The sequence below is a fragment of the Triturus cristatus genome, chromosome 5_1 (genome assembly GCF_964204655.1).
Source record: "Triturus cristatus chromosome 5_1, aTriCri1.1, whole genome shotgun sequence".
Lineage (NCBI taxonomy): Eukaryota > Metazoa > Chordata > Amphibia > Caudata > Salamandridae > Triturus > Triturus cristatus.
The window spans coordinates 454,065,536-454,137,624 of NC_140587.1; the positions used below are offsets into that span (position 1 = coordinate 454,065,536).

Below are 72,089 nucleotides of genomic sequence, written 5' to 3' on the forward strand. Positions count from 1 at the left end.
CGAGTAAGTTCTATCTGCCCCATCCTCTCGCTTTCGGTACCATCTGTCTTTCCATCTTTCTACATCTCCCCATTTCTTCAGCAAGGCAATCATTTCCTTAATCTGTCCTGTTCGGCCTGCATTGTTCAGATTCTCAATATCCTTGTCTGAAAAATCCACTCGGTAAGACTTCTGTAAAGCTTTCACCTTATCCATGTCAATTCCCAATTCACTGGCTATTCCTTTCAACTTGTCATGTATGTTCTTTGCTCTCCACGTGATACTCTTACATAGGAAGAGGATCTCCCCTTCCTGATAATCCTTCAGTGTTTCTGTAGGTATTGTTCCTACTATCATTTCTTCCATTTCCATACGTAGCCTAGCTACATCAATTCCCTGTGACTCTTTCTCCTTTTTCTGTAAAGTTTTCAGCCAATCATTCAAATCCTCAGCAGTTATCACAGATTTTTCTGCACCCCCTGGTTCTGTCACTCTTTGCGGTTCTAAAATTGATCCTCTGTTCCCTTCCATACATCCAGAATTCAAACTTGAGTTAGTCTGCACACTCAATTCTCCTCCACATATGGTATGTCTCCACTGATTTTCTCCTGCTCTCCACTGGGTTTCTCCTGCTCTCATTTCTACCTGCTCCGGAGGAACAATCAATCTATTGCCCACATATGGTACCGTCAATCCATTCTCACCCGTCCTCTGCTTGTCAAAAATCGGCATAACCGGGTCTATTGTCACAGGCACTGTAACTGCCTCAAGATTTTTAGTCAATTCTCTGATTTTCTCTGTCAGTTCAAAGGTAGTTCTTGCTAGTTCTCTGGTCTTTTCATCCTCAAGTTCATTCTCTCTTTCTATCTCTCTTTCTCTCTCTCTCTCTCTCTCTCTCTCTCTCTCTCTCTCTCTTTCTTTCTCTCACTCTCTCTCTCTTTCTCTTTCTCTCTCTCTTTCTCTTTCTCTCTCTCTATCTTTCTCTCTCTCTCTATCTCTCTCTCTTTCTCTTTCCGCCAGAGAACAACTGCTTTTCAACCCAGGGGTGGTACCCTCTGTTTTAATAATCCGCAAGGTGTCTCTCATCGGGGTCACTGCTGTCCCTACCTCTGGTTCTCGTCTATACGGGGGTGGTCTTTTATAGAGCATGTCCTTTAGGACATCATCATCAGACTCATTTGCCCCATATCTCCTGGGTTCTACATTATGTTCTTTCTCGGTAAACTTTCTCCCTCATGATTCCTCTGCCGTTCTTACAGGATATAATCCCTCGGTCATACTGGCATCACGCCACCTTCTCATCCGATCATGATGGGTTTCGCGATCATACTTCCGCCCAAACATATACCTATAGCTACCTCCACCTCTCTGCTTTTCTCGTTCATGCATTTCATCTTCCCATTCAGTCAACGCCTCAAACTGCGTTGGCCTAGGCCGAGGCTCTAGATTCATCATCTGCTCCCGTAAGTTTCTTAGTATGGCCAGATTAAATGAACCATGTTCCGGGAATGCTAACACTCCATCGTCCTTTGTATACTTCAACCAGTTATCTAACCAAATACAAGTATGATACCCATACTTCGCAACCATGAAGGATGCTGGGGTTCTTATCGGGGGCAATAACTGTCCTTCCCTTGTCACTATGTCTTTATCCTTGTCAAACCAATTCTTCACTTTACTAAGCAAGGATTTTTTCTTCTTTTCCTCAGCATGATAATACATCTTTCTTATTTTCCCCTATCTGTTTACTCTTTCTACAACTGTACGATCTCTTGTCCAATTGCAGCGCGACTCACACTAACGCACCAATCCTGGAGCGTCTACGTCACTTACTCATTCTGCGAATCCCAGCGCGACTCACACTAACGCACCAATCCTGGAGCGTCTACGTCACTTACTCAGTCCGCGAATCCCAGCGCGACTCACACTAACGCACCAATCACCGTGCTTCCACTGTTCTAACCCACTGTCCAATCACAGCGCGGTCTCCCTGACGTCAGCAGTCGCTGCAGTCGCTTCTGCTCCTGTCTCCTGTTTCTCGTCTACCCCTCCTTTACAAGACTACTCGGTAGACTTTGTTTCAACTTCTACGAGTCTGTTAGTTACAACATACAAACATCTCCATTGTCTGCTTCGCTAGCCACAGAACAGCAAAAGACCTTTCCCACGAGAATTCTGTCTTTCCCGAGAACAGCGCTTACCTCTGCCCTACTACAGAATCGTTACTTCCGTTGATAAAGTAGCACATCCCTCTACTTTACCCTTCTAACAAGCATTAATTAACTGTTCCCCTCCGGAATGTTCCTAAGAGTCTCACAATTAACCAAAAATGCCTTCTCATTCACGCACTTGCATACCGGAAAATGTAGTACATTCACACAGAATTCTGTCTTTCTCGAGAACAGCGAACAGTCTGTCCTACTACAGAATTATATCACACGTTAACAAAGCAGCGCTTACCTCTGCCCTGTCCTTCTAACAAGCTCCGAGAATACCTATTACTTCTCCAGCGGTAAGCTTTAACGGAATACCGTACGGATCCCTGGGACCTAAGACCAGAGTTTCACAGATAACCTTCGGTATCATATACACTTCTCTCACACAGAAAATATGTTTCTAATGGCAACACACGGCGATGCTACCTTGTCGAACCAAGACAATGCGACGCGCAACTTCAATTGTCACACGTTTTCCCCTGTCTGCATACAGGGCCAACAATCCTGCCTTTTTCCGAGAGCAACACTCCCTCTGCTCTACTACGGAACTGTCACCGACTCCCTACGTCCCAGAAGCCGTTCACAATACATAAAACTCAACACGACTTCAACATATAGTGTTAGTACAAATATCAATCAATAATCAACAAGCCTATATACACGCAATTTCGCCAGATTAAGACAATAGCTAACCATCATTCTGCTACCAAGAAACTGGTGCAGATCAGAGCTTCCGAATCCCCTCTACTTCCACGGACGGAATGATTTCACAGTCACACACGCATACACACATCACACGCTGGTGGGGCCCATTACACCAACATTCACCCTAAATCACTCTATCCGTGCCCTGTAAAGGAGAAACACCTTTCAAAAGAACCTTATCCAATCTGCCTGTACTTTGAGGTCAATGCGACCAGCTAGTTGCTTGTAAATCTAGCAAAATATACATTTCAAAGAATACACAATAAATTCAATGATCATGACAAGAAATAACCACCCGAGACAGAAATTCAAACAGATTGTTCATTTATCTAAAATTGTAGGAAAAAGCCAATTAAATGCAAAATTCATTTCTCTTATATTTACCTATTCTGTCTAAATGTCAGATCCTAAGTCAGAACCGGTCCTCAGTAGGAGAAACAGAGTTTCCTGCAGTCATGTAGAGTCATCGTCCTCTCCGTCAGCATGGGGACCTCGGATCATCAGCTCGGGAAGATGTGGCGCTAGACCTCTCTAGTCTGCTAATATTTATACTAAATTTACATTCTATAAAGTAACAATTCGTTGTTCAGAACGGATGAATGGCGGAAATAATGTCATCTTGGTACATTTTCGATATTGTGCGAGATTTTCTCACACCTAGATTGTCCCAAATAATGAATAGCAGAATTGAACGTCCATGACTAATTCGATACATCTACGGATGTCTCTACTAGGTAAATTTGTTTCAATTGTGAGTTCATTACAAGTTCATATGCAGCATCTCCATCTTCCAGGGGCACTTGGCTGCGTTCCTGGACTTGTCATCATGTTTATGGCTTTTCAGTTCATCGGAGGCGCAAGGTCACAGGCAGAGCGAAGCCTTTTTGTAACTTTCCATCTACTCGAGTGCAGGCTGTAGATGGTAGCCATTTTCGGGTAGGCCACATTGGACAACTTAAGCAAAAATAAACATAAAACAGAATTACTGCACGGAAATGTTTATACAGTGTTATTCCCCTGCTAATACCCTTAGGTTTGTGTATTTATCTAGCCATTTGAGACATCAAAAGCCATTAATGCATATTAATTATAAGCGCAAACACAATAACATCACATAAGCAACATCGATTTCTGTTAGTTTGCTCACCAACTTAGTTCACTTATTATTGTAGCCATGCAATAGCATTCCCACGTGTAATTCTCTTGTTAATAAAGTTGATTAGACAACATTTGACAAACTTTTAATATTTAATAATTAGTCAGTAGTACTTTTAGTTATAACATGCGAAAATAAAACAGGTATTCGGTTTTAAAGTAAAAACCCTGCTCCATCACTAACAGGGCTCAGGGACAGATATTCACAGACAGAGTGAAAGCAAGAGACCAAAATGACTTCTGTACCATGGAGGAATATGAGAGTCAACAAAATGAACCCAAGCTGCCAAGACAGAAATGAAACACAGGAATTGGAAAACTTCAAACGAGGAGGTGAAAAAGAGAGGCCACTGAAACCGGATAACTAATGTGTCCGCTATGATGGCAAGCTTAAGGTGGGGGAATAGTTTATTGAATAGTGATCCGGGCTGCAATAAAACATGAAATCTTTCTCTTTTTGTTTTCTCAAATTACATGAAAGCATTACATATGCATCATTTGGCAATCTTTTTTTTCAATGTTTTTCTCTGGAGGAGGATCCAGCCTGGACCCCATGTTTTTCCATTAAGCTTGCCCATGTTGCTCACTACATAAAAGTCATACCAAAGATTTACGCCTCACCACTTTCAAATGTCACCAGCCAGCATTGCTACTCGTTAAAAAAACTATAGAAATCATTAGGAAATAGAATTTGAAAAACCTTAGAAATTCACTTTAAGAAACTAAGGTTATAGGGATGTTATAGTTAGGAAATAGAATAAAAAAAACCTTAGAAATTTACTGAAGAAAAAGGTTACAAGGACATTATAGTCAGGCTCAGATTTCACTTGTGCAAAACCATTGAAATTCAGCAGTTATAGTTATCCCAGCTAACTATATCTTTTGCCCCAGCAATGTGAGAGAGGGTAGGTTTTGTATCATAGGGGGCCCCTGGCCCGTTCTGGCCACACCTGCATTATGAGACCCTTGTCCTTGCCCTGCCAGCCTAATTGTAGGCCGTATTACATTGACCAGTGGGTCCTGTGTTGCTATATAGTCACCCTGGGACATCCCTCCCACTTGGCCAGCATGAAACTGCTGTGTAGGCCCTTCTGTTCGAAATATAGGCCTTTGTTACATTGACCATAGCTCTGCCGTTTTAGTGTATTGCAGGCTGATGGCAGGTCTGACCCAACTCATATTCAGTTCCTCTTTCTGCGAGGTTTCCCGCTCCAAACTAGTAGCCCCCACCCTGCCGTGCTCTGTGATCGGAATCAAAGTTCAGCATCCCCTTGAGACTTCGACATACAGTAAGCTGCATCCTGGCATGGCACTTGTTTCCTGAGCAGGGGTCCCGCTTTTAAGGGAAGTGGCAACCGCAGAGTGTCAAGTTAGGAGAACTGAGGAGATTTATATGTGTCCATATTCAATTCGCGCACAATATCTGTTTATATTTTCTGAGTCGCTTATAGTTTCTGCTTGCTCTGCGAAATTTACGACAAGCGATTGGCCTGAGACACTGACCTTTTCACCTAGTTCATCGTCAGCATTAAGTGGGTAAATGACGACACGTCTGGTAAATACTGCAGACGAAGCTATTTGGGTAACTTACGTAGGTAGAAGTTGCGTGCAAAGGAGCCCAGAAAACAGTATAAATAGGGAGCACTCACAAACATCAAGCGGACTACCTCGCTGTCTGTATGTGGGTTACGGACTGCGTAGAGTTTTCCCCAAGAGCAAAAGAAGCTCTTGCGTCTGCTTAGCATTATGTTGTATTTTACCCATATGAAATATCTTGTCATGTTTAACCATTGTTCTCTTTATTTGTTTTTCCTTTTTGTATTCGCATAATGTATTCATTGTAATTGCAGGAATGCTTGCTCTAGAGTAAACGTGAGAGTTCCTAGGTGACAGAGTTCTTATACTCTGAAATGTTTCTCCTTGATGTAACCTGTTTCTTCAATTGCACTTATAAATGTGTTCTCTTTCTCTCTGACAGTACAATAGTGCAGATACGGAGGGTATCATGATGAGCTCCATGTGATTATCTGAATTCTGTATTTTATGCCTTTGTCTTGCAGTTTCTTTGAAGTTGCATCTTCTCATTAAACTGCCATTGTATTCTGCCTCCAATTCCATGTCTCACATGTCTATTTTCTTCGATTTTAGAGCAAGCATTCCTAGGCACCCCGGTTCAAATTAAGGTGCCCCTTTTGTCCCTGACTAACTCTCCTGCTCAGTTCTGTGGTGGCTCCCGGGGCTCTGAGTACCGCCCCTAGCTTCCTTGACCCGTAATGAATCCTCCCTCCAACAAATGCACTGCTTATGACCTCACATATTACATCACTCATGACATGGTCAGTGACATCACTGATGACTTCACTGATGACATCTCAAATGACATCATAGATGACATCATCCACAGAACCCCTCAAACACCCATGCACACCCCCATACAACCTTTCATAACCCTCTGACACTCTCACACAACCACTCACATACCCATTCACAGATCCATACCAATACTCACACATCCACTCACACATCCATAGAGGTACTCACACACACACCCGCTCACTTGTACATCCAATCACACAATCATTTAATCACCCATACAGTCACTCATACAACCAGTCACTAACACATAGAACTGGTCACATACCCACACACTGACTAATAAAGCTACTCACACATCCACGTATTCACCTGCATAGTCACTGATATACCCACCCACTCACCCATATAGCCTCTCAACACAGCCACTCACTTACCCATAAAAGCACTTACACACTCACTCACACACCCATACAACCACTTACATATCCATTTGCACATCCACACAAGCGCTTACCCACCCATCTAGCCATTCATACAGACACTCACTCTACAATACAGCCACTCACACACCACCTCACTTAACTAAACATCCACTCAAACAGCCACTCACTCACCCACACAGCCACTTCCACACCCTCATACAGCCATGCAGACACCCATGCACTCACCCATACTGTCACTTACACTTACACCCCCACTTACCCACCCATGGAGCCACTCTCACTACCACTAACTCACCCATATAGGTACTGACATACCCACTCACCAATACAACCACTCACACAGCAACTCACTCACCCACACAACCACTCATACACCCACGTATATACTCACACAGCCACTCACATACTCATACATACAAGAATACATACAATCACACAGCCGCTCACATTAATATTTGTTAGAAGGAGTATCACTCAGTTGTAGTGCAACTAGTATACTAATTTAACTTTTGTAGTAGGTTAGTATATATGTGTTATGAATACAAATATATTTATTCATGCTCGCCCCTCTCAGAAAATAATCTGAACCCAGTTTTCTTCAAGTGCATATTGAAGACGTATCATGGAAAAAGGAAGTGCGTATAATTAAACCTGAAGCATGTGCAAGTGTAATGCTTATTTCCTACTTTTAATATTGTATATACATTGGGGACATGAACAAGCAAAATAAGCTCTGTAGAGAATTCAAGACTGTTCAAAAATGATGACTCATACTTCTGCAGGGAGCCTGCGGCACATGGAACAAACGGTTAAAAAAAGTGAAAGGCACAGATATACTGATTTATAGCTCACCGGCAGTTGCATACATGTGTAAACTGTAAACACGTGATGCACAGGTTGCTAATGAACTACGCGAGCGGCAAAGAGTATTTAAACCACCTGCATGTTCAGATTATTGCTTAGTCTCGTTGAGATCCAGCGCTTACCTGTCTCCTGCTTCCTTTTGGCTGGCGGTGTTCCAGCGTCCTTCCTCCCGACTTCTTATCCCACCGGCTGCTCCTGATTCTCCTTCCGCCCACTATTGCGACTCCTCCCACTTACGGCTCATCGGATCAACGCTTCGGAGTCCAGTGAGGAAAAAGCAGAGAAAATTCAGACAACATAAAGGATATATCGGACAACTTTCTAAACAGAGGTAAAACAGTTATGAGGAACAATCGGTGAGTCAGAAATTTTCTAATTTTACAGCACACGCAAATCTGACATGTATATTTGTTCTGCTATCAGCAACTCGCATAATTTAGGATTTTACGGTGCTTATAAAACCGTGAGGACAATATAATCATACAACAAAAATCCTCAGGTGAAAATCTTTACTTCAAGGACAGAAAACGAACTTGTTTGATATTCCAAGACATTCCTTCTTGTTTATTATTTACTTCTTTATTTATCATTTGGAAATAAGTCCTTTTATGTGAATTGTGCAGCTGAGTTACCAAGTGGAAATGCTAAGGTACATGTTAATCTGGTAAAACAATGATACATTTGTAAATGTTTGTGGATTATAGAAAAGACTCAACCATTAAGGATCAAGAAGCTGGACAAAAACAGAGAACAGCATTTATAAAGGGAGTTTTATGACTCAATTTAGGTAGAGCACTTCAAGAATCCAGAAATACAATACTGTAAACCAAATAGTTATTTCAGGAGTAGTTAATGTTATTTATTTCTTCATTTTAGTAAGGTGGCAAGTATCTCCAGCTAGAACACAATTTCCACTATATCCAAGGCCCAATTGTGAAGTTCGGTACAAAGTAGAAGTCTCCAGAAATGCTGTCCCCGAGGTTTGCGAGGACCAGGACATCAATGTCTGCCTTCTTTCTTTATTTCTTTCTTTCTCGTCCCATCCCCTTTTCCCCCTTGGGTCTTCTAGATTGAGTGTTATTTACATCTGCCTTTCTGTCATTTACCAAAGAGATTGGGGAACAATCGTTGTCAAGCAGAGCAAAACGAGTACAGGTGAGTGGCTGATGTGACAGAAGACTAAGCCACAATCTTCTCTTGCTCTTATTGACGATGAACTTAACATGGAGTTCTCAGAGGAACACTCACAATTATCTGAACTAATTCGGAATGTGCATTTAGAAACGCAACACTTAAAACAAGAAAATCAAACCCTAAGAGAGGAACTATTTAAGAGTAGAAATGATTTCACTCAGTGGAGAGAACCCAAAACATCTGAGCATCGTCCCGTTTTAGCATCCCCCAAATTTGGTCCCACAACCTTTTCTTCGCAGACATCTGCTGCTCAACATTCCGATCAAAACCTTCAAGTGACTGTTGTCTCCCCTAATCCTGTTCCTTTGGCTCATCCAGAATGTTTTACTGGGGATAGTGTCCGCTTTGCTTCATTTATGAGTCAGTGTCAAGTGCCCTTTCTCTGCAACCCCAAATATTCAATACTGATTCAGCTAAAACTGCCTTTATTTCTCTTATTTGGGTGGTGAATCCGCAAATTGGTCAATACCTCTTATTGACAATAATTATCCCCTTTTACATCATTTTAACACCTTTAAAGAAACTATGACATGTCTATTCGCATGACATGTTTTCATTCAGTTCAGTGACAATGAGCTTTTAAATTTACGGGCAGAAGAGAAACGTACGTCATTGTTTTACAGAGGTCTCAGAGACGAATTAAAGGATTCCCTGGCGCATATTGTAGATCTACCCGAGGACTATGGAGACTTTGTTGATTTAGCTGTAAAGTTAGATCGTAGGTTAGGTGAGCACAGGAAGGAAAAGCCTTGTGGAGAAATCAGACCTATTCTGGTAAAATCAGATAGGAAAGAAAAGGATGACAAACAGAATAAGCCTGAGCGCATGCAGATAGGTGGAATAAAAGGGCCACTATCTTTTGAAGAAAAGGGGCAACGTCGTACGGAGAACCTTTGTTTATATTGTGGAAAAGCAGGACACTTTGCTAGAGAATGCAAAGTTAAGCCAAAAAAGAAAAAGTCAGTAGCTAATACAAACATAGATCAGGTGGAGTCAGGAAACTAATTTTCTCGAAGAAAGTAGACATTGCCTCTTTGAGAAAATCAGAATCATAGGTCTCCCGGTGTCTTTTTACCATCATAAACCATGTACCTAGACATATGACTATTAGGATAACTGTTATTATTTCTGTTCAGCAAAGACACAGTCTACCTATTCTATTAGAGTCAGGCTCCACAGGTAATTTTTTAACATTTAAATCTGGCCAAGCAATTAGGAATTCCACAAATTTCTAAAACTAACCTGAACCAGTAAGGGCTGTAGATGGTTCTGCCTTGTCCTCCGGTCTCATCCTTTCCACACAGCACCGTTAACTTTAGTACTGAACAGACAGTTTTTGATCTAATTGATAAGCCAACTTTTGGAGTAATGCTAGGTATATCCTGGTTAGAATTGCACAACCCAAAAATTGATTGGGTCCAAAGAATTTTAAGTTTAGATTCCGCTTATTGCAGAATGCATTGTTATCAAGAAGCACAAGATCCCATCTACCCTTTAAATTGTGCCAGTACACTAGTGACAATTTCTCCTTCATTATCGAAGGAATATAGTGACTTCACTGATGTCTTTGATCTTGTTCAAGCCACGCAACTGCCACCCCATAGGGTGTATGATTGTAGAATTGACTTAATACCTGGAGCTACATTGTCATCCAGTAGAATGTATGCACTCACGAGCTTGCGACATATTTAGATGAATTACTAGAAATCGGTTTCATATGAACATGCCACCGCTCCTATTTCATCTCCTCTTTTTTTTGTAGCAAAAAAGTCAGGTGATCTCAGGGCTTGTATAGTCATTATCGTGCAGTCAATAAAGCCACTATAAAAAATTGCTATCATTTACCACTGATCCCAGTCCTTTTATATCAAGTTAAGGGTTCGACCATATATACCAAATTAGATCTTCAAGGTGCATACCACTTGATACGTGTGAAAGAAGGAGATGAGTGGAAAACCGGCTTCCGCACCAAGTTCGGCCTTTTTAAATATATACTGTCATGCCGTTCCGATTATGTAATGCTCCGGCGGCATTCCAGTATTTCATAAATTAGGTCCTTCATGACTTTCTTTTTTTTTTTTTTTTTTTTTTGAAAACCTTTATTTCGAAATTCAGGACACAGCTATTCAGCCGACAGCCCGAGGGTTCGGCAGCATTGCAAGTTAGATACAGTAATGTGTCCCAGATACAATACGATGAGTAATGCAAAGGTCCAATTTTAAATAAACACAGAAAAAACACACAACAAACCCCAGCAAGGCAGAAACATTGAAATCCCATGGCGAAAGCCCCCAGGGGAGGCAGGACCCCACTCATCTACTAAGTATAAGACTGTGTGCGGAGGAAGAAGGGGAACAGCAGAAGCCCAGAACGGTTACCAAAACCAAACTGTGCTGGAAGGTAGGTCAGGGGGAAAGCTGTTCCTCGGGAGGTTCCAGGTCCGGGGCAAGACATATTCCCCCCCTGTATTGGTTCCACCGCCCCCAGATGGCATGCCACTTCCGGGGGCGACCTCTAGAGCAGTAGACCGTCTTCTCCCTAAACATGCTCCAATCCATGTTCTCCTTCCACGCGGTCAGTGTAGGGGTTCCTGAGGAGCCCCATAATCGCGCGATATCCCTTTTAGCTACCATGTTACCCAGAGTCACCCATTGGGTCTGCGCCTCATCGAGATCAGTGGGGCCCCAGACGTTCAGGAGGCAGCACCGCGCCTCCGGCTGTACCACAATGCCCGTCACCTCCCCCATAACTGCATGGACTCTCCTCCAGAACTCCACAATGACACCACATTCCCAGATGATGTGCAGGAAAGTACCCACCATACCACATCCCCTTCTGCACAGGCCGTCCTCCGAGAATCCCATGTGGACCAGCCTTGGCCCCGTAACATACACCCGGTGCAGTATTTTAAGCTGCACCAGCCTCAGACGCGACGGGATCGCAACCTCCTTAGGCGAAGAGACCGCTGACTGCCAGTCCTCATTATCCAACTCGAGGCCATCCCTGGTCCACTGTTCTCTCAGCCCCAATAGCAAGTCTGCCCGGACGTTTATCAACTTCTTATATATGAGCGAAATCGTGCTCTCGGGCATATGACCATCAAGGACTCGGTCCTCAAGGGGAGAGGACTCCGGCACCTTCTCACCCTCCACAAGGACTGATCGGAGGGCGTGACGCAACTGGATATACCTAAAATACTCTGAAGACCCTAGCTCAAACTCAGTCTGCAACTCCTCGAAGGACTTTACCCTCCCCTTATGCAGCACATCTCCCACCTTGGATATACCTATCAGGTCCCACTTATCAAAGCCCTTCGTGTGCCAGAGTCTTCCCAACCGTTCCGATTCAAACAATGGGGTAGCGAGGGTGAGCCTATCCTTCCAGCCCAGCGAGTCGGTCGCCATCTTCCATACGCGCACCGCCACACCTGTGGGCCCCGTGAGGGACGAGTCTAGGGACCGCGAATACAACGCCCTGTAGTAGTTACCTCCGCGCAGCAGCCACCTATCCATGGCATACCCAGGGCTAAGGGCAGGGCCGTAAAACCCATGGTTGATCGCGCTCAGCTGCGTGGCCCAATAGTACCGTCGGATGTCTGGGAGCGCAATGCCCCCATCGTACCATGGGAGCGTCAACTTTGAAATAGCTATTCTCGGCCGCCCATCCCACAGCAACGTCCTTTGGAGGCCTTCGACCTCCCGAAAGTATTTGGCCGGTACCCAGTCCAAGGTGTTCTGGAGGGCGTAGAGGAAGCGGGGAAGGGACATCATTTTGAACAGGGCCGCACGCCCAACAAGGGAGAGCGGCAGCCTCCGCCAACCTTCAACATCTCGCCTCAAGCGTGCCAAGGGGGGGAGCAGGTTCCTCTCATAGCGCACAACAGGATCCATGGATATAAAAATCCCCAAATACACAAAACCTTGCTGGGCCACCTGTATCGAACATGTTCTAGGGATCGGTGGGACCTCGCCACTAAGAACGTACAAATACGATTTGCCCCAATTAATCACAAGCCCCGAGTTCCTACCGAACGATGCGAGTACGTCACAGACCACTATAAGTGACTTCTTCGGTGAGGCAAGATACAACAGGATATCATCGGCATAGAGCGAAATACGGTCCTCGTGATCAGGCGACCACCGAAGGCCCCGTATATCCGGGTGCCAACGTATCCACGCAGCCAACGGTTCAAGGGCGAGGGCGAACAACAGAGGCGACAGGGGGCAGCCCTGCCGAGTACCCCTACCAAGCTGAAACGGAGTAGATGCCCGACCATTCACCACAACATTCGCTAGTGGCCCCTCGTACAGCAACCGGACCCAACTCACAAACCCGCGACCGAAACCAAACTTGGCCAGCACGGCCCATAAGTATGCCCACTCCACCGTGTCAAAGGCCATCGTGGCATCAAGAGATGCCACAACAGCCGGTTCACGCAGCGTGCCCGCCCTGGCGATGACGCCATGAAGACGCCTAAGGTTCAATGCTGTGTTTCGGTGCGGGATAAAGCCAGATTGATCCGGGTGGACCAGATCGCCAAGTACCCTAACCAGACGGGTAGCCAGGAGTTTGGCCAGAATTTTCGGCTCAGCGTTGAGGAGTGAAATGGGCCGATAGGAGGCGCATCTATCTCGGGGTTTACCCTCTTTATGTATGACCACGATCGACGCCAACCGCTGATCCAACGGAAGGATCCCATCCCCCCGCGCCTCCAAAAACATGGCGCGCAGGTGAGGGGCGACCCTATCCGGGAACAGTTTGTACAGATCGATCGGCAGTCCGTTCGGTCCAGAGGCCTTACCCGAATTCAACGCGCGAATCGCCCCCGCCACCTCATCAACCGTGATGTCGCCATCCAAATCGTCCCTATCTATGTCAGAGAGGCAGGGCAACTCGATATCACGGAGGAGATCAGTCGAGTCTTCGGGCGGCCTGTCCGACACAGAGGAATAAACCCTATGAAAATACTCCGCAAAACACTCCACAATCCCCTCAGGTTCCACAATCGCCTCTCCCCCCTCTCCAATCAACTCTGGCACCACTCTATTGACCCGTTCCTTCCTGTCCAGCCACGCCAGGAGTTTCCCTGCCTTATCTCCAACATCATACAGACGGCCCTGTTGTTCCCTGCTAAGGGTCTTGGCGGCTTCTGTCACCAGGTCCCTATACTCCGCCTGCTTCAAGCAAAGCTCATGCAATGAGGACTCTGTGACCTCCTCCTCCATATCCCCCTCAAGGGCCGCAATCTCCTCCTCCACTTGCCGCACTTCGCAATCCCTCCGATTCTTGGCAGTCACCACCAGGGAGAGGGCCTCCCCCCGAAGCACGGTCTTAAAAGCTTCCCACAGCGAGATCGCCGAGTCCACGGTTCCCAGATTGTCCTTAAAGTAATTATCTACCTTCTTTACCAGGGCGCTGCGCATCTTGGGGTCTCGGAAATACCATGGGTTAATGGGGGCCACCCTCCCTCCTCCCTCCCGACCGAGATCCAGCCGGATCCACACTGGCGAGTGATCAGAGATACCACGTGCCATGTGCCTCGCCTCGGATATCAACGAGGCATGTGCGGCCAGAGTGAGCAGGTAGTCAATCCTGGAGAGGCTACCATGCGCCCCGGAGTGAAACGTGTATTGACTCTGTGTGGGGTGCCGGAGTCTCCAGCAGTCTATCAGGCCAAATGTGTCCAGGAGGTCTGGAAGCCATTTCTGAGCCCCCCCTGTGTCCCTGGGCGGGTATCTATCCAGCAGTCCGGAGCCCACAGCGTTGAAATCCCCTCCCACTACCAGCATGCCCCCCGGGAGAGTCAGCAAAGCCCTGCCCAATTCAGCAAATGTGGCGGCCTGCAGGGCCGGCGGGACATAAACCGAAACCAAAACCAAAGTCCTTCCTTCCCACCGCCCCGCAACCGCCACAAACCTCCCCCTATCGTCAACAATGGTGGAGTCCACCTCAAAGGGCAGCGATGCTCTAACAAGGATGCCCACACCCCTGGACCCAGAAGAAAATCCCGAGTGTGCAATGAATTTATACCCCTTCCTATTCAGGGCATAGCACGTATTGCCTATGAGATGCGTCTCCTGCAGCAGTACAACGTCTGGCATTGAGCGTTTCAGAAATTGCAAAACAATCCCCCTCTTAATGCGATCCCCCAAACCATTAACATTCCAGCTTATAACACTTAGGCCTCTACCCCCCATCCTCAAACGGAAAGAGGCCCACCCCACACCCGAGGCGCCACCATGGAACAACCCTGAGGATAATCATCATGCCTTGCAGAAATAAACCCCCCAACAACAAATTCAAACTCCCCATAACTCCCCCCACCCTGCACCCCTGCTGCAGCTTAAAAAGCCCCCCCAACTTGCAGTGTGCCTGTCGCCCTACAAAAACAAAAATCTACAAAAAGTACCCCAAGGGAGGAAAAGAGCACCCCTCGTCCTCCCGCAACCCTCCACAGTTACTGCACTCTGTTCAAATCTTCAAATATGGTCAAATCAAGTCAGGCCGGCTTTGAGATATCAGCCCTGTCCATCCCGGCCACTGTCTCCATGCTCAGCTGTGTCGTCCCCGGTCCGTCGCCGGGGCAAAGCGTCCAGCCATTCGTCGGCCATAACAGGAGAGTCAAAAAAGAATGTCCGGTCTTCATGCACCACCCGTAGTCTAGCGGGGAAAAGCATGGCATATTTTAGGTCCCGTTCCCGAAGTCTTCGCTTCACCCCCAGGAAGCTCTGTCTCTGTCTCTGCACCTGCTGGGTGAAGTCCGGATAAAAATTCACCGACGCATTCTGGAAGGGGACTGGGCCCGTCACCCTCGAAGCTTGCAGGATAGCGTCCCGATCTCGGAAATGAAAGAGCCGGGCGACAATCGGCCGCGGCGGGGCACCCGCCTTGGGCCGTCCGCCCGGCACTCTATGGGCCCTTTCCACCGCAAAAAACTTTCCAAGGCCCTTAGGCTTCAGATGATTGAGGACCAAATCTTCCACAAGCAGGTCCACCGAAGCCTCATCTGAGGACTCCGGGACCCCGATGACGCGCACGTTGTTGCGCCTGGACCGGCTCTCGAAGTCCTCCAGCCGGCGGGCGGCGAGGTCACTCTCGGCCCTCAGCTTCCGGACCTCGTTCTGCAGATCCACAACCTCATCAGTGAGGCCCGTGGTCTTGTGGTCCAGGTCCTTAACGCGTTCGTTTGTCTTGCCCAGGTCCGAGCGGATCAAGTTGACATCCACCAGGATGGCATCCACCTTATGTGCCAGGGCCTCGAATTGCCGCCCCATCGAGGTCTGCATCCCATCAAGCGCGCCCATGACATCCTGCAGGGAGAGCTCCGGTGTCCCAGGCGAGTCCTCCTTCTGGGCATCCGGCGCCTGGCTCGATCCACTCGGCGATGTCTTCAGGAGGGCGTATCGGTCCATACTGTTGACTTGGGAATACGTTCCCCGCCTGGTGGACTTAGTCTTCAGCCGATCTCCTTCTGCCTTGCCCGACATAATGGACTCCAGGCAGTCCAAGGCAGTGAAGACCGTCCCCTCTCAGAGAGAGGTATAAAGAGTGAGCAGGTCCGCCTTGTTCTTCCAAAGTAGCCCGCCGAGCGTCCCCGGGGTTATAAAGCCACCCAGAGCACTACAGTGTCCGGGCAGACAAAGGGAACGAAACCGAAAGTGAAAGAGCGAGGGCCTCCGTCCGACAGTTCACACCTCACCAGGCCGTTGTTGATCAACTAGGAGTCGGGCATCCTGCCAACTCTAGCCCCTGGCATCTCCGGGAGTTAGGCCGCAATCTTTCGCCAGTCATAAGTCCGGTTCCCGATGGACGATCCGACCGCAGGCAGCATCAATCGCCTCCCTGGCAACTCAGCGACACGATGCCATGCATACAATCAGGATTAGAGACAGGATAGTCGACGGAGGGCGCGAGGGTCTCGGGAGCTCTAAGCTCACGCGGCCATCTTGGTCAAGCGCTAGGCTCCTCCCCCCTTCATGACTTTCTTGACAGCTGCGTGATCGTCTACATAGATGACATACTCATATTTTCTATAAATGAACAAGAACATATTCATCATGTACGAGCCGTGTTGCAGAGACTTAGAGAGCATTCCCTCTATGCCAAAATGGATAAATGTGTTTTCCATGCCAAATCAGTGAAGTTTCTAGGATACATTCTCTCCCCAAATGGAATTGCCATGGATCCTAAAAAGGTGGTAGCTATTCTTAGGTGGCCATAACCGAATTCTGTAAAAGAAGTTTGGCGATTCCTTGGGTTTGCAAACTGTTATAGAGGCTTCATTGCAAATTGTTCCAAAATAGTGACGCCCATTACACGATTATAAAAAAAAGACTGACATTTCTTTGGACTAAAGAAGCTGAATATGCCTTTCAGGATTTAAAAACTGTTTTTACAACAGCTCCTGTACTCTCTCACCCAAATCCAGATCAACCATTTTTTGTTGAGGCAGATGCCTCGCAAACTGAATTAGGAGAAGTTCCTATGCAGAAAGATGCAAACACTGGACATTTACATCCATTAGCCTATTTATTCACATAAATTACTACAAGCAGAACAAAACTACACTGTAGCCAGTGCTTAATTTGCAAAATATTAAGTCCATGTGCTCAAATGTTTGTAGTAGGTCACACCCACTTCCCCCGACTCCACCCTCTTTCTCCAATGACTCCACCCACTTACTCTATTGGCTCCAGCCACAACCTCAACTAGCGTAGAACAGAATTTGAAGTACCCACTAATCCTGAAAGATATTTTCAGAAGCAATATTGCAGCGGAATAATATATAATAATATAGTACCCCTTTAAATCCTCTCTGTCTACATCTCGCGCACCTCACAATGTTGCCCACTGTAGAAATGTGCCTCTTCTGAATCTGTCCTGTTCTGCACATAGATTTAATTGTGCATGGCGTTACAGAATAGAACAGTGCACCGTATCCATAATGCATAACCTGGGCTGTATAATCTTCATGGAGGAGGGCATCACTTTTACTTTACATGGACACATCCTTAACCCAGTCATTCTCCCCATGAGGAACTTCGATTTCTGATCGCGATCGAATCGACCCGCCATTTTGTGTTCCGCCGCCATTTTATGTTGCCCTCACTCAGGCAGCACGGCGAACAAAGTCTATTCTGCTTTTTCTGCAGTTTCGTGTCAAAAATTGTCCTTCTGCCTCTACTTGCAAAGCTGGTGTTAGGTTTGGCCGAGTACACTAATCCCTGTCTGGTTTTCCTAATCCCCGTCTCAACTATCTGTTGGTTCACACTATTCTTCTCCGACTTTATCTTATCGTCTGGCCTTCACTGTCCTCTGCTAGCATTCTCTCGTTTCACAACTGTCCTCCAAAACACACGAACGTATCTCGCCACCTGCCAACCAATTACAAACATGTTAATACCTTAACCTGTGGGAGGGATGGCAAACACCGTTGGAGGAGAGGCTTCTTCGAGTTACTCGATATCTTTGTTTTTCAACCTTTCCTATTGGACATGTTCTGTCTTTAACCTTACCTTATTGGTCCTCTATGTATGTTTTAGGTGTGTTCTTTGTTAATGTATAAGTTATCTATGAACTAGAAAAGATTGTGCGCCACAGAGTGAAGTGGCAGTCTCCTGAGAACCTACCTTGTGTACTTCTGGGACAACTGTACTAGCTGCAGCTAATAAATCTGATCTTCTAACGCCTACAGAGTGTCCCGTGTCTCTGTGTAGCAGAGCAGGAGAAACCCAGGAGATTAAGGCATACCCTGTGCCGCCAGGCCCAAAAGGTTCTGGTTCTTCAACTGGCACCCAAAGTGGGGCGGCTTCAGTGGTACCGGTTCTGCCTGAAGGTCGTGAGGAACCTCGCAAGAAAATTCCGGAGGGTTCGCGAGCCACATCAAACGACCCCTGTATGTCGAAAGTGGTCCGAAGGTCTTTTGCAGCGCGGTTATTCCTTCCTGACGGCTACTAACAACTGCTGCCCTGACTGCCGCCCTGCCTTGGCCCTTTCTTTGATGATGTATGGTAAGGCGAGACGATAGACGGGCCTCTGTTGGTGTGAGAAGACGTCTTTAGTTAAGTATCTTCGTGGGTCGCGCCCACAATTTTTGTCCTTTGTTTTCTTAGTATTTGTAGTTCTTATTCTTCGACTATTGCAATAATCGAAACCGAGGGTAAGTGCATTTGTGCTGCGTAAACTGAGTTTTACTCCCTCGAAGTTTGTGAACAGACAGGTGAAATCGCGAGATGCCTGGTCTGACTAAGTTTGGAAAATGTGGTTGCTTTGGTTGTAATAGGGATTCCCGACTTGAGGACTCTTGTCCGATTCCTTCAGTTGGAACTCCCACATATGAGCTCTATTCGAAACATGGTATTGGCCCCATTTCCTTTAACGAGGCATGGACCCGATACACGAAGAAAGACGGTGTTCTAAAATGGCCAGAAAATGGTAGCTTTGATCCCGATGTGCTAGATAATTTGGAAGTAGCCCTATTCAAAAGAAAAGTCGGCCGGCAATGTTTGACTCTCTTCGCCTTTGGCGTAAGGAAGCCAAACAGAAAGAAATTAAGCAAGCAAAACGAGATAGAAAAGCACAGGGTATGACGATTATACAGGCTGCTCAACAATTCAAAGATGATGAAATTGATAAAGTAAGTGAAATTTCAGAGAGACAGCATCGGATGGCGATAGATAAATGCTATCCGGTGTTGCCTGTTTCCCCTTCTGAAAACAAGAAAGATATGGAAGAAGATCCCCTAATGTCCCATTTATTGAGGCTGCCTCCACCCTATGCACAAAGTGCTAATGCACCCCAATTATTACAGCCTATTCAGCCGCCAGCGGTACCTCCCCCTGTTCCGGCTCTTCCGCATTTGCCTCCTCCAGTATTACCGCCTCCGCCAGTGTTACCATTAACTTCAACTTCTTTGCCCTCATCTCCTGATTTTAGATCTCCTTTGCCTTCTGCTCCTCCTGCAATTATTGGTTCTTCTCCTGTCGGTTCTCCTAATACTTTGTCTCCAATTCTTATGTCTAATTCTCCGTCTGTGCGTAAACGTCTCACAGACACTGTCACTGGTATTCTATCTCCTTTCTTTGGAGCTTTAAGTGTGTCTCCGGCTTTTGTTCGAAGACAATCTTGTAGTCAGTTCCCAGATTTTGAAGCACGAGAAAGGTTAGACTCTCTCGCACATAAATGGATCAAGAAGGGTCTTCAATACAGCGTGTCCGATATTATGCCTACCTTTTCACAATGGAATGCGCCTGCAAAGATATGTTTTTAATGCAATGTGCGATACTCTCATCAAAGAATGGGAAGATGTGGATTCAAGTCCGATCCCACAAGATCTGTTAGATGTTCAGGCTGATTTTGATAAAGGTCTTGTTGTGGGATCTAAGGTTGAGAAAGCTGTGAGGACACTTATTTCTTATAGATCCTTGTTATTCTCTCAGACTTTCCTTGATTCTGATCCGTCGGTTAGGCTGACATTGAAAAACTATCCCATGAGAGAGGTTCCTCCAGTATGGAAGGAAGAGGTTCCAGCAGCAGGCAACGTACAACTTATTACTGCTCATTTTCAGCGTATATGGGTACATGTTCCATGGAAAGGATCTGAAGTCTTGGCTCTTAAGCAGACTTTACCAGATCCTCGTAAGAACCCTGCAGGTTATTATAAAGAATTATCGCAAACAGTTGAAGCTTGCATCATGAATTTAGCTGATATTGACATGTTGATGGGAAATGTAGTTCCACAGACAATATGGGCTAAGATTCGCAAAGAGAATCACGTACAGGAATTAGGTGCCACTTGGGATGTTATAACTACCACAGATAGAGACCAAGTGGGTGGTGCAAAACCCGAAGCTTTGATTTCGGAACTCCCTGGTAGAATCATTACATTAATGAAAACTATGATGCCTGCCTTGAGAGTTAACTGGGATAAATTAGCAGCATGTAAGCAAAAGAAAGATGAAAGTGTCTCTGACTTCTTCACTCGTTTCGAGGAGACATTTATCGATCACAGTGGTCAAGATATGGCTACAGAAGGTGGACAGCGATTATTTGTGGAAAAATTTGTATTTAATTTGCTTCCCAAGCAGTCACACAAATTGAAAGACTCTGAAAGTTCATTGGCTGTTTCTTCTTCTGCCCAGATATTGGCTACTGCACAATATTACGAAAATAGAGATAAAGAAGATAAGGAAAAGCAAGAGAAAAAGACGAAAGAATTAAAAACGAAGGTTCTCTTGCAACAAGCTTATCCTCCTCGCTATGTTCAGCCTCAGTTTCAACAGCCTCCGCAGTTTCAAAGGTTGTATCAAAAACCTGAGTCGTACATTCCGCGACCTTTGTTAGGACCTAATCAATGTGCCTATTGTAGAGAAGAAGGTCATTTTAAGAATAGTTGTCAGGTTTTATTGCAACGCAATGGAGCATTATCTGCTCCACGAGGTCGTGCTGGCCTCCAGTCAGCAAACAGAGGTAGAGGTCGAGGTGTGTTGACTCAAGAACAACGTTCCCTTCCTTCTCCCAATTCTGTGAACTGTTTTGATCAGCAAAATGTTAGGTCTACGCAATATTATAATGAAGATTATTATGTTGAAAACGAAAATGAGAGTCTTCATGCTAACTAGGACAGCCATGGACAAAGTAAGGGAGTTGTGTTGATTCCAGTAGATCAGAATGGACCTTATGTTAACGTCACTACGATAGGTGTTTCAGAGCCATTTCTTCTAGATACTGGGGCGACGAGAAGTTCTATCATTCATTCTAAACTCCCTGGGGCACCTTTGTCTGGCTTAACAAATGTTTCTGTAGGATTCTCTGGCGCCCCTGTTCGTAACCCAGTTTCTTGTCCTTTACCAATTACAATCGGCCCCTATGATTTGGAAGCTCCACTTCTCTTGACGAATGGTTGCGGTGAGAATCTGTTGGGTCTAGATCTATTGAAAAGAATGCATGCTACGATATACTGTTCTCCTTCTGGTATACATCTTACTTTAGGACAGAAACTGACTTCTCCAATGTATTTGTCCAAGGATCAGTTTCCACCCGAATTGCTTTCTCTTCCAGCAACGCTTTGGGTTACGGGTCCGAACGATGTGGGTTGTCTTGAGATTCCACCTTATATTGTCACTCTTAAGCCTAATGTTGAATTGCCACGCATTCCGCAGTATAGGATTTCTACTGAAGGTGAAAAAGCGCTTTCGGAAATCATTCATGACTTGATTCAGAAAGATGTAGTCGAAGAAACAAGAAGTAATACATGCAATAGTCCTATTCTGCCTGTTCTTAAACGCACTGATCCTTCTCAGCCAACTGTATATCGTTTTGTGATTGATCTCCGGGAGGTAAACAAAATTGTTGTGCCACAGTTTCCCGTAGTATCAGATATCACTGCTTTGTTGACAATGATACCTTCTACAGCGACCTGGTTTTCTGTTATCGATCTAAAGAATGCCTTCTTTAGTATTCCCATTGCAGAAGAGAGTAGGGATATTTTTGGCTTCTCTCTTGGAGGCCGAAGCTTCCGGTTTAAGCGCGCACCTCAAGGCTATTGTGAAAGTCCCTCTATTTATAGCCAAGATTTAAAAAGTAATCTTGATACTTTTCATTTGCCGTTTGGTGCTGCTCTTATCCAGTATATGGATGACTTATTAATAGCTGCTGATTCAGAAGAGATTTGCAGAAGTGTCACTGTTGCATTGTTACGCCATTTGTTTGATCTAGATCATAAGGTTTCACCCTCCAAACTACAATATGTTCGTAGAGAGGTTACCTACTTGGGTCATCTCCTATCAAAGGAGGGACGACGATTAACACCAGAACGAATTCAGGCGATTATGCAAATGTCTGTGCCATCCACACAAAGGGAGGTACGTGCCTTTCTGGGTATCACCTCTTATTGTAGGCAATGGATCCCTAACTTCTCTCTGATAGCCAAACCTTTGTTGGCCCTCACTTTAAAAGATACGCCTCACCCCCTTCCATGGACTGATGAGTGCCAAAAGAGTTTTGCCGATTTACGTACTGCTCTGTGTTCCGCACCTATATTGGGTACTCCTGATTACAGTAAGCCTTTTACGCTTTATGTTCACGAGAGAGAAGGTTGTGCATTGTTCAGTTTTAACACGGCGATTTGGAGACAAACAGCGGCCATGTGCCTATTTTTCGACTACGTTAGACCCAGTAGCTAAAGCATTGCCCAGTTGCCTCAAAGCGACAGCAGCAGCAGCAATTTCTATCTGACAGTCTGCTGGAATAGTGTTGGATAACACTCTCATTGTCATGGTACCACATGCAGTGGATACCTTACTAAATAGAACAAAAACACAGCATCTTACGAGCGCTCGTCTAACTGGATACGAGCTGACGCTGTTGGCTAGTCACGTACACATCAAACGATGTAATACCCTAAATCCAGCCACTCTGATGCACCTTCCAGATGAGAAAAGTGTTGAGGAGCAACATGATTGTTTCTTTCGTACTGAGGAAGAGACAAAAGGAAGCATTGACCTGAAAGACACACCGTTAGAGAATCCAGATGGAACTCTATGGGTGGATGGTTCTTGTTTTAAAATGCCTAATGGAGATACAGTTTCAGCCTATGCTGTGACTACTTTGCATACAGTTGTGGAAACTGCACGTATTAGGCATAATTCAGCTCAAGCAGCAGAATTGATAGCTTTAACAAGAGCATGTGTCTTGTCAAAAGAGAAGAGAGTGAACGTGTACACCGACAGCCAATATGCCTTTGGTGTAGCGTTCAACTTTGGGCGTCTTTGGAAGGAAAGGGGATTTCTCACTTCACATGGCACCAAAATACAACATGGTCAGTTAGTGACTGAACTCCTTGAATCACTTGCCTTACCCACCCAAATAGCGATTGTGAAGTGTAGTGCACACAAAAAGATTACAGATGATGTTGGTCGAGGGAATGCATTTGCAGACGAAGTAGCGAAAAAGGCAGCGAGAAATGCAACAAGTCGAATGTATGTGGCGGGTCCTGCAAATTGGGTTAAAGAGAGAGGAATGTATGAGGATACAGTGGAAAGTGTACGAGCGATTCAGAAAGAGGCTTCAGAGAAAGATTGAGCATGTGGAGAGAAAGTACAGGAATGTTAGATGAGATGGGTTGTTGGGTAGAATTATCTGAACACCAACGTTGGCTGTTACCGGATGCCTATGTGCTTCCAGTGGTTACTATGGTGCATGGTCCAGCCCACTTAAGTGCGAAATGTATATGCAAACTTCTGGCTCCAGTGTGGCAAAATGACAAAATCCCAAAATGTGCAGACAATGTAGTGAAACATTGTATTGTTTGTTTGATGTACAATCCGGGAAAGGGAACCCCAACTCCATCAGGTCACTTTGCTCCTCCAACATATCCATTTGAGGTGTTGCAGATCGATTATATTCATATGGAACGATGCAACAACCTCAAATATGTTCTGGTGGTAGTATGTGCCTTTTCAAGATGGATTGAAGCATACCCTCTAAAAGACAACACATCTTTATCCACAGCTAAAATCCTATTGAAAGAATTTTTCCCTAGATTTGGTTTGCCACACATTGTCTGGAGTGACAATGGGAGCGAATTTGTTGGCCAAGTCATGCAGAAAGTTTGTGCGGGTCTTGGTATCAAACAAGAGTTCCATGCGGCAAATCATCCACAATCAGTGGGTTTAGTAGAATGCTACAATGGTACATTGAAGTTGAAATTAGCGAAGGTTCAGGCTAGTACAGGACTCAATTGGCCAGATGCTTTGCCATTAGCTCTACTATCCACCAGAACTGCATTACACTCACTTTTGGGACTTAGCCCTCACAAAGTGGTTTTTGGATGCCCGGCTAACGTATGGGGAGTCCCTCGCCCTAAGAAAAACTCAGACTTGCCATATCCAATGTTGATTGACTACCTGCATGATCTCACGACTAAATTGCGTGTTCTCCATCAACAGGTTCAAAGTGCTTTGCCAGAGGCTTCCACAGACCCAGGTCATTCCATCCGACCAGGAGACTGGGTTTGCACCAAAAACTTCCAAAGAACAAGAAATTTGGAGCCCAGATGGAGAGAACCCCGAATGGTTCTGCTCACCACGAGAACAGCAGTTAAAGTTGAGGGAAAGAGAAATTTTATTCACGGTGTGCATTGCAAGAAAGTGCCTTTGCCTCTACCCTTTGATCAGTGGGTTCGTAGGGGTGTTGGTGACGCAGAAAGTGAAAAAATTCCACGATTCATACCTTTCAGTGACGCACACCTGAATGGGACCTTGTCTGAGAGAGAGGACGACGACATTTTACAGGAAGCAATACCATTGCATCGTCGATTAGATATAACCAATCCACGAACATTGTTTCAAAATCAGAACATTCCTGGAAGAGAACATTATTATCTGAGACCTAGACAAAAGAACTCTTAAGGTTTCTCCTCTCTTGTGTAGTATTCTGTCCCGGTTGCAGGGTCACGGTAGGAGTCTTAATTGTGACATGAGTAGTGGAAATAGGCCTGCAGGACTTGCAGTGTCATAGGACAGCAGATAATCATAATTGAGTGATCGAGGAAGATTGCCGTGAGCATCCATTAGAAAGATGGAAACTACACAAGACAAAAGAGAGAGAAAGAATGAAATGAAGAAAGAATCCTGTAAATCAATGTACAGTCGTTTTAATATAACCTTATGTGTTATTATAATATTGTGTATTATTTTGGCGTTTATAGGTTGGATTATTTATGCATTGCAGCAAAAAGTTGTCTCTCCTTCTTCCTCTTTGTCTTCTTCTACCGTTTCTCCACATCTCTTTCATACCCTTCCTCAACATGAACTCATTAGAAGAACTGAATATTACAACAATTCCTTTGTCCAGCATTTACATCAACACCAGTTAGTGGTCAATACGACTGATTGTTGGGTGTGTGGACATATGCCACATACCACAGAGAAAGGAATGCCATATTTAGTTCTCCCGTTCTCTTATGAGGGTTCTGCTTGGGCTTATTTTGTCATTTTCTCTAATGCCTACCAAAGTAAGTTCAAGCGCTCCATTAGTTCATATATTGGTAGTCCAGACTTTAGTCATAGCTCATTAATTAAGGGAATGGTAGCTATGGCTAAAATTATGGAAAATAGTAGGATTCCCATTGATGAAAGAAAAGCATATACAAACTGGAACGTTACCCATTATATCACTAGTCTTAGTGATAAAGTCAAACAAAGAAAATCTCCGCCAATCTGGACGATTCCTCATCAGGGAAATTTCTGTCTGCAAATTAATGATCGTTCCTCTGACACCGTACAAAGAAATAACTGTTCTCACACGTACGTTTATTCCTCTCAGAACTCGCCTCCTTTAGTGCCGTCCCAGGGCACGTATTTTATCTGCCACAATAGAGCTTACACATGGTTACCCACGGATTTTTCTGGTACCTGCTATATAGCTTTCCTTCTTCCCCCTACGTACACCGCTTCTGCAAACTATCATCGAAACAGATATGGCAGAGGGATTATTGATTCGAAAGACACAGCAGGACAAGAGGGAGGAGATTTCCTCAAAGGATTTCTTCCTTTTTGGGGTCCAATGGCCAATAGCAGAAATATAAGGCAACTAGTCCGTGTCGTAGAGACCACAATAGACGTCACTGTAGGAGCCTTAAGTAATATCACGGCAGAACTACAGGCGGATCGTCTTATGACCTTACAAAATCGAGTTGCCCTAGATTTTGTTCTTGCAGATCGTGGTGGAGTGTGCAAATTGATCGGGTCAAGTTGCTGTATTTTCATACCCAATGACGCTCCGACAGTATACCAAGCTATCTCCAAGTTGCATATAATCTCTGAGTCGATTCATCAGGACGAAGGAGATTGGTCCTTTTCAGAGTGGTTTTGGGGACTACTGTCCAAATGGGGTTGGAAAGCATTGACATTTCTGGGAATAATTTTGACCATTATTTTCTCCTGCTGCCTTTGTATGCAGTGTGGTCCCGCCATCTGTGACCTATGTGCTACTATGTGCATCCCTAAACCCAAATCTCCAAGAGTAGAAAACATAAGAATGATGTTACAGCAACAGCTCGACGACCTCATGGCTATCGACGTTGACTCAGATTAACATGAGTCTATCTTGCCTGAGTTCTGGCAAAAGGAGGGTCTGAGGAACTTCGATTTCTGATCGCGATCAAATCGACCCGCCATTTTGTGTTCCGCCGCCATTTTATGTTGCCCTCATTCAGGCAGCACGGCGAACAAAGTCTATTCTGCTTTTTCTGCAGTTTCGTGTCAAAAATTGTCCTTCTGCCTCTACTTGCAAAGCTGGTGTTAGGTTTGGCCGAGTACACTAATCCCTGTCTGGTTTTCCTAATCCCCGTCTCAACTATCTGTTGGTTCACACTATTCTTCTCCGACTTTATCTTATCGTCTGGCCTTCACTGTCCTCTGCTAGCATTCTCTCGTTTCACAACTGTCCTCCAAAACACACGAACGTATCTCGCCACCTGCAAACCAATTACAAACATGTTAATACCTTAACCTGTGGGAGGGATGGCAAACACCGTTGGAGGAGAGGCTTCTTCGAGTTACTCAATATCTTTGTTTTTCAACCTTTCCTATTGGACATGTTCTGTCTTTAACCTTACCTTATTGGTCCTCTATGTAGGTTTTAGGTGTGTTCTTTGTTAATGTATAAGTTATCTATGAACTATAAAAGATTGTGCGCCACAGAGTGAAGTGGCAGTCTCCTGAGAACCTACCTTGTGTACTTCTGGGACAACTGTACTAGCTGCACCTAGTAAATCTGATCTTCTAACGCCTACAGAGTGTCCCGTGTCTCTGTGTAGCTGAGCAGGAGAAACCCAGGAGATTAAGGCGTACCCTGCGCCGCCAGGCCCAAAAGGTTCTGGTTCTTCAACCATAGGAAAATTCATTTATGTTGAGAAAAATAGTACAGAAGCCCACCCGCATCCCTAACCCACCGCCTTCCTTGTCATTTTGAGAATAACTAAATGCCCTCTCCAGGCCATGGGTACAGCTATTGAGGTATCATTGTACAAAATCCCAATTAAAGATAACAAACCTATGTCAATTCCCAACTTTTCCATATTTAGACAACAGTTGTTTTGAGTCACAGAATTGAAAGCCTGGGCAGGTAAAGGAATGCTACATAAAGATGTAGATTTTGCTTCTCTTCTCGTTTGGTACAGAATCCCTGTCAAAAGCCAGATTGATTAAACTAAAGAACGCCATTTTCAACAATCTGTTTTTGCTTGCCCAAGATCCACAAGTAATACATTGGAACACATATCATTAGGATTTTTGGGCCTATATGCATCCAGGTCACCTGTCTTCTTTCCTACATGATGCATACTAATCTAGTGTCAATATGTGACTCTGTAATCCACCATTTGATATTTAGAAAAAGTAACATACGCCCCTAAAGAGTTTTAGTAGTGTTATACAAGCCACCATGCTGGCTGAACAAAAGTTGGGGTGACGGCCCATTGTGAATCAAACATCTTGAACACTAAACACAGATACTCCCCATTTTTCATCCTCAAGCTTTAAAAGACCTGAAGGAACGTCCTAGCACCATAAACTCTTGTGATACTCAAAGTATCCCAGAGTGCTGCAAATGTATGTCACCGTGGCAAAGTCAGACCATAATATGAACTTGATACTCATTCCTACTGCCAAATGCAGTGCTCTTCCCAAGGCTGTCATGTACTCCCTAAAGGCCCTCATAGCCAAAATTCCTCACTATACTTATAAATTGACCAACATCAGTACTTCACTGGCAAAATAAGCACCAACAAGTTCAGTGGTGGCTCCGCTTCGGAGTGCTGTGGGCGGTGCGGCAGGGCGGGGTGGGGTAGGAGAGGGGCAGGGTGGAGGGTAGTAAACTCCAGCGTAAGGCCGAACGGAGTTCAGTTAATAAATAAATAAAACAAATTTCATTTTGCGCGCTGCAATGCAGCAATGCAATTCAGCCCTTGCAATTAAATTAGTTATATTTATTTATTTAGTAACTGAACTCCGTTCGGCCTTATGCCGGAGTTTACTACCCCCCACCTTGCCCCTCCTCCACCCCGCCTCACCGCCCCATAGCTCTCCCACGAAGAGCCGCCACTGAACAAGTCTCAACGTCAGCAGTACATAAAACTCACACTGACAAACAATAACAGAGTCTTACCTCACAGTATTACCTCAATAATTCAAAATTATCACTTCTAGAAAGAAAATCTAAATTATTTCTTCAAACATTAACTAGTAATATTAATAGCTCCTATAATAAGATTTGTAAGTCATTCTGCTCTTTTTGTTTTTTTGCAGTTTTATATAGAGCGAACTTGACTCAAAGGTATTGGAATGCTTTAAATGTGCACCAATTACATTACACAAAGACACATTCATTTTCTTAGGCACGGGGAGATTAAGTGATTTGCCCAGAATACAGGATGGTGAGCCGACGATCAGACTTGAACCTGGTTCCTCAGTTCTAAAATTGGCAGCGCTAGCTGTTATGCCACATCCTCTCCCCTAATCTTGGGGAGAAGCCTGGAGAGTGGACATTCAATGGCAAGAGTGCCTTACAAATGATGTGAGGACCCACAAACTTGCATATTTGCAGGCATTCACAAAAGTACATTTAAACAATGATCTATTCTTGTCGAGGGAAAAGTAAATTGCTTTTCCAAGGATGCAGTGCTGTGGGAATAACCCCAAAATTCGTGAGGTGTAGGAGAAGGGGATTGTCTTCAGGAAAATCAGCATCCCCTAAAAAAAAAAAGTTATGTGTGAACCCCATTTTCATATATGTAAATAAATAGGTAAGTGTGCACCATGGACATTGACAAATATGTGTGTATTCCTGGAAAGCTACTGTAATCATATTCGTTGCTTTAAATGGGCTGGTACTTTAAGAGACCAAGTACCTGTACATCTTTCATTTTCAAGTGAGAGTACCTGCACTCCTCAGCAGAGGTCTAATACGTTTAATGGGATAGTACCAGCACTTCTCTGTAGCAAGAAGGTACTCCATTTCATGCATCTGTTATACTGTCCCTGGAGTGCTCTCGAATGTTTTGTCCAATTGCAAATTATGGGTCATGTATCCTGAACTAGGTGTAAGCCTAATGGGGCAGATGTACGATTTACATCTGTACTTTACGTAGATCACAATTTGTGTACTAAAAAAGAACTAATGCTGGTGGTCAAAATGTATGTATTTTTTAAATAGTGACGTTGCTGTTAGAGAAATACGCAGCTGCCTTCTTTGATAAAATGTTCTTTAAATGTATTTGCTCCTCGTATGTCTTGCAGGACTGTGTATTTGTTCTTTTCTCTGGTATTAAAAGTTTATTAAACATTTGAGTGCAAGTTGTTTTTTACTCATTTGAAGACTGATGTGGTTAGTTCAGTTTTCATTTATTTTGCTGCGTTAGACTGAAAATTATATTTTGTTATGTATGTTAGATCTCGGTGAAGTTGCACTCAGCAGAGCTCTGTTATGAACTGTGCAGGGCCCGGGCTGAATACAGATGTCTCTTTCACTGTGCCATTTAAAATTGATTTCTTTACTTTTCAGTACAAGTAAGATTTCCCTTTCTAAATCCTAGCTGAATCAATGTGCTAAGAAATATAGACACATTATTTATTATCACTCATAACTCAGGCCGGGTAGCTCGGTAATCAGGATTGTTCAGCAGCAGTTCGTCATCTGCAGTGGAATTTGCAAACGAGCCCTGAGTATGATCGGCTCAGTGCACGGTGGTTGCACTTTTCCTAGCTTGTGATGTACGGTGTACCTCAATCATTAAAGTACCAGACAGTAGCACATGTTACGAAACAAACATGAAATAGTTATTAATTACTTACTGACTTTTTTTTTTTCAATTATAGGCCTGGTTCTGCACGTCACGCTGCTAGCTTCCTTGAATGACTGCAGCTGCGCAGTATGGTGGCGCGGGTGTAAAGTCGGAACCTTAATCTGCATTGGTCAGTCCAACTCAGAAGGAAACACTTCCAATTCAAGGTCAAGGAGGGAGGACGAGTCCAGGGCTAACAATTCATCATAAAGCAGGAATGCAGCATTGTTTGGTAGCGGACGTAGGGCACTCGCATTACCATGATTTACTTATGCTGAGCTGAGGCAAGTTTGCCACGTCATCTCACCAGCTGTTTCTGGTGCTCCATGTGCGGGTAGAAGATCGTTAACTCACACTACTAATCATATGTTCTTGTCGCATGCACTGTAATAGGTAGACCCGGCCCTAAGAAATAAGTGCTGGTGCTAAGCACCGGAAAGCACGGGCACAAATTAAGCACTGACTGTAGCTAAGTGTGAACTCCTTGCTATAAAAGATGCATTCTCAGAATGGAGACCTTGTCTCCTAGGAGCTAAACGCACAATCACAATATTCCCTGCTCATAAGAATTTACAGTTTTTTACATCAGCAAAAGCCTTAAACCCCAGACAGATGAGATGGTTGCATTTCTTTGGTGAATTTTACTTTATTATAACATACTGCTCTGGACAAAAACAACTACTATCAGATACCTTATCTTGACTTAATGAGAGAGAATCAAAAGACAAATGCACTTCAGCACAAAGTATTGTACCAGTTAACAGATGAGTAGCTTTAATACAAACTGACACTTACTTGACTGATGTGAAAATTACGTCTCAAACTATTGATAAAAATCAATGGCTGCAAATAACTCAATAAAAGACAGATATTCTTTTTATAATAACAAGTTATTTATTTCACAGGATTCACAAAGACAACAAATTTTAGCTTGACATCATGATTCTAGTATTGCTGGACATTCAGGCACACAAAAAACTTTAGAATTATGTTCACGGAACTTTTGGTGGAATAATATCCAGGAAGACGTTCAGAATTATAATTAAAAAAGTCCCACTTGTGCTCGTAATAAGTCACAGCATATAGCCCCAACAGGACTATTACATCCTTTACTAATTCCATCAACACCGTGGCATACTATTAGTGTCGATTTTATTACAGATTTGCCTAAATCTCACAATTTTACTACGATTTTAGTAGTTGTAGATTTACTTTCTAAAATGAGTCATTTTAGGGACTGGATAATCTGATAGCTACGATTAATACTAATTTTGTGGGTCGGTGATTTTAACACGCAAACATGCCCACTGTCTATGACCAAAGTATGTGGGCATATGAGTGATTAAGGTGATGATTTTGTACACTTCCCACATAACAACTATGGAGGAGCATTAAACATGATGATGGCGAAGTATGACCTTGAATTGTTTCAGTGTGCAAGTGACATTAATGGTGGTTCGATACCAACCTTTATAGGCAGGAACTCAATATCTGTTATAGATCATATGTTAATTTCTACAAGTATCACCCATATGTGTTCTACACCAAGGATTGCCCAGTTAGCACTTATCGACCATAATCGTAAACTGGCATGAGGCAACAAATCTGTATTACATCAATATACTATTGTTAATATTGCCCCTATTAGACCAAATGGAACGCGACTTAAATGGAAGGGGGTCGATCCGATAAAGGTATTACATGACATTTTTGTTAAATGCAGAGCAGAGATTTTGTACTGCCTTAAAGAGGATGTTGGCTCCACCTTGATGCTAAGTAATTTTGGGAAAATTCAAAAATTATAGAAGGGATACTAACGATTCCACCTAGGAAACAAACAAAACACTGCAGGGGATCGTTCAATCATACGTGTACCCAGGCCTCTAGACAATTAAAACAAGCCCGTAATAATAGACCTAGGAACCCTGAAATAATTTAAAATTTACAAATTAATTACAAATCCACTCTTAAAGCAAGAAAAAGAGAATTACAGGAGCCAGCGTGGGACAAATTATCTTTGGCTGCAGACACGGCTAACAATAAGTTATTTTGGGAAACTGTAATTTTGCCATATCTTAAAAGCGATTAATTCCCAGAATTACTATGACACGTTAGCTGTGAAGCATGGGTGACAAATTTTTCTAGTATTTTTAACCCATCAGAACTCGAAACATTTAGACCCCAAACTCCCGTACAGAATAAGTGGCCTGTTCTACCCCTAAACATTACACTCGAGGTTAAGGTAGGACTGAATAGAAGTAGGGGAGGAAAAGCTCCGGGTTCAGATGGGGTACCAATAGATGTTTATAAAGTAGCTATAGATCTATGGGGGCCTGATTCATCAGTAAAAGTAATGAGCTAAGTACTCTTGGTAAGATTAGAAGAATGGGTGGCTGAGAATGAGATCTTATCACCAGCTCAATATGGCTTTAGGAAAGGGTTGGGAACAATTGAACAATGTATTCATTTTCAGCTTTTAAAAGGTAAATTTACGAGTGCAAAACAGGGTAGTCTGTATTTATGCTTCCCAGACCTCAGTAGTGCTTTTGATCTTGTTGATCATGCTGTCTTGTGGCCAACTTTGCTTAACCTTAGAGCCCCTGAACCGATTATTTTTTCCTTGCAAGGTTGTACGAGAGTTTGTCATGCAAAGTTTGGTATGGGCAACGTGGTGAGTGTACCCCAAATTTTGAGGGCAAATGAGACATCCGCCAAAGTTGAGTTTTAGCACCACTGCTTTTTACATTATTTATAAATGAGGTTGATCAAGCACTCCGGTCGGTACAGGCGGATGCACCCCAATTTGCAGGCAGGCCTATACCGGTTCTGCTTTATGCAGACAACGCTGTTCTTCTGTCCAGAACTCCGGTTGGTCTACAATGATTAATGGACAGGTTCAGTAGTTTTATCACTCGCAGGACACTTTTAATTAATAAAATAAAACCTTTTACTATGGTATGTGGCCCTAAACTTAAGAAACTTAAAACCTTTTTTATTGATAGTACTAGAGTAGAAACTGTTAATGATTTCTGCTATTTGGGAATAACTTTCTCAGGAAATGGGAACTGGACGCATGAACTAACTAACGTCCACTCAAAGATGCTAAAGAGTACACATGGGGTCTTCCGGTTTGCATCAAAACTAGGAGATCATCGTATAAAGGCTATGATAGATATATATAAGGCTAGATGCATTTCTATCGCTTTGTATGGTGCAGTGGGCCAAGGATGAAACTAAATTTACTCAAACAATTATTAAGGACTGTCTAAAATTGGACAATAATTTACGTATTCCCTGGTTAAAATATATTGTTGATCTATATAATTAATTATTTAAGATTAAGATGCATGAAAACAAAGAGTATGTGTTAACCTTATCCAAACAGGAGATTAAGGATACCTTTTCGAATGAGGGCTGTAGTAAAGCAAACTACATGTATATTTTATAAATCAACTGAGCTCAGAAGTGGTTTACAAGATTATTTGTCTGTAGTTACCAAGCCTCCACATTGTTTTGTATCAACAAGATTGAGATTAGGAACTGTACATCATCTGGTTGCATTCCCTGCTATGAAATCAAGGCCAATATCCCCATGACCTTGCGATGAGCGATCCAAACAGAGCACCTTGCACTTTTTGCACTTGTGTAAATTTTACCTGTATTTTAGATGATTATATTTAAAGCCACTTTTAAAAAAATACAACTTGAGAACAACCCATGCTACTACAACATTACTTGTTACTCTAAATGATCCAGGAATATGTTTTTATGTTGCATTATGCATTCAAAAAGCAATCGATGTGAGAAAAAGTCTTGCCTTTATTTAACTGTTTCTATCTTGTAATTAACTGGATCGTTTATGTTTGGTTCTGTTTTTTTTAAGAAATCATGTTTATTTATTATTTGTTTTCTCATTTCTGGTTGTTATACATACAGAAGAAAGCTTACTGAACTTTATCCCATTAAAGAAATTACCCACTGCAACAGAATTCAGTGATATTTTCATTCAAAATATAGTAAAATTACAGGGACTCCCAAGTAAAATCACTTCCGATCGCGGACTCAACTCACTTTCAAATTTGGTAAAACCCTATGTTCACAATTAGGAATAGAAGTAGCATTATCTTCTGCCTTCCATCCACAAACTGATGGACAAACCGATAAAGTTAATCAACAGAGTCTCCGTTGTTTAACCTCCACTTTGACCTCGCAATGGGATCAAGCACTTCCTTTAGCTGAATTCACATATAACAACAGCATTCATTCTGCTCTAGGATGTTCCCTGTTTTATTTTGTTACTGGTTTCCATCCTCGTACCATTCCTAAACAACCACCATCCAGTGTCAATTCTATGCCCTCCGTGTCAGAAAAACTAAATCAGTTACAACTTGTGCGAGAAAAAGCTCGGAATAGTTTAGCAAAAAATAAGATTGCTGCAAAGGTACAAGCAGATAAGCATCAAACACCTGAACTAATCTATAAAATTGGAGACCTAGTTTGGTTGTCCACCTGGAATATCCGTTTGGATGGTCCCAAGAAATTACAACCACGATATATTGGCCTGTTTCATATTAAACTAATTCTAAATTCAGTTTTTATTCAATTACAACTATGCATCCAGTTTTTCATGTGTCTCTGATAAAACCATATCATCCTTAGACACGAAAACATAATCCCCCACCTCCAGTCATTGTGAATGATCACCTAGAATATGAAATACGACAAATCATTAACGCAAAAGAATGCATGGTAAATTGTATAATCTATTAGATTGGAAGGGTTATGACGCTTCAGAAAGATCCTGGGAAACTGCTTCCAATTTGAATGCCCCTAGGTTGGTTTGGCGTTTTCATGCCCTTTATCTTAACAAACCCCGTCCTGTACAGCGACCTTTGTGGGGGAGAACAACTATGAATACAAATATATTTACTAATGCGCGCCCCTCTCAGAAAATAATGTGATCCCAGTTTTCTTGAAGTGCATATTGAATACCTATCATGGAATACGGAAGCGGGAATGATTAAACCTGAAGCATGTGTAAGTGTAATGCTTATTTCCTACTGTTAATATTCTATATACATTGGGGACATAAGCAAGCAAAATAGGGTCTGTATAGAATTCAAGACTGTTAAAAAATGATGACTCATACTTCTGCAGGGAACCTGCGGCACATGGAACAAACGGTTTCAAAACTTGAAAGACACAGATATGCTGATTTACAGCTCACCAGCAGTTGGATACACTTGGAAAGTATCAAAATGTGAGACACGGGTTGCTAATGAACTACACAGCGGCAAAGAGTATTTAAACCGCTCGCGCGTTCAAATTATTGTTTAGTCTTGTTGAGATCCAACTCTTACCTGTCTCCTGCTTCCTTCCGGCTGGCGGTGTTCCGGCATCCTTCCTCCTGACTTCTTCTCCTACCAGCTGCTCCTGATTCTCCTTCCGTCCACGATTGCGACTCCTCCCACTTCCGGCTCGTCGGATCAACACTTTTGGATTCCTGTAAAGAGAGAGCAGAGAAAAATCAAACACCTTAAAGGTTATATCTGACAACTTTCTAAACCGAGGTAAAACAGTTATCAGGAACAATCGGTGAGTCAGACATTTTCTAATTTTACATCACACGCAAATCTGACATGTGTATTTGTTCTTATATCGGCAACTCGTTCTTAGCAAAACTTTGGATTTTACAGTGCTTATAAAACCATGGTGACAATATAATCGGTCAACAAAAATCCTCAGGTGAAAATCTTTACTTCAAGGACAGAAAGCGAGCTTGTATGATATTCCAAGAAATGTCTTCTTGTTTATTTTTTACTTCTTTATATATCATTTGGAAATAAGTCCTTTTATGTGAATTGTGCAGCTGAGTTACCAAGTGGAAACGCTAAGGTACATGCTAATCTGGTAAAACAATTAGAGCTGATTCTAATCGAAGTATATGGAAGACTTAATAATACATTTGTAAATGTTTGTGTATTATAGAAAAAACTCAACCATTGAGGATCAAGAAGCTGAAAAAAAACAGAGAACAGCATTTATAAAGGGAGTTTTGTGACTCATTTTAGGTAGAGCACTTCAAGAATCCAGAAATACAATACTGTAAACCAAATAGTTATTTCATGAGTAGTTAATGTTATTTATTTCTCTATTTTAGTAAGGTACCAAGTATCTTCAGCTAGAACACAATTTCCACTATATAGAAGGCAAAATTATGAAGTCCGGTCCAAAATAGAAATCTCCAGAAACGCTGTCCCCGAGGTTTGCAAGGACCAGGACATCACAGTCTGTCTTATTCCTTTCTTTCTTTCTCGTCCCATCCTCTTTTCCAGAAAGACAGACAGTTATTTACATCTGCATTTCCCAGAGAGATTGGGGAACAATCATCGTCAAGCAGAGCAAAAGGAATACAGGTGAGTGGCTGACGTAACAATATGTTTAATTATCATAAACGCTTAGAAAACACTTACACTCACTTGATGATGTCATCAGTGATGTCATTTGAGATGTCATCAGCCAAGATCCTTAAGTCGGAGGACCCCCGGGAGCACAGTGAGCTGAGTCACTTGAGGGAGAGGCAGTGGGGAGAGAGGAGAATCTCCGCATGCGGAGAAACTGTGCTAGAAATGCACAACTGGAGCTAGCCCAACAAGAACTTAGAGCAGACTCACTGCATGAGGCTACAATGGCAAGGCGCTTGAGGGTGCTAGGAGTAAAGCAAATTCTAAAACAAGAGGTCAACTGTTGTTTTCGGACCAAGTGAGAGATGCAGTCAGCAAAAGGTTCGACTCATTACTGGTTTTAGTACCCAACATGCGCAAGTGAGACTGATCTTGCAACAACACTGGCACCTACTACGTGGTGACACTGTCATTGGCTCAAAGAGTTACTGCAGGTCCCTGATTGTTTGCTGCAGAGCAAGATCAATGAGAGATGATCTTGTGGTCAGCAGTCCGGACATGTAACAGCGAGGAACGTGGCTCATGGGCAGTGGTGGTTTTAGGAAGTGCCACAAGTGCAAGGCCTGTAAACATTGAGTCAATACCACACAATTGGCCTTACCTTTTTCAGATGGGGTTTGGAAGATTAAGCAAACATTACACTGTAAGAGTGAGTTTGTTGTTTACATGTTGAGGTGTACTTGATCCAAATTGTACATAGGTAGCACAATTTTAAAGGTTCATCAATGTATTATTGCAGCAAACATGAGGATCAGACATATCCTGTAGCCAGACATTTTAAAGCAGTACTCTAGAGCAGGCTAGAGGATTTGAGTTATTTTGTTTTAGACCAAGTGCCGAACAGAATTAGAGGTGGCAACAGAGAAGGCTGCCTTAGGCAACTAGAGTCTAAACATATTCTCAGATTTAATACTAAAGTCCAGACAGAGTTGAATACAGAAGAGGATCCCTATATTCATTTATAGAATAGTGAATAATGATATATAAAGAAACTTATGAGTTGGGGGGCGCTAGAGGGCGCGCACGCAGTATGGCCGCGCTTCGGTGAGGCTCCTGCTGCCTGGACACGAAATCCTACAATTATCCTGCTTTCCCGATCGCCTGCCGGACCGTGACCGGGTGTACGTGTAGCTGCTGGGCCGTGGCGGCCCCGACTGAAGTTTTGAAGCCGAGAGCCCATCGAGGACGGAGGGAGACGCGTTGAAAGTTCCACCGGTCCGGTGGCTGAGGCGAGGTGGTGACGGCGGCTGGATTCTGAAGCCACGCGAGCCCGGTGCTGTGCACGAGGCAGGTGGGCCCCGGCCTGCCCCCTGGCTGCTGAAGCGACCGTTGCTGCGGTGAGCGTGGGGATTGTAGGGGGTGCGGAGGCGGCGAGGTGCGGAGGTGCGCTGGAATCTTCCTGTGCCTGGATTGCCCCCCCCCCTGCTGCCGTGTGGATTGCCTGGGCCCTGTGGCGGAGAGCGGAGATCCTCCGATTTGAGATCGGGCGGTGCTGGTGGCTGGCGGGGGCTCCCTGCGTGGCGCCGGAGGTGTACCGCCCCCCCCCCCCATCCGGGACTGCAGAGACTGCATTGCTTGGCAGTTGGGGCCCCCGCCTCCCCCCCTGCTCTGCCTGGGAGCTGCTGTCCCACCGCCGGAGTTGCTCTGGACGCCCCCCCGTCCCTCCTGCTACAGTCACTGCGACTGGACTCTCTGGCCTACCGGAGGTGGCGCTGGGCCGCGACTTCGACGGTGCCGCTGGTGGAAGAGTGATATGCCGCGCTGACCTGGCGCTTCACGGACTGAGCTTGCACTACTGCTGGGGACCCCTGGGGCCTGCTCCTTGATGACTCCCCTTGCCTCCCCTCGCTGTGGCCTGGAGGCCCCCCTGCTGGTGCTACTCTGGGGTCCCAGGTGAGAGGACTTCTCTGCGTGGGCTTGCATTCTCCCAGTGCGCGAGCGGCCGGGGCCCACGTCGGAGTACTGGCTGAGCTCGCCCTTGTGGCGGTGTGGACTGTCGGGGCGCTCGCCTCCTTTGCTGCTCCGGCGGTGCTGGGCTGGGACGGCGTCCGCACCGGCGCCTACCGGGGCTGAACCGCCCTTTGCTAGCCCCTGTTCCCGACCTGCTGGCGGCGGGGACGGCCTCGGCTGCTCTGGGGTGTGGGCCGGCCCCCCACAACGAGCCCGCGATGGGCAAGCATGACGCTAAGCAGGCGAAGCTGTCGTTTACTGCCCCAGCTGCGAAGCCGGGGCTGCGGAGTGCGCCGGATGATGGAGGCGCACGGGCCCCCCCGGGGCTGGACGCGGACACGGCCCCGCCGCCAATAGATATGCAGCAAATGATACGGGAGATGCGGCAGGGCTTCGCCACGGTGGTGGATAAGGTGGACCGCCTTACATCCCGAATGGATGCGTACGCGCAGAAAATCGATGCCCATGAGGAGCGCCTTGCTGAGGCTGAACGGCGGATCTCGGAGAACGAAGATGCGACCGCATCCCACTCTACACAGCTCAATAAAATGGACAATGTCCTGCGCATCATAGCTGCTAAAAATGAGGAGTTGGAAGCCCGCAGCCGCCGTAATAACATCCGCGTGGTGGGTGTGCCGGAGTCCACCAACTCGGGGCGCATGGAGGATTATGTGGAGAAGATCCTCATTGCCTCTATTGGCGCGTACGCCTTCTCCAAACAGTTCATCGTGGAGAGGGCTCACCGGTCACTTGGCCCGCGACCGCGTCCCGGCGCCCCACCCCGGCCCATCATCGCGCGGCTCCTGAACTACCGCGACCGAGATGCTGCGCTGCGGGCTGCACGGGCGAACCAGAATTTGTCCTTTGAGGGAGTCAACTTCACCGTCTTCCCAGATTTCACGCCTGTTGTGCAGGACCAGCGTCGCAAATTTGTTGATGTTAAGAAAAAGCTGAGAGCCCTCCAAATCGACTATGCATTGCTTTACCCGGCGAAGCTACGTGTCACCCATCAAGCGAAGCAACATTTCTTCACGAATCCGCAGCAGGTGGAGGACTTTTTGAAATCTCTACGGAAAGCGCGTCGTGACCGGCCTGATGAAGAAGATGTGGCCCCAGAGAACGAACATTGACTGCCAACCTGGGAGTTAACGTGCTTCCTTCCCTGCATTACTGCGCCACTTCTCTGTGCCTTTCCTGTTTGCCCGCCCCTGTGAACCACTTGATGAACCATGTACTGACTGAGTGACGGGGGCCCGGTTACGTGCTGGACAGGGATCGGTAATGTATGCCAGGCACCACCCTTCTACCTCCCTCTATAACTATGGTGGGTTATGGGCAGGCAGGGGTGGATCTGTGTGCCCTCTGGATGTCCCCTGTAGGGTGTACCCCCTGGACTCTATTGACTGAGTTGCTCCTGTTGAGTTTACTGGGGGTTCTGCTGGGTGGGGGGAGGGTAGACATTTCTGGCGAGTTGGGGTTGCTTCAGTGGGTGGGGGGCGGGGTGGTGGGAAGCGGGGTTTTTTGGGTAGTCTTGCTTAAGTTGAGAGGTGGGTCTGTTTTAGGGGCGGTAGGGTGGGACCTAAGGTCAAGGTGCTGGAGGACTGAGTACCTTGCTTCCCCCTGTTGCCCAGCACTGGAGCCTGGTGCTGGAAATCTGCTAGAGCAGGCAGCTGGGTTGGGTTCGCGACCCTGGATGGTTCTTGATGTTGTTGTTATGTTTGATACAGCTGTGTTCGGGACGCTGCCGTTCAGGGCATCAGTCCACGCTTTTGATGCTTCTTCGCGGCGTGGTCCCCTGTGGGGGTGTGGTGATTACCCATTTGCTAAGGATGGATTCGACCTCGGCTTGACTGGTGATGTGGACGGTGGAGCGCTTGTGGTTTGGTGCGTGGTGTGTAGAGCAAATCGCACGTGCAACAGATGGGGGATGACTGAAATAGGCCCCCCGGCCGCTGCACTTCCTACCTGTTTTGAGGCGACCTAGCTATGGGGGACACTGATTTGAATATACTCACGTGGAATGTCAGAGGCCTGGGGGACCCTAGAAAACGAAGAAACGTCCTCTCCTACTTAGATCGCCACGCTATACACATTGCGTTCCTTCAAGAGACCCATTTCCGTGCGCAGGCTGCCCCTACCTTTGCTAGCAGGTGGGCGAAATGCTCTGCCTTTTCGTCCTATTCCTCGTATTCCCGTGGTGTTGCTATATTAGTTAAACGGACTACCCCCTTCGTGCTGGCGGGTATGAAAAGCGATGCCCAAGGCCGATACTGCCTGATGTGGGGGAGACTGGGCCATAGAATGGTTACTCTGGCCTGCTGCTATGGTCCCAATGTAGACGACCCTGCCGCCTTCGCGGACCTCGGTGAGGACTTAATAGGTGTGGGTACGCAGCACCTCATACTGGGGGGAGATTTTAACGTCACGCTTGCCCCGGCGCTAGACAGGTCCCACCCGGCCCCGCATCATTACACACGGTCTCGTGAGATACTTCTGGGCATCATAGCGGAACACAGGCTGATTGACGCGTGGAGACACCTCCTGACCCCACAATTTCATGCGGCGCTGATTGGAGCGCAACACCTTCCGCGTACATTCTCGGACCATGCGCCAGTGCGAGTCACGCTGCGGGCGGCGGAACTAGGCCCCCCTCTGGCGGCCAGGCGTCTGCAGCCCACGATACTTCTCGATGCCCTTTTTCAAGAGGAGCTGCGGGAGGAGTGCTTGGCTTTCTTTAAGCGCAACAAGGACTCTGTGCAAGACGTTGAGACTATATGGGATGCTTTCAAGGTGACCCTTCGGGGTCTTTGCATTGCCAAAGGATCAGGGGTACTGAAGAGCATTATGGCGCGCCTGCGCTCCTTGGAGGATGACCTTCGGGCGCTAGAGACGTCGCTTGCGACCAACCCTGACGATGCCGGGCTGGCGAGCATTCGGGACAAAATTTCTGAGTATACCGCGGAGGCCAACCGGGAAGCTAACTTTCGAGGCAAATATTGGGTTGCCCGGAGTTACGGTGAGGGAGAGAGGCCGGGGAAAGCCCTGGCTGCAACGATGCGGCTAGCACGGCCGCCCAATACGATCATGGAGATTGTAGGGGTGGATGGCACAAGATACAGTGAGACCGCACATATCCTCAACGCATTTGTAGCCCACTATAGTGTGCTCTATGCGTCCACTAGAGTTGGAGAGCTCCAGCTGCATGATTACCTTGACGACGTGTCCCTGGGGTGGCTAAGCGATGCGCAACGGGAGTTTTTGAGCTCCTCTTTTGAGCTAGACGAGGTGAGAGAGGCCATTATGCAGATGAGGTCAGGTAAAACCGCCGGACTCGACGGGATACCCATTGAATTTTACAAAACCTATATTGACTTTATGGCCCCAGTGTTGAGAGAAGTCTACGAGGATGCATTGGAGGTGGGGCATCTCCCCCCATCGATGCCCATGGCCCTCATTACATCGCTCCTTAAACCAGGGAAGGAGGCTAGCGACTGTGACTCCTACAGGCCTCTCTCCCTCCTCAACTGTGATGTGAAAATTCTAGCCAAGCTCATCGCCAATCGAATCAATCTATTGCTCCCCAACCTGATACTGCCTGACCAGGCCGGTTTTGTGCCAGGTAGGGCCACGACGCATAACTTGCGCACTTTCTTTTCGATCCTTAATTCTGTGCATGAAGATCTGCCCATGGCCGCCGTGTTCCTGGATGCCACGAAAGCCTTCGACTCCCTTGAGTGGGACTACCTGTTCCAAGTTCTGGGGCGCATGGGCTTCCCGGCTATATTCATCTCGTGGATTAAATTATTGTATACTGCCCCTAGGGCCAAAGTCTTAGTGAATGGGAGGTTGTCCTCTGACTTCCCCATTACCAGGGGCACCAGGCAGGGCTGCCCCCTTTCGCCTCTATTATTTGCTTTGGCCATGGAGCCTCTGGCGGCCAAACTGCGGCAACACCATCGTGACAAAGCACTTCGGTGCTTCCAGAGGCAGATACTTGTATCCATGTATGCCGATGATATCACCCTCTATGTAAGGGAGCCGAAGGAAAATCTCAACCCGATCCTCCGCGAATTCATTCGGTTTGGCGTGATTTCCGGCATCCAGATCAACTGGAGCAAATCTTGTATATTTCCCCTGACTGCCTCCACTGGCAGATTTGTGCCCGACTTCCCCCTTGCCTGGTGTGACGGGGACTTTAAGTACCTGGGCATCCGCATTGAAAAAGACAGAGAGGAACTTATGAGGGCTAACTATGGGACGGCCATGTCCCGCATTACAGATTCCATCACTCGGTGGATCACCCTGCCCCTTTCAATGGCTGGCAGGTCCTCACTGATTAAGATGGTGATCTTGCCGCAGCTACTGTATCTTTTCTTGAATATTCCCTTCTATCCTGGTGCCTTTTTCTTTCGACAACTCCGCTCGGAGCTTACCAGACTAGTGTGGGGCGGTAAGTCCCCCCGGCTCCAGTGGGACGTCCTGATCAGGCCCTTTGAGCAGGGTGGCTTTGGCATTCCCAACTTTGAGCTCTACTATCAGGCAGCCCAGGCGCACTACGCTTACTACTGGATGCGGCAGCCCCGATATATGCCCCAACTAGCGGCTGAACATTGGTTGGCCCACCCCATTCCCATAGAGGGCGCGCTGTACATACCGGTGACAGGCAGAGATAAGACGCCCACGACATTGATCAGTACGGTGACTGCGTGGACCAAGCTAGCTACCGCTCTAGAGCTAGACATGGTGTACACGCCGCTCCTGCCTCTTGTTTATCATCCCAACATGCCCCTGCTGCAGGAGGCGGGTTTCCGAAAATTGCTTCAATCTATTCACGTGAAGACGTGGGGCGACCTGTACCACGGCGGCACGTTCCGGTCCATGGAGCACATGTATGCCACCATTCAGCCTACTCCCCTCGATGTCTTCTTCTACCTACGCCTGCGGCAGGGGCTGAGGGCCCTCATGCCCTGCTTCCCCCAGGAACCCCCGCATCTGGCTCCGCTGCATCGTATACTAAGCGATGACACTCCAGCTAAGCTTGTCTCCAAAATATACCGATCGGTCCACTCCTCCATGCAGGCGCCAAGGTTAGCAGCCAGAAAGAGATGGGACCTGGAGCTAAGTGTCCCGTTGACGGATAAACAGTGGCAATTCTGCCTGATGCAGACGGACCGCGTATCCTCCAGTAGCCGCCTCAGGATTATCCATTATAAATACCTTCATAGGCTCTACTTCACGCCCGCCAGACTTCACAGATATCGGCTTCGCGACAATGATAATTGCGACAGATGCCGGGCTCCGGGTGCGGACTTTCTTCACCTGGCGTGGACGTGTGATGCAGTTCACCGCTATTGGTGCCGGGTGTTCGAGGCGCTCTCCAAGATGATCGATACAGTATTACGGCCCTCCCCTCTCCTGGCCCTGCTGGGTTATGTAGAGCCTATACAGGCGGCGCACGGTAAATTCATCGCGCTGGCCTTTCTGCTTGCTAAAAGGAGAGTGGCGTGTCGCTGGGGCAGAGGCAGGGCCCCAAAATTTAAGGATTGGATGAGAGATCTTGTTTACTGTCAAGATCAGATCCGCACATACTCTGAGCTCATGCCGCCCAGGTCGCGGCCCGCTGATATATGGGCCCCATTACAATGTTATCTCCTTGCTGGGGCGACGGCCTCGGATAGCAGCCAGGATGCTGAATGAGCTCGTACTGAGGGGTGCGGCGACTGAGGATGCTTGCTCGAGATTGGGTCTGAGATTTGCTGGCATTGGTCGCGCTTGTGGCGTGGGTCTCTTCTCTGTTCTATGGGAGAATGTGTCGCTGTGGAAGGTGTGGTGTGGGTGCCTCCCTCCCCCCCCCCCCCTTCCCCCAGAGGGGTATATACTCCTTGCAATGATCTCTTGGGTTCCGCACGTTAGCTAATGTTTTACAATGAGGTCTGTATTGCTGTTCGCGTCACCCCCGCACAGACTATGTCTCCGCTACATCTTTCCGGCCTTCTCTGTATCGCCCATATTGTGATGTGTGCGCATTGGCGCTCCTTGTAACACAGCTGTATGTTTACTTTTGTCTTAAACTATCAAAATAAAATTTAAAAAAAAAAAAAAAAGAAACTTATGAGTTTGACCCAATCTGGATAATATTTGATGTATGGGATTATTTCTATTGATGGAATATAATGTTTATGGATCGGGTTTTTATCACACTGAGCACTTTATGTATTTGTAAATTGATGGTCCTTTTGGAAGTCATTTTGGGAAACAGTGTCAACAAACATTGATCAAGATTGTAGTAGGATACAGCAGCAATGATATCCCATTTTAGGTTCATGGTCCTTCATATGTTTGCACAATTATTTTTTAGGAGACCTTTGTTCAAATCCAGATCTTATATATACTTTTAGTGTACATAATAGGCCAATTTGAACCAGTGCAATGGAAACTGGCACTTGCCCTTTAATCCCTCTGCTTGCATATTTATTGGTTGCTCTCTGTCCAAATGGAGCCTGTTGGTAACATCAGAGGAGTTCATTAGTATAAATATTTGAAGGACTTTGCATTTCTTTGCATAATGTTGCATAAGTTTGCACACTGCTGTACAGCATTTTGCACTATTGCAATTTTTTTTTTTTTAAATGTAGCCTTTTTACCTTAAAGAAAAATGGGATGCATCTCAAAAATAAAAATGAAAAGTATTCTTTTTATTTTGTAAGAGTAGGCAGTAGTCCGTGAGAAAATTGCCTGCTCTTAAAAAATGTTTCTGCATGCATTCACAAAGGGGAAGTTATGTTTAAGAAGGCGTTAGCACCAAAGAGAAGTTGGTGTTAAAAAGCAAATGTTTTGCGACTGTATTTCGGTCTCAAAACATTCGTACTTAGCATCGTGAGTCGCTATTAGGAAGGGACACCCTATTTATGCCCCTTCCTAATACCGACTTGCTAACTCATTTTGGGATTCAGTATTAGGTTACTGAATCACAAAAATTCAGTTTTGTACATAGGAGAATGCTTTTTTGGGGGTTGCAAACGGCCCAATTCTGTGAATTGGGCTGTTTGCAACCAAAACAAATATACGTACATGTGGACCTAAATGTATTATACTCCTACACCGATGCAAACTGCCTAAAGAAAACAAAGATGTTCATGCTGTTTAGAAAATTCAATAAGGTGGGCAGCTGCTATTTTATTGGCAACAAGATCTCCAAAGAACAGACGCGAAGTGCTCCCTTGTCCGCCATAGGGAGGTCGTAGAAGCAAACGCCTTGGCCCTCCTGCCCATCTCCAAACTGTCCAGCTCACTGTGGGGGATAAGCCTCGATCCACTTCATAAGGTAAGAAGGGCTAAAATCAACCCTACCTTGGTCTATGGCAGCGAGACCTTGATGGGGAGGGATGGTAAGTTTCTAAATAATCTTGTCCCAGCATTTACAAGGCTATTCTTCGCTTGCTGAGATCTTCATCAACCACGCAGATCCAATTGGAATTTGGCTTCCTTGACCAACAGGTGGCACAGGCAGGTGCATTTTTAAATATTTGCCACAAATTCCTCGTGGCAAGGGGTGAAAGTTTCGAGGCCTGACTATAGGATGCACTTCAGTCAGTTGGTGTCAAACAACCGCACTCCCTGTCCTTTGAGGAATGTGGCAATACCAGTTGAATGCCAGAGAGCTCTGGCCCTCACACATGTGGCAAAAAGCCTTTAGGCAAAGCATCAGAAAGAGAGAACAATTTCTCCCACGCCAGCTTGATATGGATATTATGGCAAAGTGCAGGCACTCTTGGGCAGTCGTTAACTCTTACCAGCTAAGGCATCATTAACCCTATCTGGTCCACACGTACTCCAAATATAAAAAACTAAAGTTCAGGGCTCTTAGACTAGTGGACTGGCCATTTCTGAATCATCTAGCTAGGTGGGTAGGCCTTTGGAAGCAATCACGTGCAGGGGCTGTAGTGCGCATGCAAGGAATCATTCTCATACATTGTATGCAGCAGCCCTGCCCTGTTAGACCAACTGATAGAACTGTTAAGGCAAGAATGGAACAAACTAGGCACTCGCACATGCCGGCAGGCCATCATCAATGCACTTAACGCAGATAACACTACCATGACCATCCTGCGAGTGACGTCTGTGGCTTTACTGTTAACAAGCTAAGCAGGGAAGACACTACCCTTGCTGTGACATCAGCCAAAAGTCTAAACATTTTACACGATAGCGCGTCAGACCTACAGCCACGGAGGCAAACTTGTCCAGTTAAACGATCTAAGAGCAAACCAGGGTCTTTTTGCTGATGACAAGTATATTTTAATGGGCTGCAAAATGAGAACAGATGCTCTGGCATGAAGGAATGGCCAGCCGGCATGCTAAGGAGGCGCCTGGTCATTGCGCCTGCCTGACGATTCGCTTTGCACTCCTCTGACCTGCTGAGTCTGCTCCTCTGCATTGATGTTATCTTTTAAATCTTTTTACATTGGAATTTGTTTAAGAAAAATCTGTTTTAAAGTGAATGTGAATAGTTTTGTGTAATGTACTCTGAGTTATATAAGGCTTATTGAGCCAAATGATGCTTTAGTTTTAAATGAAATTACTAGTTTCTGCAACCAATTCCCATTGAAACAGGTCCGCTGCTACTTTGCACTTTGCACAACCCGGTGTTAACGAGGTCATTTCTTTCCTTATTTCTTAAAGTTCAAACTTCTTTTCCTTAATCCGACTATTGAGTAGTTGTGTGCACGGTGGCTGGTACCTGATGCCTTCGCGTTGAAGTAAAATTGCTTGACCCCTTTCAGAGTATTATAGATGCCATCTGAATGCCCCAAAGGTTTCGTATATGACACTTTAATGTCTTGTTCAAGCTATTCTAGTTTGTAATGGTTCTGAGTAACCGAACAACAATAAATTGTGGTTTATCATAAGTGAGATGCAACAAGCAGTCGTGGTGCACATGCACTGCTGCCCATCCGAAGATACCCGCCATGGGGCTATTCCCTTCCCACAGGACACATTCCGCTGTTTTAAATATTTTCGCAGTTTGCCACAAAAGCCATTTACCAAACAAATATCTTGTCAGTCAATAGCTAACGCATCATATCGTAGACTAGTTAAAGGTGTTTGGAATTTGACAAACCATTTAAAGAGAGAGTGTATTAAAATAGAAGCAAAATAGACACACGGATGTGACGAAAGTAAGCAAGCCATGGCATCTGGATGACACGCATTGTCAATTATTTTATACAGTGATTTGTTTTGCGACACCTGTTTATTTTTTGGGCTAAAGAGGGAGTCAAAAACACAGCTGGCCATGGAAAACTGGTGTGATTTGTTTAATTTGTATTGCAAACATATGATACAAAATTTTTAAAAAACATGCTCCTGCCTAAACATGGTGCTATATCCTTGCAATAGGAAAATATATATCTTTTTAAAATCATTTTAGTAGAATAGGATGGGCGCTTCCCAGCAAGCAGACTTATTTAGTACGGGTAGAGAAACCCTTTTTAGTTTTAATGCACATTACAAGAAACGTTAAGTCTAACTTGCGCGTTAAATGTTCAATTGGTTTTGAGTTACGTATCTTTAATATTTAGTTTAAACACAAATAGATGACTATAACAATAAAAAAGGATAAATAATAGAAGAAAAAAATGTTAGCAAAGAAAAGTACAGGACAGCGCTAGCAATGGAGTGCACGTTTTTTAGATAGATTTGCATATGCGATGAAGCAAAATGTCATCACTCATAGTATAAGGTAAAATTGGAAAAATGGCCAGGAGGAAAAAATATGTAGGGAAAATAAATTCTCAATAGTAGGCTAAATATTCCTCTATTGGTAGTGGATAGTCCTGTTCTTCATCAACAAGCAATTCAACAAAAGAAACAATCACATACCAAAGATCACATAATTTAATTAACATAATCCAGGAATTACTTCATCCAAATTAAAGGGTTTTTTTCATCATATACAAAAGACATATTTTTACACACATATATAACACTTATATACAAAAATGGCAAAAAGATAACAAAAAAAGTGTGGAATAATAGTTGTTAATAATAACAATAATATCAAGTTCCTTACACCCAAATCGTTGGAAAAAGAGTGTTCACCTATAACCTATAGGTAATACACTAGGAGGAAGTCTAATTTGCCCAATTGGCTCTATGAACGCTACAGAGCCTCAATCAAAAAGTTGTGCATGAATTCTTCTTAGAATAAATCGTATAATTTTCTCATCAGAATCCTCTAAACAAAATCTGTCGACGCGGGCGCGTTTTGGCCAAATGAAACATCTCGGCCTCCTCAGGACAGAGGTGAGGAAAACGACCAGAAATCCAAATGCCTGCAACAATCCAGACGGAATAAATCCAACTACGACAGAGGGGTGGTGCAACTTTATATCATAATCAGATGCGCACCCCCAAGCCCTCAAAGTAACAATGTAGTGCCAACTTCTTTGGAAGATATAAATCTTCACACAAACGGGGACCTGCACGGTCTAGCAAACCTTCCTTATTCGTACGGGCACGCCTGAAGTTGAACAGACCAATGGACGAAGTGGGCTAATCCAAAGTCCCTTTATGTAAGTGTATGTAATTGTATTCAAGATGTTTGTTTTAGAATGCATGAGGCTGGTGAAAAAACTAGAGCTGTCTCTCAGCCAGACCTAAAACATGTGACGGGACAGTACAGAGAATGACTTACTCAAACGACTGTCAACAAATTGTCTTCAGTTAAATATGGTTAATCATTTACGATCTTGTCCTAGTCTTTACAATCAAGCATGTAGAATAAAGGACCTACATTATCACACCTATATTACAAATGGGAGGAGCCTATATTCCAGTGTAAAGTACCTCCATGAGAGACTGAAGGGTTTTTCAGCATACTGCATTAGGTGTATTTCAAGGGAAATGTATTTCTTGGTCAGAAAGTGTTATAGTAGGCATATAACGTGCGATTCGTCCCACCACACTTGCCCCCTCTTTTCCCACCACAAAAGGCACCATACCAGTGGATGGTCTTCACTGCGTAGTCTTTATTAATTCTCAGATAACGCCATCTTTATTTGTAGACGCACTGTCAACATTAGACCAACTTTTATTAACCAATCTAACACACATTGATAACATTGGGTTGCACAGTATTCGTTTGAACCACAGGTTACAGTTACCATTGTATTTACAGTTCAGGATCTCCAGAGACACATTGTTTGCGGGTTGTACCAGCAGGACACAACCCATCTCCATTGCTTCCATTTCAGGCAACTACCCGTCGTCTACCTCCTAGACGCGGCCGCCAGAGCACTGCTTTGCGCCTTTCCTTGCGCACCAGCTTTCACCAAATTGCTTCCTCCAAGCACCGGCATCTTGGGTAAGGCCGGAGAGTCAGGGCCACCAGCAGGACGACCCCCTCTCCCGCCAGCCCGGAGCACCATTGACTGCCCTCCCTGTTCCAGGATCGGCCAGTCCCCGTCAAACAGGAGTCCCCGCCATTTTCCTGGCCCGGGACCCCGCCAGCTCTACCTTACAAAAATTTAGGGATGGGTGGGTGGGCAACTTTGCTTCTGGCTGCGACCTGCTGGGCGCCCGAGGCAAGAGGACAAAGAGGGCTTCTCCCTCGTGCTCAGCGTTCTTATCCTTTTCCCTGGAGGGGCCGCCTGCATCCCTAGGTGACGCACTACGTGCCTGCCTACCTCCTAATATTTCCTGGTGGCCCCTCCCACTCGCCCTGACCAGATGTGCACTGGCCCAGCCTCTCTCTTGCCTCTCGCACGAAATGCCACTAAGGGCCCCCCACCCCTAGGCGCGGTGGGGGACTCTCATAGTAGGCATATAACGTGCGATTCGTCCCACCACACTTACCCCCTCTTTTCCCACCACAAAAGGCACCATACCAGTGGATGGTCTTCACTGCGTAGTCTTTATTAATTCTCAGATAACGCCATCTTTATTTGTAGACGCACTGTCAACATTAGACCAACTTTTATTAACCAATCTAACACACATTGATAACATTGGGTTGCACAGTATTCGTTTGAACCACAGGTTACAGTTACCATTGTATTTACAGTTCAGGATCTCCAGAGACACACTGTATGCGGGTTGTACCAGCAGGACACAACCCATCTCCATTGCTTCCATTTCAGGCAACTACCTGTCGTCTACCTCCTAGACGCGGCCACCAGAGCACTGCTTTGCGCCTTTCCTTGCGCACCAGCTTTCACCAAATTGCTTCCTCCAAGCACCGGCATCTCGGGTAGGGCCGGAGAGTCCAGGGCCACCAGCAGGACAGCCCCCTCTCCCGCCAGCCCGGAGCCCCATTGACTGCCCTCCCTGTTCCAGGATCGGCCAGTCCCCGTCAAACAGGAGTCCCCGCCATTTTCCTGGCCCGGGACCCCACCACAGGGTGAGGTGCCTACTTGCGCTCTCGCCCTCCCCCCAAAACAGCTTCACCTTCCAGATTTAGCACTAAAGCTCCCCAATATAGAGTGGATGAATAATTTCAACCCTGCGCTGGACAGCTGCACCCCATCTGTTAGGTACAATTCCAATTTTGCTGCCTGCATCATGGTATGCCTGATGGAGCATAACGGCCCCCTTCCGCCCACCGACAGACTTAAGACAGACTTAAGACAGACTTAAGTTAGGATTTTGTCTTAAGTTTGTCTTAAGTCTGTCTTAAGTCTGTCTTAAGTTTGTCTTAAGTCTGTCTTAAGTCTGTCTAAAGTCTGTCTTAAGTTTGTCTTAAGTCTATCTTAAGTCTATCTTAAGTCTGTCTTAAGTCTGTCTTAAGTTTGTCTTAAGTTTGTCTTGAGTCTGTCTTAAGTCTGTCTAAAGTCTGTCTTAAGTTTGTCTTAAGTCTATCTTAAGTCTGTCTTAAGTCTGTCTTAAGTTTGTCTTAAGACAAACTTAAGACAAAATCCTCACTTCTGTGAATACCAAAAGTAGTAAGTTTAGGATTTTGTCTTAAGTTAGTTCTGTGAATCGGCCCCGTATATTTCAGATCAAAATCCTATCCTAGTGCTCAAAATATGAATTGAAACTGGAATAAGCAAAGCGTAATTTTTCTATCAATCCCACCCTCTTTTTCCTAGCTTGCTAAACTAACTAAGCACTAAAAGAAACCGAATTCTAGTTCCAAATTTGGCTGATACTCTCATACCTATTTTGAACAATGAAGTTAGTGTTGAATATAATAGCGAAGTGTGCTATTGTCATCAGCACTGGAAGGAAGGCTGAGAAAACCCCAGCAATAAAAGGCTAAATTCACTTTCAATTAGCCTTCAGCAAAAGAAGGTGAAGGAATTCTGCCTGGCCTGTCTCATCGCGGTCTCCTGGCACAAAGCCCTCTCTCCAGCCTTTCACACTCTGTTCCTGACTTCTTTAACATTACATAGGCATTGTTGAATCCTTTAGAATTACCAATTAGCAGAAAGTGGAATGATGCTCTTTCACTTATTTGCATTCTGTGAACGTTTGCTCTTTGAATAATAATAATAAACAAGAAATATATTTACCAGTTTTCATAAAACTGTGTTCACAACTCAGCAATAACTATTTTAGAACATTGAATTCAACTCAAATTAAACACTGTGAATCTATTCAAGCAAGGAAAAATGACATTAATTAAAATGAACTCTATCTTTGTCAATAATATGTCAAGGATTAACATATTACTTAAAAAGGGGGACACCTATAAGAGAAAAAGCATGCTGAATATAACAATAGGTACTCTTTTGCTACATCCTGCACTTGTGCCCTTTCCCAGCATTACCCCAATGAGATTAGAGGTAGCTGTATGGACTCCAGAGATAGCGGTCTCCTTAGAAATGCAAGGTAAGTCGTTTGACAGGGACTAGCTTTTTGCCCCCCTTTAACATAGGTTTGAGGTGTGAAGTGTTCTCTCTCCTTCATGCTCCTGTTTCAGGCTTCTCTGAGCCCCTCTCCTGCCTGGTTTCATTTGACGACAAAGATGGCGGCTTACCTGTATGGTGATGGAAACTGTCTCAATCTAGTCCCTGGGCCATGAGAACTGTTTTATTTGGAGATAGGTTGCTTTACAGTGCTAAAGGGAAGAATATGCAAACGTGAATTATAATAGAGCAGCATGGAGAATGGCATAGTCAAAGATTGTTAGCAAAATTCTTATCTTCAGTTATTTTACACGTTTAAATTATTTAAAACATTTTAAATATGTTTAAAACATGTAAAACCTTGTATTTTCAATAAAAGACCCATAAACAATGGACGATTTAAAATAAATTAGTTTCCCTATAGCCTAAGCTTGGTTTATTAGTAAATGCCTATATATTTGCTGAGCATTAATAGCACCTGCACTGTTAATATGTGAAACTTGTATGCCAAAGTGAAGGGTTATTTCTTATACTTCAGAAACTGTATTTGAAGGACAGTTTAACTCCTTGTCAGAAAGAGTGCTTTAGTAATCCTCGGATAGCTCATAAAAAAATAAGATTTTCTTTAGAATAGCACTTGAATGCTAATTAGATCAGCAAATATAAGAGGTTCCTTGTTTCCTATACATAGAGAAGATAAGTGTTTATATAATCACTCTTCACTCAGTGAAGTACTAGGGGCTTGGAAGCCTATCTTTTCAAATCACTACATCTAAACAATCACTCGTAATACATTGTCTACAAGTAAGAAAGATCAGATTGTGAAAGAGATTATTATCTTGTGTGATATTTCTCTGACACACGTCACTGCAATATAAGAATGAATTATTGGTGGCAAGGTCAGCATGTTTAGGCATTATTGCTTGCACTGCCTAGGGAGAACCCATAGTGAGGGGAGGACAATTCACATCCGTATAGCCCTGCAAGTAAGGGCAATGTGGCTAAAGGCACCCATCTAAACAAAACTAGGGAGTTGTGGAAATGTGGATTTTCCTGATCAGTTATGTCCCCTATCTTGGACCCCAACGGTTCTATATGCATGTTACAAGTACATGTATGTTCCCTCCAGTTCCAGTTTCTAAGACGCAAACATATGTGTGTCTTCCGTCGACATGTTCTCTGTCAGATCCGCCATCAATGGGCTGGATATTCGATCCCTAGGTATGAAAGGCCACCGACTTTATATGGCTAAGTTACTCCATTTTTACAGTTCAGGCAAGTAGGCCCGATTCTGTCCTCAAAGCCTTTCCCTGCTCTCTGTCTTTGACAGCTTCAGCTTGAGCTCGCATCTGTATCCATGAACTTTGTCCTACTCCCTGTGCAGCTAACGGTGCCTGCCTCGGCCAGTTTTCGCATGCCTGCCAAGAAGCTGTATTTCACCTTCGAATTATCTATTTTGCTCTTCAGCCGATGCATTCCTGTCTAGTGCTTTAGGTAAACATTTCCTTTAGCTCACAAGCAAGGACTCAGCCTTTCCGTCCTCCTGCAAGTGATTCATAGCCCTGCTGCCATGGAAAGTTTTCTGCCCCTCGTATCTCATATAGACACTTAGACGCTTGTACACGCACACACAGTTAGTATAGAATAGATTCTGTCCGAGAGTCCTTCCTTGTGGATAACATAGTTCTCCAAACATAGGATGGTAGATATGATTTGGGATTAGGTTGACTTGACCCCCCAGACTTCTCGTCTCCACATGTAGAGCTAAATGTCAAGTCCCCTTCACCCCCTAGTTGCACGTCAATTACACGTCATGCTGCTGCGCGCGCATCTATGCCAAGTATTATCTTATAGATCCACCTATGTCTGATAATGCAAACCAATCATGTTTCTTTTATTCCTTGTTACGCCTAGTTTCGATTATGTCACTGTCACGTCATTTTTCTTATCAAATGTTACGCCTTCTACATTCGTTTCATTGTAATGCACTTATTATAAAAATACATGTCTGTCAATAAATTATTGTACTTCACTTCCTGAACCCTCGTGGTGACGGAACCTGAAGGCCGCGACTCGAGTCGGCCATTTTGAATGGAATAAAGCCCATTTAGAAAACCTCTTATACCACGGATTCTGCCTCTTGTCATTTTGAGCTATTTTACTTTATTTAAGATCCCGTATGAAATTCAGTCCGGTATATTTTATTTACCACAGAATGGCGCCCGAACAGGGACACTTTCTCATCTCACGCGCCGGCGGTGCGTTGCAGGCCCGGTCTCCTGCCACAGCTGGACGGACCATAAACGCGTACCAGCAGGATTTCCTGTAAGCTCCCTCCGGTCAAGCGGGGGCGACTGAGGCTGCGATCAACCCAGACGAGGCGGTGAGAAGTGCGAAGTATCCCGACCAGAGCCTAGCTGAGAGAGCAAGATCCGAGGTATACAGAGGCCCACCAGGTTTTCCGAAATCCCGATGTCCAGAGGGTCCGCTGTCCGCAGTCATCGAGTCCTGTCCATTCTCTGAGGCCTTCCGTTTCAAGGAGCTACTCGGTGAGTACCATCGCCGGGGAGGCGTGTTGACGCGCACATAGGTTGTGCCGGTCAAGACGGATTTGGGTACACAAATCCGGTCTGCACTGTTTAGCAGTGTATATGTACTGTTTAGCAGTATATCAAGTATTCCGAAGTATTCAGTTATTGTCAAGAATTCAGCGTGGTGATTAGTTAGGCAGACTGTCATCATTGTCGATCATTGTTAAAATGTTTAATGTTTAATGTTTAAAGTATTCAGAAATGTCTTGCATATTGTGGTATGAATGATTGTTCATTGTTCACCGTTCATTATTGTGTTTTTCATATTAAGTAAATTCAAGAGTAAGTATCAGATCAGTTGTAAATATGCCGCTCTTCTCGAAGTTAAGACAGATTACTACCAGAAAAGGGGTGCTTGAAGAAGCAGTTCCTATTCCTCCTAGGGACACTCCAGGGCATTTTATGTACCATAAACATGGCTTAGATGCCATATTATTTCTTGATCTATGGGTAGATTATACCAAGGGATTACCTGAAAGTCAAAGGTGGCCCATAGCGGGAACCTGGGATGCAGAGTGCATCATGAAAGTGGAGGAAGAGTTATGGAAAAGAAAGGTCAGACAGTCACAGAAAGACGCTGTTGAGTTATGGCGTAAAGAATCTCATAGACGAACAGAAAAAGCACGTAGACAAGAAGAGAGGAGTAAAGAAAGTTCAAATAAAGTTCAAGAAAATCTATTAATTGAGGAAGGTATCCGAGTGAGATCAGAACAAGTAAATAGACAAAGAAATGCTCTTATGAATGGTATGTATCCCCTACTAGCCGAAGGATTACCTAAGGCTGCTCCAGAGATACCGAAAGACTTGCCACCCCCATTATTTCCAATTAAGGTACATCCAAAGGGGCTTCCCAGAACCGCAGAAGATGTTTTTCTTTCCTCATATCTAGATGACGCAGCTCCCGAGTATGCTAACGCCGCACCACATAGACCGTCTGGCGGAGGGGTTCAACGTCAGGATCAGGTATCTGTCCCCGTGCAACAGCAAGTTCCGACACAAGCGTCGGCAAGCACATCTGTTTCCGCATCTGTCTCCGCAGTCGACTCTACAGAGGTATCGACACCCATAGTTGCTGTGTCACGTTCAACGAACCCATTCACACCCGACGCCCCAGATAGGGCCACGGGAGGTGCTAGCAGTACTTTTACACCACCTAGAATAAATAAACTTGTCTTTCAAGAGTCAGCACATTCACGTACACCTAAATTCGTAAGTGAACGTACGCTTAAGGAACTCCTTGTAAATTGTAGATATGACCCGGTGGTTGGTAAAGAGGACGAAATGGTCCTGGCATCATTACGTATCAGGCGAGCCGCAGAGTATTTAGCGAGGTTACCAGGGATGACTACGCATCTAGACAACATATATCATTTTGTTCAAACAGGACGAGATCCAGGATGTATTAACAGAGCTATGGAATTCCAGAAAGTAGAGATACAGGGGGAACTGTTACGTTTCCTCATAAACTGTGTAATCAGAAATCAAGATCGTCCGGGGGTAGACCCGAATGCAATGCTTATTCTTACAAGATGGAGTCAGAATATATCAGAAGGGAGACACGATAAGCAAAATTGTATAATAGCCATGTGCCGAAAAATCCGTAAAGAAATAGAGCGTATTCATGAAGAAAGATTGGGAACAGACGAGTTTGAGCAAGATGAAGTGTCCGAATCAGGGAATTCCGCAAGACAGTCAGAGACCATAGCCTATGTAGGCAGAGGAAGATCCTGTGAAAATACTAGATGTTTTCCTGATCCAATACATTCTGTATGCCCAAAAAACAGCAGAACGTATCCGACGCCTGTAATAAATCTGAAGTCTCCTGAACATTCGTTTCAAGCCGCAGATAAGATACTACGAGAACGAAGGGGTTACCACCTCCTCGATTCCATGGATGAGCAAGAATTAGCCAGATCAGCCGTTCACTGGATTGACAGTCCTGAAAAATACGGTGATGAGACCGTAGCACACACGTTTCTCAATCTCAGTACAGATGAACAACGCTTAGCTGGAATCTATATGATTCAGCAACTCCTCATATTATATAAGTGCCAACATGCTGACCCTGGTCCTTTACCTGATATATTAACGGAACTACTCACAAACAGATGGAGAGGTTCTAGTAACAAGCTAATTAAAGAGATATTAGTGTCACGTAAACAGTATGTCCTTTTTGTAAATCCAGATTCTCTCTCCCTGCCCCGCAGAGAAAGAGCACCGTACTATATGGATAGACAAAATCCGTTACGAGAAGTGCACCCAATAAAAGGCGAAGACAATGAGTTTCACCGTGTATTTGTTTACACACCCATATCAAAAATGGAATTATTAGAAATGAAGAAAGTAGTACCTAGTCATGACAAAGACCCAGCGGGTTTCCACCGAGAAATTAAAGACATGTTACTGATGGGAGAGTACACCTTTCCTGATATTATGACGATATTAAAGGTGCTTTTGCCTGCTGGCATTTATGAAAAACTGAAAGAAAAAGAGTGGGAAGTAGGAGACCAAAAGATAGACTGGACAGCATTAGCAGAGGAAGAAAGGAGCCGAACTGCAGGTTCGGGGCTCGGGGATAAAGTTAAACTGTTACCAGGTTTACTAGTACAGGTACTGCCACGTTTATTAACTACAAAAAAGGAAGATTGGGGTGCAATCACAGCCTGCAAACAAAAGCAAGATGAAGACACAAGCGATTATTATGCTCGATTTGAAAAATGTTTTGGTATAAATAGTGGTATAAAAGCAAGTAGTGACTCATATCCACATTTATTTGTGACAAAATTGGTGGAAAATGCATTGCCTCCAGTGAAGAATAGAATATTGAAATTCGAGAGTACCTGGCAAAGTAACACTCCGTCGCAAATGCTACAAATGTTACAGTATCATCACAATAGAATTAGGGATGAACAAGAACACGAGCATAGACGCATGAAGGATACAAAAATGAAAATGCTAGTTTCTCAGACAGTACCAGCAGATGGTCACAAAAAGGGTGTGACACATTCTGGTGATTCTGCAGTTCCTGTAAAAGGAACCTGCAATTACTGTAAACAACTAGGCCATTATGTACATGATTGTCCAGTCCTGAAACGTAATATAGCTACGGGTATTGCAAAAGAGAGACCACGATTAGTTAGACAAGATCAGAATGAACAAGGAGCTATGCAGCATGGACAGTCCATGCCAGTTCAGCAACAGTCCATGCCAGCCTCACAGCAACCCATACAGTTTGTGCCAGCTGCACCACCGTTGCCTGCTACTGCCACACAAACAACGACACGACAAATGTATCAGACTGCACAGTATGAATACCCTGAATATCAGCATTACGCATGAACCAGCCTAGAGAGGGAAGTTGACTTACCGCTTATCGAGATTCCTGTAGATCAAGAAGGACCTTATGTACATAGTGAATTATTAGGTCAAGATAGAAAATTCTTACTCGATACAGGGGCAAGTCGAACAACTATAAAACGTAGTGAAGTTCCAGGGGCACCCCTCTCAGGCTCTCAAAATGTTTCCCTTGGTTTTTCGGGAAAACCTATTGTTAATGAAGTATCACAGCCTCTACCACTTACGATAGGACCTTTGACACGAACTACAGATTTATTGCTTACTAAATCATGCCCAGAAAATCTGTTAGGAATTAAAACTCTGAAAGCACTAGGAGCCATAATATGTTGTTCTCCAGAAGGAGTAAGGTTGTTTTTACGTGATTTTAAAGGTCACTATGTGTCTAGAGACATGGATCCCCGACTACAGACTTTACCAGTACATCTATGGGCACAAGGCCCTACGGATGTTGGCTGCATGAACATTACACCCTATCGAGTTACATTGAAAGCAGGAGTGGTACTACCACGAATGCGACAATACAAGTTACCGCATGATGCTGTAGTGGCTTTGCTGAAAATCATTGATGAGCTGATTGCCCAGGGAGTAGTTATAGAAACAGACTCCAATATATGTAATTCACCGATAATTCCGATTCTTAAACGAACTGACCCTACTGCCCCACCAGTATACCGATTGGTTATTGATTTGCGTGAACTAAACAAGTGTATTGTACCACAATTCCCTGTGGTCCCTGATATATCATCATTGTTGACAGCAATTGATTCCGAAGCAACATTCTTTACTGTAATCGATCTCAAGAATGCCTTTTTCAGCGTCCCAATAGATCCGGAAAGCCAATACTTGTTCGGATTCAGTTTAAATGGGCGCAGCTTTAAATTCTCACGCGCTCCCCAAGGATTTACAGAAAGCCCCAGCATCTACAGCCAAGCACTGAAACGAGAACTTGACAGTATCCACATGCCAGTCAATACTGCACTGCTTCAATATGTCGATGATCTGCTGATCACCGCAAGAAGCGAGCCAGAATGTGAAAAGGCTTCTCTGACAGTTTTACATTTCCTAGCCGACAAGGGGCACAAGGTGTCCCCTTCTAAGCTGCAATTCTGTGTTCAGCGAGTTATTTATCTTGGTCACTCGCTGTCCAAGGAGGGAAGGCAGCTTACACCAGATCGCATTCAGTTAATTGCTAACATGTCAATACCCCAGACACAGAAGGAGGTGCGGGCTTTCATAGGCCTCACTTCATATTGTAGGCAGTGGATCCCTCAGTACGCATTTCTAGCAAAACCACTCATTCAGTTAACCACACAGGAGGCAGCCACATCGACTGTTCTCCCTTGGACTCAGGAACATACACAAGCTTTTGAAAGCTTAAAGAAAGCTTTATGTCAAGCACCTGTTTTAGCAACGCCATGTTATAGCAAACATTTTACACTTTTTGTTACAGAACGCGAAGGTACTGCCTTGTCAGTACTCACTCAGGATCAAGCAGGATCACGCAAGCCATGTGCTTATTTTTCCAGTACATTAGATCCCGTAGCTCAGGCTTTGCCTGCATGCCTGAAATCAGTGGCAGCGACAGCTTTAGCAATCAGACAAAGCGATGCCATAGTATTAGGACACCCATTGACAGTACAAGTACCACATGCAGTAGAGGTTCTTGTGAACCGAACACAAACACAACACTTGACCATAGCAAGACTTACCGGTTATGAACTGACATTGTTTCAACCACACATAGAGATCCGACGGTGTAATACATTGAATCCTGCTACACTATTACCTGTAATTGGAACAGACCCACTAGCTCATGATTGTGTTGAAATCATTGAAATAAAGACGAAACCTAGACAAGACTTGACAGACGTTCCATTGTTAGATCCAGACCTGACGTTGTATGTAGACGGATCGTGCATGAGAACAAGTACAGGAGATTTAGTGGCCGCGTATGCAGTCACAACAGACACTGAAGTTATTGAAACAAATTGTATAGATACTTTGTCAGCCCAAGCAGCAGAACTTATTGCTCTAACACAAGCCTGTATTCAAGCCACAAATAAGAAAGTTAATGTATACACTGACTCACGTTATGCATTCGGAGTTGTACACGACTTCGGCGTGCTGTGGCGAGAGAGAGGTTATTTAACCTCCCATGGTGCCCACATTCAGCACGGACCCCTCATTCATGCTTTGTTAGACGCAATACATCTACCCACTGCTATATCGATTATGAAATGTAAAGCACACACGAAGGTTACTGATACCATTTCTCAAGGCAATGATTTAGCTGACAAAACAGCTAAACAGACTGCTCAGAATCGCACATTAGACATGACAAAGCCAATAGTTCAGACACCAACACAGTGTATGACAGTTAAGGACCCCGCACTTGACGTAATTGACATACAGACACATGCCACAGCAGAAGAAATAAAGAAGTGGACTGAACTAGGAGGGATCCAGACAGATCAAGGATGGATGACGAAGGAGAAATCTGTATGGTTTCTCCCTGATTCCATGGTTCAAGCCATTATAGCTACAGTTCACAGTCCAGCACATTTAGGAGAGAAGGCTATGCTAGACAGCATTCAGCACATTTGGTTCAATAAACATTTACGAGCAGCAGCTAAACAAAAAGTTCGTACCTGTATGATATGTTGTCAGTTTAACCCAGGAAAGAGTGTTCCCGTAGAGCAGGGTGGATTTCAGCCTCCTGACCATCCTTTTGAAGTCCTCCAGATGGATTATATTCAGATGGAACGTTGTCGAGGATTCAAATATGTTCTCGTAGTTGTCTGCGCTCTCTCCCGTTGGACAGAGGCGTATCCCGTATCAGATTACACTGCCTCGACTACTGCCAAGCAGCTAGTTCGAGAATTCTTCCCACGGTACGGTTTACCACGTGTTGTATATTCAGATAACGGTCAGCCTTTCTCATCCGAATTAATGAAACATGTCTCACTTTTGTTGGGATATCAGTGGAAATTCCACTGTGTCCGACACCCCGAGGCAGCAGGTCTCGTGGAACGACATAATCAACTTTTAAAAATCAGATTGTCTAAAATATGTCAGGAAAAAGGTGTGGACTGGATAGTAGCCTTACCAGTTGCGCTATTCTACATGAGGATGGTAGCACACTCTCGAACAGGGCTATCGCCTTATGAGGTGATCTTTGGTAGGCCACCGAATATGTGGGGGACGCCTATACCCCGTAAAATAACTGATGTTGACTGTAATATGCTGACAGATTACCTGGCTTCCTTGATGTCTGCACTACAATCTTGTCGTTCACAGGTAGTCGCAGCTTTTCCCGACAACACCGAGGTGAAACCTCATGATGTAATTCCCGGTGATTATGTTCTCGTCAGGAATTTTGATCGGAAAACCCAACTGGAGCCAAGGTGGAGGCTTCCTAAGTTGGTCCTGCTGACGACCAGAACAGCTGTGAAGATCGAAGGAAGAAAAGGATGGGTGCATTCCACCCATATAAAAAAATTTAATGGACTTCCTCCTGACACAGACAGTACTTCCCGTGTGTCTTCCCCCATTGACTCAAAGCTACCTTTGGCCGAGGCCAGTAGCACCGAACTCTATAAACAGAAACTCAGGTCCAGATCTAAACTGTCGGACGATTTGATTGTTTAAGTCCTCTCCAAGGTGAAGCGGTTGAATCTGTCCCGACATGTATCCCTTAGGTCTGAATCATGTAGAGTCCAGAATCATAATGAAACGACATGCTTATTGTAAATCACTGCGTAGCCACTGTATTGTGACTTTATTAATTTTGTTTTTCTTGAGTTTTTTAATAGTTACTGCAAGTATATTGTTGCATATGTATTATCCTGTTTCTAAACGTGCTTTCAATATAACTGATGAACATTCTTTTAGTGACCTACCCCCACATGAGTTGTCCTATAGACTTGCGCTGCGTAATAACACATTCATTAGTATGTTACATCATTCCCATCAGACTAGTAATGCCACCAATTGTTGGGTGTGTGGCCGACTTCCTCCCTATCAGAATACCAAAGGAGTTCTGCCTTTCTTTCCACATCCGTTCACACACAATGGCTCCTGTGGAGCATGGTTTAGTTTATTAAATTCCATAGACCCAGACACAGCAGTTTATCAACAACACTGGATATGGGGAAATCTGAATATAGTTTTATTCAAAGTCTGTCACCCCAATAAGGAGGGTCACCCCAGTAGAACAGGAACTGATTTAGAAAATGAAGTGTATAAATTAGGTAATTTTACGCCTAATCTTATGATTTTGAATGTCAAATCCGAAGTTGAACTAATTCTGCCCACTATGTCAGTATTTCCAGTTAAGGGTGAATTATGTGTGAGAAAAGTTGGTTCCATACATATGGGCCATAGCCAATGCGTTACTATAGTAGAATATAGTGATCAAGGTAAATCTTCATTTAGAGCTTCTCGCCATTCTTACTTCATATGTGGCCAGACGGCATATATGCGTCTGCCTCTAGATTGGGATGGTACCTGTTACATAGCATTCCTTTTGCCACCTGTTTTCCTAGCTCCCCCTGATTATTATCGAAATGTTCATTTAGTACACAATAGAGAGCGAAGAGATCTCCCAGTTGTCGATTATACTGAGACAGCATGGGACAAATATGTAGATTTCAATAAAGGTATCTTTCCCTATATAGGTACTATATCAAATAGTAAGCTGATACGCAGACTCACCAAGACTCTTGAAGCTGTAGTAAACGAGACTATAGCCGCCCTAGGCAATCTGACAGAGGAACAATCAGTGATGAGAATTGTTGTTCTCCAGAATCGTCTTGTCCTTGACGTCATCCTGGCCGATAGGGGCGGAGCTTGCAGGGTCATCGGATCCAGCTGCTGCATATTCATACCAGAAAATTCGCCATCTGTATATAAAGCTATAACACGCCTTCATAAGATTGTAAGCCAGATACACGAGAATCCAGGCACTTGGACGTGGTCCGGGTGGTTTTGGAGTGTGATATCAGCCTGGGGATGGAGAGTTCTATCCTTCCTAGGTATTGGCCTTCTCATACTATTCAGTTGCTGTCTATGTCTACAATGTGGACCAGCGATTTGTGGTCTGTGTGCCACATCGTGCATTCCATATCACAGTTCTCGTTCAAAATACCGGAAGAAGAAGGAAGAAGAAATGATGCTCCATGAGCAAATCGATGGAATGATGAAGATTGATGTCTCTTGAAGGGCAAGAAGGGGACAAGGAGGGAATGTGGAAATGTGGATTTTCCTGATCAGTTATGTCCCCTATCTTGGACCCCAACGGTTCTATATGCATGTTACAAGTACATGTATGTTCCCTCCAGTTCCAGTTTCTAAGACGCAAACATATGTGTGTCTTCCGTCGACATGTTCTCTGTCAGATCCGCCATCAATGGGCTGGATATTCGATCCCTAGGTATGAAAGGCCACCGACTTTATATGGCTAAGTTACTCCATTTTTACAGTTCAGGCAAGTAGGCCCGATTCTGTCCTCAAAGCCTTTCCCTGCTCTCTGTCTTTGACAGCTTCAGCTTGAGCTCGCATCTGTATCCATGAACTTTGTCCTACTCCCTGTGCAGCTAACGGTGCCTGCCTCGGCCAGTTTTCGCATGCCTGCCAAGAAGCTGTATTTCACCTTCGAATTATCTATTTTGCTCTTCAGCCGATGCATTCCTGTCTAGTGCTTTAGGTAAACATTTCCTTTAGCTCACAAGCAAGGACTCAGCCTTTCCGTCCTCCTGCAAGTGATTCATAGCCCTGCTGCCATGGAAAGTTTTCTGCCCCTCGTATCTCATATAGACACTTAGACGCTTGTACACGCACACACAGTTAGTATAGAATAGATTCTGTCCGAGAGTCCTTCCTTGTGGATAACATAGTTCTCCAAACATAGGATGGTAGATATGATTTGGGATTAGGTTGACTTGACCCCCCAGACTTCTCGTCTCCACATGTAGAGCTAAATGTCAAGTCCCCTTCACCCCCTAGTTGCACGTCAATTACACGTCATGCTGCTGCGCGCGCATCTATGCCAAGTATTATCTTATAGATCCACCTATGTCTGATAATGCAAACCAATCATGTTTCTTTTATTCCTTGTTACGCCTAGTTTCGATTATGTCACTGTCACGTCATTTTTCTTATCAAATGTTACGCCTTCTACATTCGTTTCATTGTAATGCACTTATTATAAAAATACATGTCTGTCAATAAATTATTGTACTTCACTTCCTGAACCCTCGTGGTGACGGAACCTGAAGGCCGCGACTCGAGTCGGCCATTTTGAATGGAATAAAGCCCATTTAGAAAACCTCTTATACCACGGATTCTGCCTCTTGTCATTTTGAGCTATTTTACTTTATTTAAGATCCCGTATGAAATTCAGTCCGGTATATTTTATTTACCACAGAGTGCTGCTGGGGGAGCAGGAGCAGTCTCTTATTTGAAAGATAGAAACAAAAGCTCTATTCTCCCAGGGCGCTCTGTCAGCCTCTTCCCAAGCAGGAACAGATTCAGTGATGATGGTCCAGGCTAATTCCTTTGATTTTCCTGAGACGGAATCCCAAATGACCAAAAACTGGGAAAGATGTTTGATGACATGTTTCTACTTGTTTCTTTCACTTTACTGTCCTTAGTCAGGCTCATTCCTGGCTCATGTGGTTCTGTTGTTCGCCTGGGATAATAAGGATCTTGGCTAGGTGTGTTAGTATGTCATTTCTGATGGCCCTGTAGTGAAGCAGCTCATCTTCAAGATGATACAGCCATGAGGGGCAGGCAACATCATTTCTTTGGAGTTGGGGTAATGTGATTGGCACTTTTGCAGACGCTTGACATGTTGCATGTAGGATCTGAAAATATACCTCTAGAAGAAAGGGTTTCACTTTTTTGAGGAAGGAGAGCTGGTACCATGCTGACTTACTTTTTCTGGCAATGGGTGTTTTTTTAAAGTGAAGCCTGTGTCAAGGACGAATCCAAGGGATTTTGCAAGGCCTTTGAGCTGGGTGGGGGTGAATCCATCCAGGTTGACGGAGCCCAGCTTCTCTGAATCAGCACTAGTGTGGTAGAGAATATAAAAATGTCTCATGTTTGAAAGGGCACAGATACTAATGACTATCAATTATGTTAGGGGCAGATGGAATGTGGGCTTTAAGCCCTAACTTGACTTGGAACCAATGATAAGTGTTACCCCTGGGGAATCAGAGATCTAGCAGTGAGCCTTCAGTCATTCCTCCTTGTTCTGCATCTTAAGGCTGCAGGTATGTAATGCCCAAAAGAAAGATTGGATAATTTGTCCATCATAGTGGGAGACCCACTCTTATGTTCTTGTGTCAGGGTACCGACTGAAGAAACAAGAAAGGTCCATATCTATCCCTCGTCCTAGAAACATCAGTGCAGGAGAAGGTCATATCATTGGCAGTGAGCAGGGTTAATACCACTGAACCAGTGTACCCCGAAAAACAGTGCATAAGGTAAATGTTGAAAAATGAGCAGACCAAAAATAGTGCTCAATTTTATAGGTACAGTACATGTATCAGGTCTCAGCATGTCATATTTGCTGTATGCTTGATGTATGGTACAAGGGCATCCAGGGCTGATAACAGCTTGGTCAGAAAAGTTGTGAGGTGTGAAAGTTCCCATGGTCACTGATTAAAATTGTGGAGGTGTTCTGTCTTGTGTCACCCTGCCATTGTCTATAGATTATGCTGTAACGTACTTTATATAAGGGGATATTCTCAAGAACGTGTGATAACCATTGCAAAAGTTACTTAACGCAACCTTCAACATCGCAGTCTATAGCGGGAAATTTACGCCGTGTTAACCAAGTATTCACAACACGGTGGTACCATGCGATAGTCTCTCGATAACGTGTCAACTGACCGCGTTAAAATCCAAGCCACACCGCAAAAATGCGAAATACAAACGCAAAAAAAGCTGCGATGAGGCCAAGCGCAATACAAAAATCAGCGAAAACCAGCTACAGGCCTGCAATTCACACGCATCAGGCGGTAACAATCACCATAAAAGTAGAAAAATAACAGACAAACAAATGCCAAACAACAGCGAAGCACAATGGACGTTGACGGAGCAAGTACGGAGGAGAACCAGAACCCCACAAGACCCCCGGAGGATCAGCCTGGGACCTCGGGGTCAGGGAAGGGCAAGGACAAGAAGAGTAGGAAGAAAAGGTTCAGACCGCTGGAAAACAGGATCCTGATAACGGAGGTGGTAGAACACCATCTGTTCATCACCTCCACTGTGTCATTGGCAACACAAAATGGACTATAGCAGTCCATCGTGAACAAGGTGAATGCAGTCAGAGTGCTGAAGAGGACAATGGAAGAGGTCAAGAGGTGCTGGAATGATGTCAAGCGCAAAACCAAGCTGAAACTCTCCAACAACCGAAAGACAGCAATGCAGACTGGAGGTGGGAGCCCAGCGCCACAGGAGTAGCTGGACGACATGGAGGAAACGGTGTCCACAGTCATCAGTGGGGAGACGGTTGCAGGAGTTGGGGGAACGGACTCTGCTCAACAGGACCGGGCACAACAGCAACAAGGTGAGTAACGACCAGGGACTGGGGGGACGGGGTAGATGGGCACAATGGCGCACATGCACAAGTAAGTAGAGCACATCTGCGGACAAACCATGCCCCAGACCACCAACTCCCACCAAGTGACCAATGTACCCAAATATGCAACATGTCACCACTGTACAAGCACACAATTCAAAGGCACACTGCATGAAATGGATAAGGGGCAGCAAAATCAGAGCTGCAGGGGCGACTCTCCCAAAATGCAGCACACACACATCACATGCAGAGTACAGCAACATTGACGATGATGTGGCACAATCCACAAAACACCTACAACAGAACACAGGACACAACTGGTGCCGCTTGGGTGCAGACACTGGCCAATCACATTTGGAATTTCAGGGAAATGTGAGTTGATAATGTACAAGTACAAACACACACACGTCTGTCGTCGAAATGTCCACTGTCCCCCATCAAATAGGCAGCTCCTCCCAAACAGCCACAATGTACCCAGTCATGCTGTCTGTATGAAAACATGTACAATGCGACAACATACATGTGGACACATTGTTAAACTGCATCTTCCCTTCACATTGCAGAGGGAGAATCAACACCTCCTGCAGAACAGCCCGAGCCTCTCTACTATGATGACGAAGAGGACCACCACAGCTTCGACTCCGACGCCTTCCAACTGCTTGTGGACAGCCTACGCAGCCCACTTCCAAGAGCTGGGCAGCCCAGCTTCTACGAGGAGAACCCACCCCCTGCACAGACCACACAGCAGGCAGCACCCACCTCCACGGCTGCCTCCCAGGACCCCACGATGAACACATGGCCTTCCAACGCCATCTGTTGGGGTGCCAGGAGAATCTGGCAGAACAGGTGCGGGTGGACTTTGACCACATGGCAAACAAACTAAATGCCATATGTGGGTGTCTAAGTCCCATCAGGAACCACTCACGGTCCCTAACGGACACCCACAGTCTGCTCCATGCTCTCCAACAGACCATGGCTAACATCGCTGGAGCCCTGACTCAGAGAATAGAACAACTGTCCAGTCAGAGTGGCTCTAGCGATGTCTCACGGGAGTTGGGAAACATGCAGAGGTTAATGGAGACCATACAGCGGGCGAATGCGGAAAGTGCGGCTGCCACGGCTGCACACCAGCAAGAGGTAGCTGGGTTCCTCAATGACCTCAGGACCATCCTCGTGGCATTGTTGCCACAAGGCCTGGTGCTGATGCATGCTGCTGCTGCTGCTACCACTCCATCCACATATCCGCCCCCTGAAGTGTCAGTGCCACACAGTGCTGGAGACAGAACACCAGCACCCACACGTGAGGCACTTGAAACAGCAGAGGACGAAGATAAGGATGATTCTGCCCTCATGGTAAGAAGGACGCAGTAGTATGTATCTCCGCCATAGGGCCGGTTTCAGCTTGGTTCTGCCCTCTGCATCATCACCTTCCACTGTGCCCGATGCACTCTGCGACACTCACCTTGAACCTCAACATGGACTGCCATATGCTGTTTGATCGCCAATGACACAGCAATCAGACTGCAGACTGAACTCTTCCTCTTCCTTTGGACTTATCATTCCCTGAAGGACTCTGGCTGGCCCTCCACGGGCCAACATCGTCATGTGGGGTTTGCATGGGCCTGTACTGCTCCAGATGCAACACTCCACTGAATGTGCATTAAACATTCATATTCACACAGATGTGTCATGTCTATGGACTTTCAAGTGTGGAAGTCTGGTTGAATGTAGGCTCACTGGACTCCTCTTACATCCATGTGGCTCATGTCGTAGAACAGGGGTCACAGGGTGACACATTGCCGAATGCGGTCCGGGTGGCGCTGGCACAACAACAGGGACACACGCATGAGTTACTTCCTTGTCCAGCCCAGTACGGAATCACGCCCAGGGTCCCGGGGTCATTCACAAACCATTATGCTGGACTGGCATACGCCAGGCCAGCCCACTCTGCTTACGCTCACAGGGGGGGCGACAACGCTACATGTCCCAGGTCTTCCCTGTAGTGATCTGCTGCTCACAGGTCTAGTTGTCAGCATGCCACAGCCACTCCCTCATGTCTGGTTTACACCCACACCACACCCATCCAGCACACGCGTCACAGGACATGTGACCCTGGCAATAAAAAGGGTTGTGCGCATATGCTCGATGCCATTTCCACTCTCTATCTGGGTGCATCCGTGTGGTGTTACTGTAGGCATGAGAGCCTCGGGTCCTGCAACATCACATTCCCCAGGACCAGAGATGCCATGATGGCATCCGCAACATGATGCCCAATCATACAGGGTCCATGACTTTGGGGCACAGACTTGGTGGCACCGGATACATTGGGGTCTGCACAGGCACACCGCCACGGATGGTGACTTTGGGTGCACTGAGGTATGGGCACCTTAAGTGCTGAGCAGGTGTGCAGCCTGCGATGAGGCCCCGTCCCGGCGGTCCTGACTGCTCAGGATTTGTGTGCTCTGCTGGACCGCAGTGTATGCCAGAGCCGGCGGGAAGCGCGGACCTACTGCCACGTAGCATCGCATTCCCGATCACAGAGGTAGTGGCACCTCAAGGGCTGAGTGGGTGTGCAGCCTGCGATGATGCCGGGTGCACTGGTATGACCTCTGCCATGGTGAAATGAAGACCCAGAATCAAATGTGAGACCTGGTGGCCTGCGGAGCGGGGCTGCATGATGTGGAGGGTGCCATGTCCGCAGGCCCTGGGCATGTGGCTTGCAGCGGAACGTAGTGGGCCCTCATTGCTACACTCCAAGGGCGGAAGGTGAGCAGTGAGGCCTGGGTGCGCAGTGGTGGGCATGCACCGCTGTGCGGCAGGAGGGGCTGGGGTACATCTGCCTGGGTGCGCAGAGGCAGGCATGCACCGCTGGGCGGTGGGAGGGGCTGGGGTGCATCTGTCTGGGTGCGCAGGGACGGGCATGCACCGCTGGGTGGCAGAAGGGGCTGGGGTGCATCTGCATGGGTGCGCAGGGGTGGTCAGGCGATGATGTTGTGTGCAATTGTATGTACTTTGCCATTCATGTATCTGGACTCTGTTTCAGATGACGGTTCTGTTTCAGATGTGTGACCTGGTGAACTGCACTAGATACCGGCATGTGGTTGGAGAAACACCGGTGGCAGCAGGTGAGCAGTGTGGCCTGGGTGCGCATTGTTGGCACTCTCTCTCCCTGTCCATCTCTTCTGTTGTCTGTGTCTCGACCCCCTCTCTATCCGTCTTTCTCTCGCTCCCCCTCTCTGTCCAACTTTCTCTTGCTCTCCCTCTCTGTCTATCTTTCTCTCGCTCCCCCTCTCTGTCCGTCTTTCTCTCTCTCTCCCTCTCTGTCCGTCTTTCTCTCGCTCCCCCTCTCTGTCTGTCTTTCCCTTGCTCCCCCTCTCTGTCTGTCTTTCTCTCGCTCCCTCTCCTTCGCTCTCTCTCTGTCCTTTGATGTGCGCTAGACACACCTTCTCATCATGATTTTTGTCTTCCAGGCTGTGACCTGTGGATTGTCCCGAGGGGAGCCGCCATGTTTCTTCATTTCTGTTCTGTGCTTCTTTGACTAAATTTTCATTTGTTACATCATAGGTGAATGTGTGATGCTCATTTTTGTGACGAAACATGCATGTCACCAAATGTGATTGTGTGACATCAGGTGGAATATTTGGTACATGATTCTGTGTAGTTGATGTGGCATGTCTTGGGCCGGGGGGTGCCCGGGAAGGGGGTTCCTGGGGGTGGTGGTGGTGGGAGTTGTGTCCCTGTTGGGGATCCATGCTGCATGATGAGTGGCTCCATGGTATCTGTTGCCCTTCAGGTGTGGCTCTGGGCTGGGTTCCATTTTGTGGTGCAGGCTGTGGTCCGATTTTGCACCAGGTCAGAGCAGGTGTTAATTTCCTGCAGCTAACGCGCATTATCGTCTGTTTTGTGATCTTATCGCCTATCTGGCTGGTCGTTCAGAATGTTGCGGGTGGTGTTTTTGCAGATTTTTGTACGGGAACACCTACTCTGCATCTCATTAGCGATAGATGCGGAGGTCATCTGTGGCGATGTTTTTTGCGGCTGCTATCGCAGGTAAACTGGTGCTATGGGATGTTAGCACCAGCTTGTGAATGGGGCGATACATTTATTGTGACTTTGGCTGCGATAAAGTGCTGTTAACTCGGCGATAGCTCCTTGAGAATATGCCCCATAGAGTGTTGAGTATCTGTTTTAGCTAGTAAGTGTGCTGAAATTCTTGTACTATATTCCATAGGCTATTTGTTAATACTCACATCACTGAGGAAAAAAGAGGATCTGTGATCTAATGGCTAAGTTGCTAATCATCGAACCTGGAAACCTAGGTTCTTTTTACCAATCTGTTTATTTTTTCCAACATGAAAGAAATACAGCCAAAGAAAAACACACAAAAGAAATCATACATTTCCATATAATAATGTAGACAGCTAGAGACATCAGTTCTCCCCTCCACAATCTACAACACACTGCCCACCACCCCTGCACCCACCACTCCCACTCCCCAAAAATAGCAGGCTGATCAGCAGTTTACAGTTCCATACCAGATCCAGTAAGCAATGTACATGGGTTGCCCCTGTAGTCATTCCACT

General features: G+C 45.3%; 1 long non-coding RNA gene across 1 annotated transcript; it reads right to left on the reverse strand.

Annotated features, from left to right (window-relative positions):
- Positions 1-3,220: 3,220 nt before the first annotated feature.
- On the reverse strand, positions 3,221-36,164 carry LOC146831059 (uncharacterized). Its single transcript, XR_014961230.1, has 3 exons — positions 36,077-36,164; positions 7,801-7,932; positions 3,221-3,854 (listed from the first exon to the last, which is right to left on the reverse strand). It is a non-coding gene; the product is annotated as an uncharacterized LOC146831059 (long non-coding RNA).
- Positions 36,165-72,089: the final 35,925 nt, after the last annotated feature.